The sequence below is a fragment of the Papaver somniferum genome, chromosome 1, assembly GCF_003573695.1.
Source record: "Papaver somniferum cultivar HN1 chromosome 1, ASM357369v1, whole genome shotgun sequence".
Classification (NCBI taxonomy): Eukaryota; Viridiplantae; Streptophyta; class Magnoliopsida; order Ranunculales; family Papaveraceae; genus Papaver; species Papaver somniferum.
The window spans coordinates 96,257,371-96,329,459 of record NC_039358.1 but is presented as its reverse complement, the minus strand read 5'-3'; the positions used below and the strand labels follow the sequence as shown (position 1 = coordinate 96,329,459).

Genomic DNA, 72,089 nt, shown 5'->3' with positions numbered 1-72,089 from the left:
TTAAACGAGATCCAATGGTACCTAATACAACCACGTGGATGAAGGTAATTGTAAATTGGCGTGGAAAAATATCACATATAGCCACGCTATATGGTGTGTCTATAGGTTCTTCAATGAACGACTCACAACGTTACATGTGGACGGCGTAGGATGCATATAATTTAACGGTTAATATTGCATCATCTAAAATGAGATCCAACGACTCCTAATACGGCCACGTGGATCAAGGTAATTGTAAATTGGCGTGGCTAAATATCACATATAGCCACGCTCTTTGGGGCGTGTCTATAGGAAATCAGTGAACGACTCACAACGTTACATGTGGACGGTGAAGGATGCATATAATTGAACGGTCAATATTGCATCATCTTAAATGAGATCCAACGATTCCTAATACGGCCACGTGGATCAAGGTAATTGTAAATTGGCGTGGCTAAATAGCACATATAGCTACACTATATGGGGCGTGTCTATAGGATATCCAATCAACGGCTCACAACATTAAATGTGGACGGTGAAGGATGCATATAATTTGACGGTCAATATTGCATCATCTTAAATGAGATCCAACGATTCGTAATACGGCTACGTGGACCAACATAATTGGAAATTGGTGTGGCTAAATATCACATATAGCCACGCTCTATGGGGCGTGTCTATAGGATATCCAATGAACGATTCACAATGTTACATGCGGATGGTATTCAACGGTTCCTAATGCAGCCACGTGGATGAAAGTAAGTGAAATTGGCGTGGCGAAAACATAACATATAACCACGTTAAACCTATATGGCGTGTCTATCGGATAACCAATGGCTACGCCAAAAAGCAATTTGCGTGTCTAAAGTGAACCAAATAGGCACGCCAAAACGCAATTTGCGTGTCTATAATGAATCAAATAGCCACGCCAACAAGCAATTTGTGTGTCTAAAGTGAACCAAATAGCCACGCCAAAAACCAATTTGCGTGTCTATAGTGAATAGGGCTGTTCATGGTCGGTTTTGGTTCGGTTTCTAGCCAAACCAAAACCGAAACCAATATTATTGGTTTCTAAAAGTCTAAACCAAACCAATCCATTAACCATTGGTTCGGTTTCCAAATGGTTCCAGTTGGTTTCGGTTTGTCCCAGTGGTTTTTGGTTAACCAATAATTATGTCAAACCAAAAAAAATACACAAATTTACAGATAGTTGCCGATAGTATTGGTTTACACAAATATACAGACAAAAAAATATCAAGAATAGTTAAAGCTTACTCTAATTCTAGAGATCAAATGAAGATATATAATATATCTTAATTTAGATATTGACAAATAAAAAAGAAGGAAGACGGGAAGAAAAAAGTCGAGTAGCAGCAGCTGTAGTTGGGGGTGGAGAAGGGAGGCGGCTGAGAGAAGGAGAAAGAGAAAGAGGGAGAGTATCATAATGAAATATTAGATTTAGGGTTTCTATTTATCCTCTAAATTAATGGGTAGAATCTAATACTTTTAAATCGACGGTAGAAATTAAGTTTAAAAATTAATCGGTTCCCCAATGGTTTTTGGTTCGGTTTTCAGGTCAAACCAAAACTAAACCAGTAATGTCGGTTTTTCGACATTTTTTACCAAACCAATCCAAATCTAAATGGTTTGGTTCGGTTTCTTGCTTATTGGTCTGGTTCGGTCGGTTTCCAACGGTTAACCGACACCATGTTCAGCCCTAATAGTGAATCAAATAGCCACGCTAAAAGAAATTTGTGTGTCTATAGTGAACCAAATAGCCATACCAAAACAATAAATCGTGTGCCTATAGAGTACCAGTACTTAAGTTTTTGGGACCCTATATAGCAACGCCTATATGGCTCTGGCGTGTCTATTTCATGCAAAAATAGACACGCATGGCAGGCGTGGCTATAAGCTACCTAAAACCACGCCATGTTATCTAAAACCACGCAAGCATAAGTCACGCCTAGTCCAAACCGAAGCGGCGTGACAAAACCCCTATGGACACGCCAATTTGGCGTGGAAAAAGGGTCTATGTGTACTAGTGTTGTTACACTATTTGTCGTCAAAGCGATTTTCAAAGTGATTGAAACATTATGACTTTCGTTATTAGGTGAAGATAAACCCGATCAAAGCGAAACGATTTACCAACACATGATTTCGAGATATAGATAGGCGAGATATACTCGGCTCGAAATATCAAATGTGTATGTTCCAGTCTATATAGCATACGACTTTTGTCTCATAAGAAGTAGGAGATAGAAGAGATAGAATTTTGAGTGATAGATAAGTTCAAGTCTCCACATACCTTTTTGTTGATGAAGTTCCACGGTTCCTTGAGTAGATCTTCGTCGTTGTATGATGAATCGCCATGAAGTCCTTGAGCTCAACTACACTTTTCTATCCTAGTATGAGACTTAGCTATGTAGACTAGAAATCAAGAATCATAGTTTTGATCACTAACATTGACAAACATGCTTGAGATAGAAACGCATGCGAGGTCGACCGAGTTATGCTCTAACAGTTTTGAAGCCTAGCTTCCTTTTCACTGGTATTACCTTCGAATACGGTTTCTAAGATATCCCACACATCTTTAGACCTAGTGCAGTTTGACACATGGTGCTGAAGATTTGGGGTAATGACATGTATGATGGCATTCAAACCGTCGGAGTTTTGCTTTGCAGCAAGTATCTCAGCAACATCGTATTCTCTAATATTTTTTGGAACATTAACGTTACCTACTACAACAACGGGAGAATCATAGCCATTAACAACATATACCCATGATTATTTTTTTGAGACTCAGGTTTAAAATCCTTTCCCAGGTTTAAAATTCTTTCCCACTGCTTTTGTATGGGTTGTATTTACAGGGCTAAGCATCGAATACTGGAAGGAAGCAATTCTAATGGCAATGAGTAAGGCTCTAGGCAGACCAATTAGAGTTGATGAAACTACTTTGAAGAAGGAAATTGGTTTCTACGCCAGCATTTTAGTTGAAGTTGATCTAACAAAGGCAATTCCTAATAAGGTCTGGGTTGAAATAAAATATGGAAAGTTTAAACAGGAGGCAAGAGCTTCTAGGGTTCCTAAATTTTGCAATCACTGCAAAGTTATTGGACATTATGTATCAGAATGTAGAAACAAGAGAAGAGAATATAACAACAATACTGCTAAACCAGTTATTCATCAGCAAAAATGGAGATATACTCCTAAGAAAGTTCAGCAACAAAGTGTGGGTGGTTTTGATATCTGCAACTCCCAAAATAAAGCAAGCTCCTCACAGTCTAAAGAAGTAGAAGAAGGTGAAATTGTAAATGATATGGAGAAATCAGGAGACTCTCATAATGTGTTATTGGTTACTCCTATGGAGCAAACAAGGCAGCAATATGCTCAAGAAACTATGGAAATTAGTAATGGATTTACAGGTCATTTGGATTCTACTCAAGAATTTCCCAATTTAGCTGTTGATAAATTACTTGAAGTAAGTACAAGTATTCCTGTTTTAAATTCAGTAATAAGTGTTACTCCAGAAACACCAATAACATTGGAGGATGTGGATATTGCTCATGTGTTAAAAAATATTCAGAATAATGAAGATTGGAAAGAGGTATCTGGACAAGCCCCCAAAGCAAGAAAATTAAATATTAATGGTGAATATGGTAAGCATTTTGTCTCTCTTAGTAAGTTTAATACATTAATAGAAGTAGTTGAGAAACATGAGGTTTTTTCTAAAGCTGTAGCAAAAACAGTTAAAGGAAAATTGGTGAAGGAATTCCTAATGTGACTACAAGGAAACAAACTCATAATTCAGTTAAATCAAATTCACTGGGAGGGAGCTCTAGTAGTTCCCAAACAAATCAATCTCAATGAGAGTTATATATTGGAATATCCGAGGTTTTAGGAGAACTCAAGCTAAAGATAAACTTAGAAATTTAGTAAATAACTTCAGTCCTTCTTTACTGTGGATTGCTGAACCAAAAGTAGAAGTTTCTACTAGTTTTTTGAAGAAAATAAGGTTGTCAGGAATGCATCAAATGGTCATACATAATTCAAGTAACACTCGGAAAGGTAATATTTGGCTTTTTTGGCATGTTTCTTTATCTACTCCTTCAGTCATTTCCACTACAAGGCAAGCAATTACTGTCCAAGTGGGTGACGTTTTAGTCACAGGTATTCATGCTGCTTGTCTCACTATAGACAGAAGAGAATTATGAGAAGAGCTATATGATGTCAGTCAACTGAAGATGCCATGGCTGGCAATAGGTGATTTTAATGTAGTACTTTCTTATGAAGAGAAAAAAGGTGGCAGACTTCCACTAAGAATTTCCATGCAAGAATTCAGAGATTGTGTTGACTCATGTGGTTTAATTCAAGCACCAAAATCTGGTATACTCTTTTCTTGGTGTAACAACAGAGTGGGAAGAAAGAGAGTTTTATGTGATTTAAGATAGAGCTTTTTTTAACATACAATGGTTGGAAAAATATGAAGGTTGGGAATATAAAGTGGGTGTTAGAGGAACATTTGATCATGGAGCTTTATTAGGTGGAGTGATGAATATTGAAAATCCAAGAAACATTCCTTTTAAATACCAACCTTTGTGGGCGACTCATCCAGACTTTATGAATGTAATTCAAGAATCATGGGGTGAAGAATGAATTGGTGATCCTGCTTTCTGTTTCAGTAGTAAACTAAAAAGACTAAAAATTATCTTGAAAAAGTGGAACTGGGAAGTCTGTGGTGATCTTAGAATTAAAGTTAAAGCTACAAAAGAAAAGGTCTTAGCTGCTTCCTTGGAGTCTGATGAAGATCCTGAGAATATTGAGTTTCTTAATAAGCTTGTAACTGCTATAGGTGAACATGATTTAACTTCTCAACAATAAAATGATTTATTGAGAGCCAAATCAAGAATTCAATGGGTTAAGGAGGGTGTACCTAATACTGCATTCTTTCACTCAACTATGAGAATGAGAAAAGTTCAAAATAACATTTCTAATTGGAAGATACAGAAGGCAATTTAGTAACTGGTCATGACCAAGTTGCAAATATATTAGTGAATCATTATAAGAAGAAGTTTGAAAGAAAGAATGTAATATATGATATCTTTGAGGTAATTCCCAAGATTTTAACTGATGAAGATAACAAGTTTATGGATGTTGTTCCTTCTTTTGAGGAAATTAAGAATGCAGTTTTTGGGATGAATGTTAATAGTGCACCTGTTCCAGATGGATTTCCTAGAAGTTTTTATAAATATGCTTGGAAGGTGATAAGGAATGAACTGATGGAGGCTATTCAGTATTGTTGTCATAACAGATACATACCAAGAGGTTTCAACTCTAAATTCTTATTTCTTATCCCTAAAATACAAGGAGTTAAAAGAGGTGAACATTTTAGACCAATTGGTCTAGCAAACTTTAATTTCAAAATCATAACTAGAATTATAACAGACAGAATTGTCAAGGTGATTGGGAGGTTAATATCTGAGAAACAAGGTGCATTTATTAAAGGGAGAAATATAAATGAGAAGATAGTATTAGCATCTAAATTGGTGAATGAGTTGAATTGTAAGAGAAGGGGAGGAAATGTTGGACTCAAAATTGATATTACTCAAGCTTATGATTCTTTAAGTTGGGATTTCTTATTTGAAGTATTGAGAATATTTGGTTTCTCAGAGCTTGGAATTCAGTGGTTAAAGAAGATTTTTGAGTCAGCTAGAATATCAGTTCTAGTAAATGGTGGTCCTTGTGGCTTTTTTGATGTTGGGAGAGGTATGAGACAGGGAGATCCTCTCTCACTAATTCTCTTTGTGCTAGCTGAGGAAGTTCTAAGTAGAAATATAACAAGTTTAGTACAATAAAGGGAAAATTCAGCCAATGGTTTATAGGGGAGGTTGTAATCCAACTCATCTTATGTTTGCTGATGACATCTTCATCTTCTGTAATGGTACCAAAAAGACTCTGGAAAATTTGATGGCACTTTTAATGAAGTATCAAAACAATTATGGTCAAGAAGTGAATAAAGCAAAGAGTAAATGCTTTGTAGGAGGAGTTTCAACTTCAAGACAACAGAATATTGCAAATTTCTTACATATGGAGCTTTCATTTTTCCCTGCCAAATATTTGGGTGTTATTTTTAACCCTGGAAGAGTTAAAACACATCAAGTATGGGGTATAGTGGAGTTTATGCAAAAAATGATTGCAAGATGGATAGGTAAAATGCTTGCATTCTCAGAAAGACCGATTCTAGTTAAACATGTGTTGTGTAGTATGCCAGTCTACACTATGGCAGTCTACAAATGGCCAAAGTCTGTCATCCAAACTTGTGAAAGAATTATTAGGAACTTTCTGTAGTCAGGGGATCCAACTGTTAAAAAGTTAATAACAATAAAATAGGATAAAGTGAATGCTCCTGTGGTGGAAGGTGGATTGGGTTTAAGAAGGTTAGAAGTTATGAATAAAGCTTTGTTGATGAAGCTCCTATGGAAAATTGAAAATGAAGATGAAGAATGGACAAGATATATGAGAGAAAAATACAAGGATAAAAAAGGTGAATGGATTCAATATCATAAACAATCTTTTATATGGCCTGGGATAAAATGGGTGATGCATGACATGAAGGAGGGCAGCAGATGGTTGGTAGGGGATGGTCATAGGAAATATGTATGGAGGGACAAATGGATCAAGGAGTTTGCTTTAATTGATAGACATGCTACATATGAATATATTTCTCAGCATGCTGATTTGAAAGTAAGGGATATAATTCACAATGGAGAATGGCAGATTCCTGAACCTCTGTTAAAATATTTTGATATAAGTGAGCTACCAGTTTTGAGGAATGGAAAAGATTGACAAGTGTGGACTGATGATATATCTGGAACTTTTTCAGTGGCTAATGCAACTCAAAAAATAAGGAGAAAGTATCCAAATGAGAAATGGGCAAAACTAATATGGAATCCTTGTGTGCATCCACATACTTCAAGTAACTTATGGAAGATCTTAAGAGGGGCTTGTGCTACAGAGGAATCTGTCAAAAAAAAGGGATTCTTAACAGTGTCAAAATGCGATATTTGTGGAAATGATCAAGACAGAATGGATCATATCTTGTGGTCTTGTAATTTCAGTGAAAAGATTTGGCATTGGCTAAGTGGCATCTTTCAATGTGCAATTCCAAAATATTTTGAAGATGTTATGGAGGTAGCAAAAGGAAAGAGCTCTGCAATAAGAGAGGTATGGTACAACTGTGCTTTCAACACAATGGTGGAACTTTGGTTTGTGAGAAATTCAGTTATTTATGATGCAGAGTCACCAAATGTGGAGAAATTTAAACAAAGAATAATCAGAATTACAGGGGACTGTAGTGCAAGAATGAAGGGAGAAATGTGGGGTATAATGTATGATCTACAGATATTACAGTTCTTTGGCATCTCTGGGATAAAAATTAAAGCTACAAAGGTGATACAATGTCACTTTCTATTGCCAAAACAGAATCAAGTGTTAATATGTTGCGATGGAGCATCCAAGGGCAATCCAGGGAGATGCTTCAGGGCAATCCAGGGAGCTAGACTTGGTTTTGTTGCAAGAAATAGTTCAGGTGCATGTATTGGAGCTGCTTCAGGGGGTTTGGGAGTAGCAACTAACTACCTTGCTGAGGTAATGGCTCTCATTGTAGCAGGAGAATGGGCTTAAAGTAAACAATTCACTGAGGTATGCTTTCAACTTGACTCAAATGCTGTTTTGATTGCTTTCTCAAAGAATAAAGTGCCATGGATAGTGAGAAATAGATGGGAGAGGATTAAGAAAAAGATCCCTGTAATATGTTAGAGACATGCATACAGAGAGATTAATTTCTCTGCAGACAAGATGGCAAAGAAGGGTGATGTTCTAAACAGAGGTGTTATCACATATTTGATTCAAAGCCTTCTTTTCTGGGGAGAATGGATAATGAAGAAGATACATACTTTAGATTTGCTTAAATTGATAATGTATTTTTTTATTCAACATTTTTAGTTGTTTTCTTTTGTAATAATTTTTCAAAAATCTTGGCAAGTTTTTGTATTGTGAATTATCTTGAGTAATAAATTTAATGATTCAGAAAAATAAAAAAATATACCCATGATTGAAAATCACGCGCTTGAAGAAAAGCTCGCATAGAAATTTTCCACCGTAAGTAATTAGAGTCATCGAAGACTGGTGGTACGTTAATAGAGATAGCACCTCTGTCCATAGAGTCAGATTGCTACAAACACAGACTTTTGAAGTCTTAAACGTGATTGCTTGCTCTGATACCAATCGAAAAAGCGGGGGTATAATAACCACACCCAATATTTCGATTAGCAATCTGTATTGACTAACTCCAATATACTTTCTAGAGAATCAACTAGACAGTCAGACTCAATCTAGCGAAAAGTATATTGAGGAGTTAATATCTCTCTCACTTGATTTGATCTTTACTCAAGCAAATAGAAATATGCGAGTCTTTATCAAATACAATGATAATAACTTGGATGGTACAAAAGACCAATATCCAAGTGTCAATCAATTTAAATCAACAACCAAAGGTTGGATATTCTAATTAATTGATCTTAACGCACAACCTGTGATATTTCAATTATATAACGAAATATAATGCGGAAGAGAAATAACACAGACACCAGAAATTTTGTTAACGAGGAAACCGAAAATGCAGAAAACCCCCGGGACCTAGTCCAGATTGAACACCACACTGTATTAAGCCGCTACAGAAACTATCCTACTACAAACTAACTTCGGTCTGGACTGTAGTTGAACCCTAATCAATCTCACACTGATTCAAGGTACAGTTGCGCTCCTTACGTCTCTGATCCCAGCAGGATACTACGCACTTGATTCCCTTAGCTGATCTCACCCACAACCAAGAGTCGCTACGACCCAAAGTCGAAGACTTTACTAAACAAATCTGTATCACACAGAAAAGTCTATGATAGGTAAATCTGTCTCCCACAGATAGACCTAAGAGTTTTTGTTCCGTCTTTTGATAAATCAAGGTGAACATGAACTAATTGATAATCCAGACTTATATTCCTGAAGAACAGCCTAGTATTATCAATCACCTCACAATAATCTTAATCGTATGGTAGCGAAACAAGAAGTTGCGGAATCACAAACGATAAGACGAAGATGTTTGTGATTTCTTTTTATCTTGCCCTATCGGAGATATAATCTCAAGTCAATTATTCAGTTGAACTCGTACGATAGAAAATGGCAAGATCAGATCGATTAACTACAAGAGAAGTAGTTTCGTCTGGCTTCACAATCCCAATGAAGTCTTTTAGTCGTTAACCTACAGGGTCTCGGGAAGAAACATAAGGTTAAAGGAGAATCGACTCTAGCAAACCAACTAGTATCACACAGGAGGTGTGGGGATTAGTTTTTCCAGTTGCTAGATGTCTCCTTTATATAGTTTTCAAATTTGGGTTTGCAATCCAAGTTACCTTGGTAACAAAGCATTCAATATTCACCGTTAGATGGAAAACCTGATTTCTCCAAGCTAATATCTTTCAACCGTTAGATCGAAACTTAGCTTGTCATACACAAATGAAATGTGTTTCATTTAGGTTTGAGTAACCGTACCTAAACGTGTACACTTGGTTGGTTCACAAATAGTTAACCGAAGTTAGCCATATAAGTACTTTCATATCAACCATATTCATCTTTCTCATAACTAGTTCAAATGACTCATAAGAACTAGTTGATAGAGTTTTTAAATTGTTTAGGTCTTCATTCATAGACACAATTGAAACAAAATCGGTTTGATTCACTTGAATCAATTCATGAACAATATAGCCATGGTTTGCAAAGATTGCATTCCTTATTGATTTATTGTTCTAAGTTCATGAACTTCCGACTTGAGAAATAACCAGCTTGGGTACGCGTACGGGTACGTGTACCTTAGCTACCGGATTTGAGTTTGGAAACTCAGAAGAAATTTTCGCTTCGAAAACTTCTGTGAGTACACGTACGGGTACGCGTACCTAAGGTGACTGGTTTTCCAGTTTGTAAACTACAAACTCCAGCAGAAGTTTTTGGTCATAAAAATTCCTCCAGGTACGCGTACGGGTACGCGTACCCAACCTGTCTCCTTTACCAACGTCGCATGCACAAGTGCACACAATTGGTTTCCGACACATGGATTTATACACTAATGTGCGAACACACTATATATGCTTTTATCCATAGTTGGTTACATAATCTCAACTCTACATTTCAATCATTGAAACATTCTTCTATAATGTTATAACAATCGTTATTCACAAATATCGCCATCAAAGCTATTTTCAAGATTAAAACGTCATCATGACTTTTGTCACGGATAAAGATCATGGTTAAAGCGAAAGCTTACCAACACGTATTTCGAGAAAAAGATAGGCGAGTAAACTCGGCTCGAAGTAGCAAATGTGTATGTATGAAACTATCATACTTATACGACTTTATCTCAAGAGTAGGAGATAGAGAGATAGACTTTTGATTGATAGATAAGTTCAAGTCTCCACATACCTTTTAGTCGGATGAAGTTCCACTAGTTCCTCGAGAAGTTCTTCGTCTTTGTAAGATAATCGCCATGGAGTCTGGAGCTCAACTACACTAATCTATCCTAAACCGAGACTTAGATATAAGTAGTCTAGAAATCAAGACATATAGTTTTGACACTTAAACTTGACAAACATGCTTGAGATAGCAACGAATGCAAGTTCGACCGAGCAATGCTCTAACATGTTGTGATTACATTTTATATCTTACCTATCAGAGATAAATCTCGAGTAAATCTTAGAGAAGATAAAACTCAATACGATAGAACAAGTAAGATCAGAATACGCAACTACAGAGAAAATAGTTGGGTCTGGCTTCACGAATCCCAAATGAAGTCTTCAAGTCGTTAACCAATAATGGTTTTGGAAAAACCTAGGTTAAAGGAGAATCAACTCTAGTTTGCAATTAGGACACAGAAAAGTGTCGGGATTAGGTTTTCCAGTTGATAGAGCTCTCCCTTATATATTCTTTAAAATCAGGGTTGCTTTCAATTAAAGCTAAGATAACTTAGTAACAAAGCATTCAATATTCACAGTTAGATGAACTCTTGATTGGAGATTTAAGCTAAATCTGCTTAGAAATAAAGAAATTAATCTCCACTGTTAGACGGTCTTAGCTTGTTACACACAAATGAAATATACTTATATTTAGATATGGGTTACCGTACCTAAACGTTTATATTGAGTTGGCTCAATAACAGTTAACCGAAGTCAGCCATATGAACACTTTTGTCTTAGCTGTATTCATTTAACACTTCTAGATCAAATATAAAGATCAGTCAATCATGAAAGGTAATCAAATGAATCTAATTGTGTTTCAAATAGAGTTTTTCAATTGTTCACTACCTCATAGAAATATATATGACAAATTGAATCGAAATCGGTTTGATTCGTAATCGTACAAAGTACTTATACAAGAATCAATTCATGAACATTAAGCCATGGTTTGCAAAGATTGCATTCCTTAAATCATAAATGTTTTAGTGCATGAGTATCAGAATCATACAACCGATTCTAGAACGTCACTACTGTGTTCGCCAACCAGGTACGCGAACAGCAGCTTCGGACCTTGTCCTAATCAAGTTGTTCGCTCACCCGGTTTGCGAACAACCATTCCAGACCCAACTCAGGTAAACCCTTTCGCATACTAGGTACGCAAACAAGAGTTTCAGATCTTCTCAGGTAAATCCGTTCGCATACTAGGTACACAAACAAGAGTTCCGGACCTGAATCATCACACTACAATTCGCATGCTAGGTATGCATACCTTGTTGTATCCAGACATGGGTAATTGTTCTAAACTCTTATTTTCAATCATTGAAACATCCTTGGAAGACGATAATGGTTGTCTCACACAAACCATTAGCTTCAAGTAATTTTCAAGTGATCAAATGATCAATACGAAACTTCCCAAGCTAACATCAAATGACTGTCTTACACAAATCATATAAGATGTTCTAGGTAATTTTCACATGATCATCTTTTGACTTAATATTTAGTTTCCAACAAATAAATTGTTTCCAACTAAAATCGTCAAGAATATGATGAACATAGCTAAAGCAAAAAGCTTCCAACACATATTTTTAGAAATAGATAAGCGGGATATACTCAGCTCGAAATATCAAATGTGTATAATGTAAAAGTCTATATAGCTATACGACTTAGTCTCATTAGGAGATATAATATAATAGACTTCTGAGTGATAGATAAGTTTTAGTCTCCACATACCTTTTGTTGATGAAGTTCCTCCAATCTCCTCAGTAGATCTTCGTCTTCAATTGGTGAACGCCATGAAGTCTAAAACTCAACTACACATTCTATCCTAATCCGAGACATAGCTATAAGTAGACTAGAAATCAAGTAATATATAGTTTTGATCAATTAAACTTGACAAACAAGCTTGAGATAGAAACGCTTGCGAGTTCGACCGAGCAGTGCTCTAAGAGTTACTAAAGGTACGAGAAGATAAAATCAAGTTGTTGGTTAATAAACCAAAATATGATTCAACTTAAGAGTTTAAAGAGAGCCCACTCTCAAGAGAAGTGAGAGAATGTCGCATGCCCAAGAAGTTTCACTTACCAACCTTTAAAGGTTTCAAAGGTGATTCTGACCCAAAAGGACACATTTCATTACGAAAAAATGATGGCACTTTACCTCGAAAATAATTGGATAATGGAAAGATTCTTCTTGAGCAGTCTGCAAAAGAATGCTTTGACATAGTTCAAGTGCCTTCCATAACTTCAGTTCAGACGTCTGATGATCTGAAATCACCGTTCATCCAGAACTATTCCTCTAATATAAAGAAAATGGATGTACTCGAGGATATATGCAAGATAACCCATGGTGTGATAGAGTTTCACCGACTTTCTAAGACGATTCAAAGCACAGCTAAACCAGCTGATAAAACACATGAAAAATTGATTTGTACTTTTCAGGATTGCACTTCTAAAAGGAGAAATCATAAATTATTTTACCAGACATGAATTATCTTCACTAGAAGAAGTTTACAACAAAGTTTGAAAGTTTGTAATGTGAGAACATGATAATTTGGATTTTTCTACCTCTGATCACACAGTCTAGTCAACTGGTCATACCTCGGATGTAAAGAGAGGTGATTCTCCAAAAACAGAAATTTCATAGAAAAACTGAGTTAAAATGGAAATAGAAGTCAAAAAATTCTTGAAAATTAACGCAACACCCGAAGCAATACTACTAAATACAATCCGTACTTTATATCTCCCAGAAATATAAAAACTGAAGGGAGAAGAAAAAGAGAAATTCCAGAGAAAAAACTGAGTTGAAATGGTAAGAGGAGCCAAAAACATCTTGAGAATGAATTCAACACCAGAAGAAATACTTCAATATAATTTTTACTTTGTATCTCCCAGAAAGATAAAAACTAAAAAGAGCAAAAAAAAAAAAAAGGGGGAAAAAAAAGAAAAAAAAAAGATTATTGTTCTTATTATGAAACAAATGGGAACCTCATCAATAATTACAAGAACTTGATAAGGTTCACAGAAAGCATGGCTAGGGAGGGTCATCTGACAGAATTCCTACTTCAAGAGCCAGTTACAATGAAAGATTTCTTGCCGTACAGGTCAAAGGGTGTGTCAATATGATACGTCCAACATCAAGAGATGGACCATATTACTTAGTTAACCTAACTGGTAAAAAACGAAAATGCCTGGAAGTGAATGTCACAAGTCTCTGCCCCAGATGCAAAGGTCTGCTCCTGCCTCATGATGACATCAGGTTAATCTCGAAGGATTTAGATGGAGTTATATATTCCCTTACTCAAATGCACTAGTGGTAGCGCTAACCATACATTGCTAGATTGCAGAAAAATCTTTCTAGATCAAGGATCAACTTATGACCTGATATACCTCTAGGAAGATAAGCAAATGAAATTAACAAGAGAATATGCTCTAAGAAGTAACAACTTTGCTGTTATGGGTTTCATATGTACAAAAAATATCATACGGGAGAAGTGAATTTAACAGTTGAAGCTGGCATAATAGAGACAAATATTGCATTCCTAGTTCTCAACATTAAATCCCTGAAATGACGAGGTTACCAAATGCACCACAATCTTTTCGATATCAACCTATCTGAGACAAACCTTGTGTGATCTAATTCATACAAGTACTGTCAAGGAGGTTACTTTTCAACAAGGTGACACTGGGTATATAAAATAAGTATTGAAATCGAACCTAACTATTAGGATCTAACCCAAGTGTTGGATTAACGTACTAGTGTGTTTAATTTGTTATAACGAAAACAATAATTATAATGGGGAAATTAAAGTAAAAGCACACAATAAGATTTTGTTCACGAAGAAACCACAAATTTAGAAAAACCCTGGGACCTAATCAAGTTTTGAATACTCTCAAAATCAAGACCATATACAAAGACTACTACCAACTACGTATAGTTGAGACCAAGTAAACTAACTCCAAGTTACATAGTTCCTTCAGTATCCCTGCGCCTACTACCAATACGGTCTACACCCGAGAATTCTACGATAAATCCACTATCTTAAGTTGCTTCACCGTTGTGAAGACTTCTAGCACGCAACTCCTTTGGATAGTACATTCTGAAATTGTAGAGGACTAATCTGTATTCGGTAACCGCTAGATCTATCAATCTCAAGAACATAATCAGAGATATATGTTGCGTTATAAAAGGATCTTCCATTTAAAAGATTAAACTCCTTTATATCGGTTTAGATCAACCAAGACCTAGATGATCGAAATAATAAAATCTTAGTTTGCAATCTATTCAAAGTAAATCTCAAAGAGAAATACAAGGAGATAGATCATTGATCTCCACAAGAAGTTATAAGATGTTTGTCAAGATAAACAAGATTTTTGGATCCCAGTCAATCAAGTGTACATGAAGTATAATCAAAAAGATCAGAATACCAATCAGAAAATCTCTTCTTGGATCAAATATTCAGTCTTCACTGAACCTGCACAAACAACTTGATTCCTTTATGATCGGTCACGCACATAACGGAGTCTGTTAACAATGTACGATCACAAGCCTATATTCATATATAAAAACATATTTGAATTTTGTTGATCCTTGATATATTTTCAATGACCTTATATCAAAAGAGAAGTATCGCAGAATAAACAAACTAGTGATTATAAAGGTTCAAATATTGTTAATCAATCAAATCAACAATGGAAAACTAAAATAAGAATGCGATTCTAGTTTCCCATCAACGGTACTTTTAGATGTTTCTTGATATCATATAAGTCTTTAAATGAAGCTGATGTAAGATACTTCGCATAATCAAGTTACTCTCCTCTCCAAGTGAGTAGTACGAATAATACTACTAGTCGGCGTCCCACATTTACTACAAAATGAAATGTGTGTGTTCTAGGATAATTTTGTAAGAAGAACAAACTTCACTATTTATAGACCAAGAAAATTTGGACACCAAGGAATTTCCAAAATTGAAAATATCAAAAGATATTCAATAGCTACACAAATTTAAGTTTCCATTAAATTCCAACTAGTGTCCGACTAATATACCGAAAACTCTTATACATGACAACTTAATATTAGTTAGCATACAAGTATAATTTATTAATATATATCCAGAGATATGCTTTGGTTACTAGGAAATTAAAGACATATAAATTTGAAAAATCAAATAAAAGATTCTCAAATATTTCGATTTGGCATCTCACCTTGAGTATCAAGGAAAATACTTGAACATTAAGAAATAAGAGTTTAAGTACACATGTTCAAATACTATGATGACATTGTGAATTTCCTAAATAACAACTCATATTCTGAAATCTATGTAAACCCTAAAGTATATAGAGAAATCTGAAGTATAATTGCTATTAGGGATCCGTCCTGCAAGAGATCCCAGGTAGGGATCGTTCATGCAATAAATCTCTGGGACAGCTTTTAGTACAAATCCTTGTTTAAGGGATCGTTCCTAGAATAGATCATTTGATTCCTTTCATATACGAAACAAGTTTCGCAAGTATACTTCCTTAAACTAATGCAGTTAAACATAGTTTTCTGGGTATGGAATCATCCCGAAGTTCAACATACTAAACTGTAAAGAATTACCAAACAATGTTTTGTCGTATTTACAAAGTTCAATATATAAATGTTATACTTCGCAATCCAATGTACCAATGTTATATTAAACAACTAGTATATACTTCCTTGATACGTTGATCACAAAGTAATGATCAAGTCACTAATACTGGAGATGCATAAATATAACTTTGTATGTTATATTTTTAATACAAACAACTTGAAAGCAACATAGATAGAAATGTAAACAAGTCAAGTCTTTATTACTAACCTCAAACGGATGAATAATGTGTTCATTGATGTTGATACGTGTTCAGGTTCTTCAGAGTAACACGAGTTTGTCTCAACATTTCTAATGCTCCTAGAATAACCTAACAAAGTTTACTCTAGTAATCTAATCAAACAACTTTGAGTTTTGGAGTTAAATATAACAAACCTACCAACGTTTGGTGGGTTCAACCAAGCAGTACTCTAACAACTTTGTACTTTATAGGAATGCACTTACAGAATTAAGAGATACAAGTTATTAAGGGACCTAAACCAAATGGGAAAAAAAAAATGACGGATTGTGATAGTCTACCTACCCGACTAACTGGATTAAACTTTGCTATTAGATTTACTTGAGAGGATTCGAAACATTATGAAAAATTTGCTGTTGTGTTGTGTGGTATTGAGTGAAAGAAGATGAGAAGGTCCCATTCAGATATCCAAGTAGTGTTGGTAATGTAAACTGTGCATGTGTTCACTACATAGTACATATTAAGTTAGTATGGCCACTGACGCATTACGAAGTCTAATGCTGAGTTTGGTAATGCTTTTATTTTTCCAAAAGTATTTTCAAAACCTATATATGTCAATATTTTTTGAAATTAGTGTTTGGTAAAAAAAAAAATTTAAGTGTTTTTCATCCAAAGCGCTTCCCAAATTCCTCAACTTTTAAAAACTGGGGAGGAGGAGCTTTAAAAGCTACAAAAGCATAAGTTGTGGTCCCACTTAAATTTAATGCTTGATTTGTCTTTTTTATCCCTATTTTATTTTATAAATGACAAAACTACCAACATGGGATAGAACTTAATCCTGCTAAACCAAAAAGTCACCCAAACCATAAGGGTTCACCACATATGAGATCGAATATTAAGGTCAGAAAACCGAAATCAAACATCCCATAAACATTCGTAGCAATAAGATAAAGCATTCAAGCACAGGCTACGCAATCATAAACTATCACAAGAAAAATTATAAACCAAATAATTTTATTCATAATAAGATAGCTTTATTCAAAATAGACTTAATACAATTATTAAAAGAAATCAAAAGTTGATGTCTATTTTTCCTGGATTAAGTATTACATTATATAACTTAATCTCTAGTGGTGCTCTTGTTGTTCACTGAGGTTTCTTTAGTGTTCAAAGTTTTGAAGCATGTCTCAAGAGACTCGTCTGCAACCACTTCTTGTTTCTCAAGTTTTTCAACTTGAACCTTCATATCAGCAATATCAGCTTTTGTTTCCTCAAACTTATCTTTGATCCAATCTTGATTTTGAACCGTTATTATGAGATTGGTTCTTAGTTCTTCAAAACTTGGATATAGTCAATCATACTATCAGAACGAATCCACTTGCTCCTTGCTCGTCTTGCTGCTGATCCTAATTGTTGGTGATTATTTTGTTACCGATGTTGCTGCTAGCGGTTACCCTAATACTGCCAACATGGGAAAATCATTCATATTGGGATAAGTTTTCAAGTTCATAGAAGTTGTACCTACAACTAAGGTTTACACCCGCAGAAAAAAACGAGAGCGAGATACACTTACCTTACCGCTGGTAGCTGAAACTCTCAGTGATGGAGTTGTTGATGACCACGTCGAGGAGCAATGTTTGATGCAAGTAGAGACACGGGAGGTGGAGTGAGCGATCAAAAAAGGGTAATATCCCTTTTATATAAAACAGAACTCATGTCGGTTGAAATAGATTGAAAATCTATTTATACAAGTCATAGTCGAACACACACTGATCTCATAGGAAGTGGAAGTAGTTGAGTGATGGAGAAGTGGAGATCGTGTAGAATGGTAAAAACCACGCCCTTACTATGAGGAGAAGACTGGTTGGTTTTACTCCCACTACTTCTCTACTGCCACTAACTGTCCGCCTTTCCTGACACTTTATCGTAATTGCCGTGTTGCACGCCGCACGTTGTAAACCGCCAGACCAATACCCTGATGAAGATCCCCCAGTTTGTGACATGTTTGATGTCTCGAGTATTTTATAGAAAATATGTAGCAAGTTACATGAGGAAGGGAACAAATCCTACATGGTAGTTGCTGAGAGAGTCTTGTTTGCAAGACCTGAATACTTCGACCAATCACGCGCAATTTAGGTAGCAAGCAGTCATATCTGACAAGTCAAGTTGTGTGACTTGCCGCAAAAAATAACACATAATGCTTTTCGGTTAAGTAATTAAGTTGTTTGTGAAATCGATATTTACAAAATATCGTTTGTAATCGATGCATATAAAATATCGCTTTTAAGCAAGCATCTCAAACTAATCGATGCTCATGAAGCATCGTTGTATAAAGCTTGTCTTGGTTAGTCGCGGAAATTAATGTCTTAAAATAAACATGACCGGCCATGTTTGAGAAGCTTCCAAGAGCTATCCATGTATGTTAAGGATGAGGTGGTCGGTCTTTATAAGAGAATGATGATGGCTAGCCATTTTGATATCCTATTGGTCGACCCAAATTAAATCTAAACTGGTTAAATCGGCTAGTCAAGTTGGATGGTTGAGATGATTTGCGACAGTTATTAATTGCCGCTGAATTTATTTAAGACTTTTTGTAGACCACATGACTAACCCACTTTGGTCAATGATTCAGAGCTCAACGCATAGGCTAGAAGCGACGTGGTTGGTCGTGGTCAAAGACGGGTCGCCGGTGAACATAACGGCACCTCATTGGTCGGCCCAAATTACATCTAATCCGGTTAAATCGGCTAGCCAAGTTGGATGGCCATGATTGATTTAAGACTTCCATGGGCAGCCTTGACCTAATTAAGACCCTTTTCAGGCCGCTCGACTAGCCTACTTCGGCTAGCAATTGTGAATGATGGTTGCGGGCTAGGAGAGTTCTGATTGGCTGAAATAATAGAGGGTGTGTTGGTGATTATCGTGGAGCTTGTTTGGTCGCGCCGGGAGAAGGCCAAGCTCATTAAATCGGCCGACTAAGTTGGATGGTTGTGATCGTTTTACGACTATCAGGGACATGGCCTAGATTCAAATTCTTATGAACTTAAGCGCGTCGAACAACTAACTTCTACCTTCAATTAAAAGTATAGGCTGCGGCTTTGGAACAATTTGATTGGCTAGTAGGAAAGAGGGTCCGGCAGGCAGCAATATGGGGCATGGCCGGTCGGTCATGGGAGACGCCGTCTAGGGAAAACCCACCGGCCAAACGACGCGGCTGCGCCCCTTTTGTTGCTGCCTTTATTTGTCGCAATTTCCTTTTATTTCTTGTTTTCCAACTTATGGTAGGATTCTGCTCCTACTAGTTCCATGATGGACCAATTTCCCAGTGTGCCTAGGTTTAGTCTCGACCAATAAGGATCGAGATATTGCGCAGGCCGCAAAAAACCTATTTTTTTATAAATTGATAGACAAATGTACTGCACAGGAGTACTTTAGATTCGAGAGATCAGTCTGTACAATTCTGGCCTAAACCAAGAAATGGTCGTTCCAGTCTTGCTTCGGTCATAAAGTGAAGGATAAAGGTTGATCTTAGGGAGGGAAGCAGAGAAGGTGTTGAGATCACAGAGGTAGATTCTATAAGGTGTGGTTGTTTATGACATATCTTAGAAAATGGAATTTGTTACGAAGGATGGTAAACTGCAACGGGACATGGGGCACGAGCATGGCAGTCACGGACCTATACAAACACCTCCGTGCACGGACCAAAAGGGAGTCCTTCTCCAACCCGGACTTGGAAATATACATTCAATTTTTCATTACTTATTCTTTTAATATTATTATTATTTATTTTCAAACTATTTTATATACCATTTCATTTAATCTGTCAATAACAAAAATAAGAACAAATATTAAATAATAGTTTGATTTTTATATAAAACTGAAGACAACTCCAACAAGGCTGAGTAATTTATATATGCAAATACCTTTTGAATTAACACTACTCCGTCTTAAGTGGAATCATACAAAGCCCTAGTTGGTAGCCTAGCAACAAGCTGTACTCCAACATCTTTTTAAAAATTATATATATATATATATATATATATATATATTATTTTTGAACGCAATAAAATTGAATAAAACTATTTTAGAGATGTGTCTGTTTTTGTCATTTGCTACAATAACAATGGTTAAAGGAGTTGGTGCCCAGCTTGTTGCTCGGTTGCCAACTAAAAACTCCTTTGTGTAAAATACAAAATAAATATTAGAGTTGTAATTCCAAGATAATAATAATATATTTATGTAATAAAATCAACTTTAACTTTAATTAATTTTTTTACCAAACGTTTTTCTCACAACACAACACAACAACGCTTTGCAGAAAAGTGTTTTTTTCGGGGCAATACCAAACTAAGCGCAAGTGTGAATCGATCCTACGAACAAGTACGAGGAACATTTGGCAGCTTCAATTCCGGCAATGTTTTATACTAGGGTACTGACATCATCTCGATCCTGGTTATCTATAAATTTTCTCTCTTTTTCATGTAGTATTATTTATGAATCTATTTAATTAGCTAGGTAGGTGGCTATTGTTTCTCTCCGGTTTCTTGGCAATTTCTATCCTAGCTAGCATTGACATTCACATCGACCGACACATGCATTATGTAATATCATAATCGACGACTGATTTACTTTCAATTATAGCATCTGACAATCTTCGTTTTGTTAAACAGCCATAAGATCGTACCTTGCTAGTGATGACATTAGTTTTGATACTGTCACTCAGTCCGGGTTCGATTCGCAAATTTATACACTGTATTACCCACCGTCCAAGATATCTGTAGCCTTCTCCCTATTATATTAATAATCCAGAATCCGCGATAGAAGTGAATGGATCCATAGTAATCATCAAATGATCCTTGTGACAGAAAGTTTGCCGTAGCACAATACAGCTAATATAATTAATGACTAAGAATCAAACTGTAAACTAACTCAACTTTCGGCTAGATCCGTGGGTGTCAAACGTGAGCCTTGTTTTTATATTCAAAAGTCAATTTTGAGATTTGTCCTACTGCAGCTGATCACTAATATTACTTATAGTATAAAGGTTACTTAGTTGGAAGCTCCTCTAGCAAGCTAATTTTGTAGCTAGCTAGATCTTTCTTCTTTAATTAATTAAGAATCAGTATAATAGATAGACGAATGGCATCATCATCCTCTATATTGCTCTCTATTTCCCTCGTCTTTTCCTTACTGCTTCTCTTCAACAGCATCACTCCTTCATTCGCAGCCAATAAACAGCGACGTCCTAAACTTCTTGACGGTAATTAGCTAAGTTTCTAGCTAGATGCCTAGATGGTATATATATATATATATATATATATATATATATATATATATATGTGTTGTAGTAATCTTTGACTGTTTTTTTTTTATCACGAGTTTCTCTTGTTTTAATTTACCACTTGATAGTGTTTGCTGTACATATATATCTTGTATTTGATGGATGTGTTTGTTTTAATCTTGGATCAGATTTTCTTCCAAACGGCCATTTTGAACATGGACCAAAACCATCACAACTAAAGAAAGCGGTGATCATAGGAAAATACTCGCTGCCCAAATGGGAAATCAATGGATTAGTACAGTACATTACAGGGGGTCCTCAACCAGGTGGGTTTTACTATGCTGTCAAACGAGGAGTCTACGCCGTAAGACTTGGAAACGAAGCTAACATTTCCCAGACCGTGCGAGTTAAACCTAATTCTTACTACTCTTTAACATTCGGTTCGACTAGAACTTGTGCACAAGATGAGGTATTAAGGGTTGTTGTTCCTCCAAGCTCAGGAGATCTTCCGCTTCAGACGTTATATAGTGCTGATGGTGGTGATACTTATGCTTGGGCTTTTAAAGCTAAATCAAAATACGCAAAAATCACTTTTCATAATCCTGGTATTCAAGAGGATCCTGCCTGCGGCCCCCTCATTGATCACGTGGCTATAAAAGAACTCATCATTCCTCGCACTAGTCCAGGTACGTACGTATTAGTACAGATTATCTACTTGCTTTTGCTTTTGAGTCTGACCATTCTGCAAATCCTAAAGTTAGCATGAATAGTACCTCTGCCGCGCATGCTGAATGTAATCCTTAACTAGCAAAAGCACTGAATGCTTGCACTTGAGATTTATGATCTCGGAACACCGATTTCTCCTGCAAATACAATGACACTTATGTCCCCTTGCGATTGCCACAGTTGCCTTATATAAGCAACACTAATCTCCTATTTTATAATTATCAAAAAAAAAAATATATATATATAGTTAATCTTGTAAAAATATATTCTTTGCAGGTAATTTGGTTAAGAACGGTGGGTTTGAATATGGTCCACATGTCTTCCAGGAATTATCAACTGGAGTCCTCATCCCTCCTAAACAGGAAGACGAGGTCTCCCCAATCCCAGGTTGGATCATTGAGTCGTTGAAAGCCATCCGTTACGTCGACTCGAAGCACTCAATGGTTCCATATGGACTCGCTGCAGTCGAGTTAGCTGCAGGAAGGGAAAGCTCAATTGCTCAGATACTACGAACAACCCCAAAGAAACTATATAAACTTAAGTTTACAATTGGAGACGCTAAAAATTCATGTCATGGTGAGATGATGGTCGAAGCATTTGCTGGCACGGAATCGCTGCAAGCTAAGTTCAGTTCGACCGGGAAGGGTCACTTCAAGACTGTGAGTTTCAAATTTAGAGCTACTTCAGCACGAACAAGAATAAGTTTCTATAGTAGCTTTTACCATACAAAGCTTGATGACTTTGGTCATCTTTGTGGCCCTGTGTTGGATCAAGTTAGAGTTTTTGCTGTCTCAAGTTAGTTCAGTTAGTCTGGTTAACCGTTTCTTTTCACTACAAGAATCATTAAATAGTGGCTTCAGCTTTTCATCATAAGCCTTTGATTGATAGAGCCAGTTTCCTAGTTATGCAAAATCCAGGTTGTACTGTGTGACTTCGACCATCCTTAAACCGAAACATCTCTAGCTGATGGTAATAAAGATTCTTATTGAGGTATGTTCGAAAGTAGTAAATTTTGCGGGAAGATATTTTATCCTAAGCGTTCATTTATTTTCTTCTTCGAAAAATTAACGCATCAATTTGGGCACCTGAGAAAAATGATTCGTAGCATTTAACTTTTAGGCAGCTAGGATTTTTTTTTTTTTTTAATGCAAAGAACCTTTTCATTAATGGAAATTCAAAATTACGTGGGTTTAAAATCAAAATTAAGAAAATACAAATAGAAAAGCCGTACAAGTAGACCAAGAAATCCGACAAGAGAAAGAAAAGGATTGCCGGTGTAGAACCAATACAAGCATGAATAAGAACCGATCAAGTCAGAGGAATAATGGTTTTTCTCGGAAGTGTATTCCAACCATTTTGTTTGTTTTTCTTCTTCATAAAGATGTGCTCCAAAAGTTGGAGTGATTTGCTCAAATTTCTTAAAACTTGTGATGGAAATTTCGTCGTCAAAAGCATCAATCATGAAATTTCCGTTGCCGGATAAATAGATGATGAAGATTCCGTCGCCGGAGCTAACAATAATGAAGTTTCCGTCCTCGAAAATCATCTTAAGTGATCTTAAAACCCATAGAACACAAGAAAGGCCATTAAAACCGAGATAAATCTCTCTAATAGAGGAGATAAAAACACTATAAGAGTGTACAAAACTTACCAAAAGGTAAGAGAAAACCACAATAAAACTAGCTAAGAACAAAGATCTAACCTAAAACAAGAAAAATGAAAGAAGATCTCGCTCAGATCCGGCCCCAAAGGACCAAATCTGAGCCGAAAGTATTACCGGTGAGAAGTTCATTTTTTGCTATGAAGAGGGGGGAAGAGGAGAGAGGAAGAAGTACGAAACAAGGTTGATTGGGCAGCTAGGATGAATCTATCAAACTACTTGAAGCTAATATTTTAGTGTCATGTTTCTCGTATAAAACTCTACATTCCCACCAAAAATGAGAGTATTCTGAAATAGGAAACTTCACCATCCACAAGTTTTAATTTCAATCGTTAATCTTCAACGGTTGATATTTAAAATGGCAGATGGTGATCTTATACATCTCGGAATGCTTTCATTTTTGGTGAGAGTGTAGAGACTTATAAGAAGTACATGTCATCAAAAAATTAGCTTTGAATTCATTGCCGGTTGGATTTGGTAGAGAAAGTGACGCCAAAATGTCAAGATTATGTCATTATAAAAACTTGTAGATATTTCTGTGGGTGATAGATTTATCTATTACCGTAGACTTTTCTGTGTGATACAGATTTGTTTATTAAAGTCTTCGACTTTGGGTCGTAGAAACTTTTAGTTGTGGGTGAGATCAGCTAAAAGAATCAAGTGCGTAGTATCCTGCTGGGATCAGAGACGTAAGGAGCACAAGAATACAAATACCTAAACTGTGTAAGTTGACTAGTTTGTTTTATAAGCCTCCATTTTCTTTACTTGGATTACTTCTTTAATCTTATACCAATCATCATGTACAATGTTTTTTATAATCAAACCGTTTTTTAATAATTCCTCTACTTTCAAAAAAAACAACCGGTTGATTAAATATTCGGTTCGCCTAATACCACATAAAATTAGTCACTGTATTGGTAGATGTTGTGTTTTTCTCTCTTAGATCAAGATTAATGCACGTGGAATTAAAATATAGGGATGACGGGAGACAAGTCTATCATAGTTTGCAATTCGGGATTCGGCAAACATACATGTATTATTCGATTTTGTATAAGTCGAAATCGGTTAAAAATCCGTTCAACGATTTGTGATTCGACGGTAATTCAGAACGACATACATACGTGTATAATTCGTTTTAGAAATGTGAAATCATAACAAAAAATTTGACCAACATATATAATAAATTAACAAGTATTTATAGTCTTAATAGACTAATTTCTACATATGTTATGTATAGGTTATATCGTGAAAAAATAACATTTTAACACAAGTATATTAGTGAAATAAATGAATATTATGGTTTAAATATGGTATATATAAGATATATACAGTGTTAATAAAGAAAATGACACATTTTATCATCTTTTTGTGTATGATATTCATGTTTAAAATGAAATATGTATAGTGTATATGAAAGATAATCAACCAAAACCACCTAGTCTAGCGGTCTAGTTAGGGTACATTAATTATATACCCCTATTTTGATAGTGAAAAATACTAGAACCTCCTACTATATGGGTTCAACCATATACAAGCCCCACAAAATGGATCTTACACCCTCAACTCCACACTTTCCGTTTTTGATATTTCTAGGCCCAGAAATATTTTTTTTGGGGCCTGGTTTTCAATTTTCCCGGATTGCTGACGTCATCAGGATTTTTAATAAAAGTAAAAATATCGAAATTAACCTTCCCTATTTATAGACGTTTTATACCTACCAGAAACTGAAAACCAAATCAGATTCAGCTCTTTCTTCTATCCGCTCTCGTTCAGAAACAGAATTGGAGATTTTTCTTCAGACGAATTCGTGAATTTTGATAGTTTCATACTGATTTTCGTTAATTTGATAGGAAGAAAACGAGAAGAAGAACAACATAAACGAGAAGAAGAAGAAAACGAATTTTCTCTCAATTCGTTGAGGTGTATTCGTCTGTTTTTCAGATCTGACGAGATAGTGAAGCTGTATTGATGAACAACAAATAGGTTTGTTCGATTTTAGCTTTTCTGTTGCTTGATTCACTAGTTTTCTCATCGATTTTTTGAATCTCGATCTTCTACTGATTACGATTTTTGTTCTGTTTCGAATTTGTTGAGTCTGAGAAGAGGAAGAAGACAGTTTGGAATACATAAATCAAAATAGGTACGAATTGTGATTTCGATTTAGTTTTCAAATTCAATTGATTTTGATTTTACCGTTTCGATCTATTTTTGTCACTTTTGATACTTACACATGTTTTTGTTGATGCTTACACATATTTGTTTGATACTGAGAAGAGGAACAAAATAAACATTGTTTCAGAAGAAAGAAAACAACAAATCTAGGTAAGAATTTTATGTTGTTTTTGATTTCAGATCTGTTTTCAATTTTTTTTTGAATTATTTTGTTGTTCTTTCATGTGCGATCTGTTAATTTGTTGTTTTACTTTTTGTTGATACTGAGAGAAGTATGAAGAAACAATTTTGTTTCAAAAAAACAACTTCAAATTGATTTGTATACATGCTGTTTTTTTTGTTACAGTATGTGTAACTTGAGGTTACACATATATATCATGTTGTATTTTAAGCATGCTTAAAGAAGATGCAGATGTTTTTTAGTTGCAGCATGTGTAAATTTATTTTACACATATATATCATCTTTGTATTTTTAAGCATGTGTGAGGAAGATGCAGATGTTTTTTTAGTTACAACATGTGTAATTTTAGTTTACACATATATATCCTGTTGTATTTTAAGAATGTGTAAGTTGAAGTTACATATATATGTCCTGTAACATGTTTTATTTGTAAACAATTGTATCATCTGTATCTTTTACTTATATTTAGCTTGCCGCATAGAATATACTTCTCACGAGGGGGCAACGCCCCCGAGTGAATTGCGTTCGTTTTCAAATTTTGATATTCTTATTGTGTATTTGATATTTTCAGGTTGTCATGGATGTTGTTAGTTGCGCTGATGTTAGTTGCATTGCTGTTGTTCGCTACTTTTCTGATTTCATTACCCTGCGTGTTAATACTGATATCAAACTTGATGAGTTTAAGGAACAAGTTTTCAAGGAATGGAAGCAGTTTACTCCACTTGGTATTACTTTCTTCTTTCGAGAAAGTGGGAAAGATTTTCCGCTTGACTGTGATTTTTCTTTGCAAGCTCTTATATCTATCACAAATAGTAAACAGAAGACCAGTGTTGATATTTTCTTGCAAAATGTTCCTCGTGTGGCCTCTTCCTCTAGCTCTAGGGCAGATTCTTCTATTTCTAATGGGTCTAGTAGTACGTCTTCGTCCACAAACAATCTTACTGTTACAATGTATTTGGAAGATAAAAGTAAGCCAGCGAAACCTTTGTTATCGGATGGTTGGCCCAAGGTTCTTGGTGATATTGTCCATGTGTTTTTTGAAGGAGTTAAGCAAGTCAGGGTTGCTTTTACCAAGTATCGTCTTCGCACTGGTTTCCAAATGATTGTAACTCACAATGAGCGTTCTAGGTTCACGGCTAAGTGTGCAGATGAAAAATGCGGCTGGAAATTCCATGCAGCTTCTATCGATGAAAGGAACGAAATGTTTCAGGTAGGTTTTCTTAGCATATGTTATGTTTTGTTTATATTATGTTATGTTTTCTAATGCTTAGCATATGTTATGTTTTGTTACAGTATGTGTAACTTTGGTTTACACATGATGTTTTTGGCACCATATTGTGTTTTGGTTGAATTGTTTATATTTTGTATGAATCTCTTCAGGTCAGGTCTTATAACCCTGAGCACATTTGTGGTGCTGGTGGACGCAACTTGAACCAAACTTACTCCACCAGCTTCTCGTCTAGTTTGATTGAGGAAGAAGTTCGCAAAAATCCTCACAAGAAGCCCAAGCAAATTGCTGCTGATTTCCAGACCAACTATGGGATCAACATGGAGTACTACCAGGCATATAATTCTAGGGAAAAGGTTTATGATACGATTTATGGCGACGATGTCAAGTCCTACTCGCACTTGGTATGGTATATTGATGCTATAAGGGAAACCAACCCTGGTAGTGTGATAAAGTTTGAAAGTGAAAATAAACAGTTCCAGCGGATTTTCATATCATTTGCTGCATGCATCAAAGGGTACCGGTTTTGTCGTCCAATGGTATACTTGGATACTACTTTCCTTACTGGTACATTCAAAGGTTGCTTGATGGCAGCTACTGGGATCAATGGTGGTAAAGGTATGTTTTTTCTATGTGTTTTTTTTTTATGAACAATTTCAGTTGACAAATAACTAACAGTTACACATGTGTAACTCTCAGTTACACATTACTTTACTCAGTGTGTAACTAAGAAAACAGCATCTGTAACATTAAGTTACATATTTGTTTTAGCATGTGTAACCTTAAGTTACATATTTGTTTTAGCATGTGTGAAACTTATTATTCTTTCGATTCTGCACAATTTTTTTTGTAGGATTTTCCCCCCTTGCTTTTGCACTAGTCGATTCTGAGACGATCGATAACTGGGAGTGGTTTTTAAGGAATTTGAAATAAGTTGTTGGTGATGGGAGGCCAATCACCTTCCTTTCGGATCGCCATGAAGGTCTCTTGCAAGGTGTTCCACTTGTTTATCCAGATGGGTTCCACAGCTTCTGCTACTATCATTTGACGAAGAATATATCCATCACTGCAACAGATCCTAGGTACTCACTTGTGATGGACCATTTCCGAGAGGCGACATACGCACTCTCACCTGAAAACCATGCGAAAGCCATACAAAAGATTAGAGATTTGAACTGCGATTGGGTGGCTGATTACATCGAGACAATCCCACCTGAAGCATATGCGAATGCCTATTTCAAAGGTTGTCGGTATGGACGAACATCTAGTACTCTAGCAGAATCAGTCAATAGCTGGGTTCTGGTTCACAAGAAGATGCCTGCATCTGCTCTTCTTGATCAGGTTAATTGAGTGTGTGTGTGTGTTTTGTTGTTTTGTTGTCTTTTTGCAGTAACATCATCACCTACGGCTTTTGCAGTAACATCATCACCTACGGCTTTTGCAGCTACATCATCACCTGCCCCATCCACAACTCCACCATCTGCAGCTTTCTTCTGTGCCTCATCCGTAACAGGTGTCTCTTCAACATCTTTCTTCTGCTCCTCATCAACATTATTTGTAGGAGTGGGCTTTTGATTTGCGACAGGCCTTTTCTTTGGTGGAGTCTTGCAAGTTGTCACACTCTTCATACTCGAACTATATGTCCTGAGTGGTCTTTTGTGCCCCTCTGCAGCAGTTTGAGCTTGCAGAATTGTTGGCGTATTTCCAGCTGCAAGGCTCATACATGGAACTGCACAAGTATTGAAACGAGAATTAGGATGATGATGATGATGTTAAATTTTTTTAATAAAATTTCAAGAAGAATATATCATGTGTAATCGACTGGCTTGGATAACTAATATGTGTAACTTCATGTTACACATGAATATGGCATGGATACCTAGTGTAACATGGAGTTACACATGCATCTAACTAGTGTAACCAGAAGTTACACATGCATGTGGCATGTGTAACTAGGGATTACACATCCATATGATCAGTTTACTCAACATTTATTAAGTATAATCAAGTTAAACAAGCAAGTTAAAAATGAACAAGTAAAATATGAAATTAAAAAGGTTCAAAGACCTTAGTGTCAACTAATTGGGTACCTCTATCAAGTTAAAGAAGCATATTAAAAATGAACAACTACTTACATTCTTCATGGAAGGAAGTTTCCGCGTCATCTTTCTCTTTCTCTTGCTCAGTACTTCCATCTCCTTGTTGCTCTGTCTCAACTAATTGTAACTCTTCTTCTTCATGCTCAGTAGCTCCATGCTCAGTACCTCCATGTACATCATCTTCATGTTGCATAAACTCTTCCTGGGTCACTTTGTAAGGATCAATACCCATTGCTTGCATAATTTGGCAACTAAATTTGTGAACCTTGAATTCCGCTGTTCCTGAAAGGTCCCCTTCTGATATCCCTTCTCTTGCAATTGCATACACTGCTTTAAGCATTGCTTGCTTTTCTTGCAGTTGCTCTTTCAGATGGCTATTCTCAATAGTTTGCGCTTTCAGCCAACTTTGCAGGTCGTCCTTGCTGGGTACCACGGTTGATATACCCAGCTGCTTCTCAGGCTGTGAAAACTCAGCCACAAAGCTAGGAGTTGGCTGCAATTAACAGATGGAGAGGTTAAAAAGAGATTGCAAAAAACAGTTGAACATTCTAAATATACATTTTTCGGTTGTATGTGTAACTTGTTACATAAGCACATTTTATATGTGTAACCTATAGTTACATAAGCACATTAGATATATCTAATGTAAAGTGGATATGTGTAACTAAAGGTTACACATATATCTAATGTAAAGTGGATATACATATAAAATGTGTAACCTATAGTTACATAAGCACAGGATATATATACAAACAGGATATATATGTTACATAACCTATAGTTGCATTCACTTGTGTTATCTTTTGCATGTGTAACTATAAATTACACAAGCACATTTAAATGTGTAACTTATAGCTACACATGACAATTTTGATTACATCAAAGTTTTATCTAAATTACATTACCATAAATTTACAAAACCTAAACCAACTGACATATAACACTTACCGAAAACTGTGTCATGTCTGTTTTCCAAATGTAATCAGAAATCTGGTATATATCCCATCTCCCAACCCTCGGGATATCTTCCTCGTGGTTCTCAACTTTCGGGATTAATCCTGCTGGCGTGTGTTCAGCAAACAATAACTGCAACATATAAATTTTAATTAGTCGATTGAACAAAAATATCCGTCACGTAACACTAAAACTGCTGGAATAGAAATTACACACAAGCTTTTTACCAGTAGGTATTGCACACAAGCCTTCACATTTGACAAACAACTAAGATTAGTATAAATCTCTTCAAACAAGTGCTCGTGTATTAAATCAGGCCACGACACCTTGAGCACCGTATCATAAGTTTCAACGATACTAAGATATTTCGCGTTCACTCCATTGGCATTTTTGTCGCCAAAAAACAATACACAGCAAAGATAAAGACCTATCAGGCAAACTAGATCCTTTTCATCAACTTTCTTTCTTTTCCCACTTTTTCTCCTTTTTGCCATAAGTTGTTTTATCTTCTCTAAAATGTTTGTCTTAGTCACCGTCGACTGATGCTTTGTAGATTTGATATCGGTGAAGTATTTGCTGTATAAAACATTGTCAGTCAAATCACTAGGACAATAGTACTTTAACAGCTTCTGACCCTTTCTGCTTCCAATCCTCTGCATGCAAAATATACCAGCCAGCTTTGCCGGTGTAGACTCTATAATCTTATCATCAGCAAACTTGAATGAACATGGTGTCTCACAATCCATGTCAAAGCAGTTCAAGAGCTTCAAGACGCCGTGTTTGTTGGTAGTTATCTGTCTTGTTGTAGTTGGTACAGTTGTATCATAATCATCGTAATACATCATTACGAGTTCTCCGTAAGCAGCTCTCCTAAGATATCTATGAGCCCTATCAGTCAGTCCTATAGGCTTTATCACCTTTACTAAATCCTTTACTGCATTCAACGACTGCCTTAGGTTTCCTGTACACATCACACACAAAAATAGCATGAGTCAGTATGTTGTGTACTTATCAAATACACTCGTTTTTAACTACAAAATGAAAATCATGTTACAAACTATGTGTATTTGCCAAGTACACAAACTGAATCATTCTATTCTGTGTTGTGTAACCTTAACTTACATGCATATGAAGGTTTAAAGGGGTCATTTTTTTATGTCCAACTATAATTTACAAACACAATACAGTCATAGGTTATATTTTTGCATGTGTAACTTTTAGTTATCTAGGAAATTGCCAAATCAGTTATGTTATTATGCATGTGTAACTTGTAGTTACACAGTCAATTAGCAAGTCAGTGATTAGATTTTCAATGTGTATCTTATAGTTACACAGCCACTTTGCAAGTCATTGGTAACATCTTGAATGTGTAACTCACAGTTAAGACGTGTAACTACAAGTTACACAGCCACTTCTGCAAGGCTCATTTGTATGTGTAACTACAAGTTACACACTCAATATACAAACCACAACATAGTGGTGAGATTTTGAATGTGTAACTTAAAGTTACACAGGCCCTTGTTTGCGTAGTTATACATTCAAAAGCATCACTTACATTAGAAACTTTTAAATTTCTTCAGTTAGTAGATTTTAACTACAAGTTACACACTCAATCCTAGACATTCTACAAGGTGTAACTTTAACTTACACATGCATATTAATGAGTAACTTTAATTTACACAACCAATTTTCTATGTGTAACTACAAGTTACACATCCTAAACACAACCAATTTTTTATGTGCAACTACTAGTTACACATCCCTAGGCAAGTCAGTGGTGACAGGCTCACTTGGTATGTGTAACTATAAGTTACACAATCAATATACAAACCACAACACAGTCAGTGGTTACATTTTGAGTGTGTAACTTATAGTTACACATGTCCTTGTCTGTGTAATTACATATTCACAAGCATTATATGAGAAATAAACATGAGACCATGACAACAATAGTTTTCACAACTTAGTACCTGTAATTGTATCATCTTTTCTAGGGGGATTCATTTTTCCTTTCACCATTTTTATTCCAAAAGAAATTTGATTCTGAATCTGCAGTTGATGTAGTAATAAAATCAAGTTAGTTGATTGCAATTCAACTTAGAGTTTCTAGGGTTTTCAAACAGTAACATCTCAGAAATGAAATCCACTAAATCAATCAGTTATATCACATCCATGACTTACCTTTGTTTCTATTTAATCAGTTATTTCATGGATTTTATGCACAAACGATTGTTCTCCTTCTCCGATCTGTAAAATTATCAGTCAGAATGAGTTATGTTTGTTGTAATCTCATTACAAACCCTAGTTCAGAAATTTTCGACCCACGAATCAGTAACAACAGGAATCAAAACTAACAGCTTCAAATCAAAACTTACCTAGTGATTAATCGTCGGAGTATTTCATCAACAGGAATCAGTAACAACGGCGATTTAGGTTTTGAATTTGAAACTGAATCTGAAACTGTTTCTTTTGATTTTTTTTGGTTTTTGAATCTGAAACTTTTTCGATCTGTTTCTCTGATTTAGGGGTTAGCAAATGATGAATAGTTTTTGATCTCGATCTTTGTTTTGGAACAGATTTCAGGAAGATTTCTTGATTTTTTGGGTTTTTTTCTAGATTTCTTTCTGTTTCAGGTGAGTGAGATTTGTTTTCTCTCTCCTTGGAAATGAATAATGGCGTCTGAACGAGAGAAAGGTAGGTGACGCCTCTTATATACTTGAGGCTAATTTAGTCTTTTCGCTTTTATTAAATTTATTTTTTAATTCAGGGCCTACTAATAAAACTCTTTTATCTAGGGGCCTCATATTATGGGTTATCCATGGATTGGGCCTGAGCCTAATTTCCCGATTTTGATACCCAATAAATATACCCTTATACAGTAATAAATATACCCTATCATTTAAAAATCTTATCCACTTAAAAATAGATTATTTTAATACCCTCACTCATACATTATATTTCTTTATTTCAAAATACAACAAATTTTTTATCTGTCATTTCGCCGCCGCCGCCACCATTCTACCACCACTAGCACCACCAAATATCCACCACCACCATTAATACTCCATTACCACTCCACCACCCACCGCCGCCAGTCCACCACCACCCGCCACCGGTCCACCACCGTCGTCGGTGGTGTCAACAACCAAAGTTGATCCCCAAAGCAAAAATCAGAAAATAAAAAAGAAAAAACAATATGACGTCAACAACCGAAGTTGATCCCATAATATGGTGTCATCAACCGAAGTTGATCCCAAAACAAAAATAAAAAAAATCATGAAAAGATAATATGGCGCCAATAATCGAAGTTGATCCCGAAATCTGGTGTCAACAATCGAAGTTGATCCCCAAAACAAAAATCTGAAAATAAGAAATAAAAAAATAATATGGCATCAACAACCGACGTTGATCCCAAAATCTGGTGTCAATAACCGAAGTTGATTCCCAGAACAAAAATCAAAAAATCATAAAAGAAAAATAATATGGCGTCAACAACCGAAGTTGATCCGAAATCTGGTGTCAACAACCGAAGTTGATCCCAAAACAAAAATCAAAAAAATAAAATAATAAATAATAATATGGCGTCAACAACCAAAGTTGATCCCAAAATCTGGTGTCAACAACCGAAGTTGATCCCCACATCTGGTGTCAACAACCATAGTTGATCCCAAAAATTAATGTACTAAAATTAATGAACCTGACGTAAATCGAACAGGCGTTTCCTGATGTAGAATCAGTTGTGCTACCATTGCACCACAAGTTCATCATGAGGGGTCTTTAAAACCATCTACACGGTGCACCACCTTCCCACCTATACCAACAACAAACCACCAACTCCAACAGCACCACCCACTAGTACCATCATTCCAACACCAATATACAGACACAACCATCTAAATCAATTTAGAATTCGAAAAAGAAGAAGATATAAGAGCAAACACAACATAATATAAAAACAAAACACAAATCTCTAATACTGAACTCCATGTGAACATGGCTTGTATAATTAAACGATGAATTAAAACTTACCAGTACTACTGACAGGGGTATTCTTGACGACAAATTAATGGCGTGCTGCAGTCTCTGAAACTTACATGAATCCTTCCTTTTCCCTGCACAAAATGTATATATAAGTAAAAGTACACAATCAGCGTGAAAAAGGAATAATTAATCATACGCTTGTCAGTAAGAGCACTCCTGTTACCGTACGATACAATGTCTTCACCAAGCACGCCGCTACTAGAACTCATTTCAGCATCTTACCTGTAATCACATATATGCATTGAACATTATCACTACAATCTACGTTGCATTTGAATGTGTTGTAATGTCTTTCAACAGTAACCATTGAACATCTTAGTACTGTAGTTTCCATTCTTTCGACCATTCCATTTGAAAGCGGATCAACAGAACCAGACACACACACTACCAATGGCTTTGAACTGCAATTCAGATATAGTCGCTGTCATTTCCTCACCAAGCTTAGAAGAGCACACTTAGTTATTCTCCTCGCCATCAATTATGGGACTCGGATACCAGTACTAGTAATTTTTCACAATTTTGAGCAACCAAGAAATTTCGAATTTGCGTTTCAAAAGCACAAGGAATACACTACCAGCATAGGTACATTAAAGCAGCTCTTTATCCTCTGACATTTGTGGGAATTCCTTTCTATTGTTCTCTGCATCAAGGAAAAAAAATCAGATGAAAAAATATTGAAATCTAAGCAAAATGAAAGCATACTCACCACCAATCTTGTCTTTACATATACAAATCTTAAATCTTAGCTGAAATTCTAGCTATTCTTTGTACTACCTTACGAACAAAATGGAAAACTGAAAGAAAGAGAAAAGAAAATGTAATGTTAGTAATGTTCCAGTAACAGGGTATGTGGCCGCTAAACACAGATTTCCAGTACATGCTTTTCTGGAATTTAGGATCCTAAATAATAACAGACATTAGTTTGCAAAAAATAACTAAAGAAATTCATAAACAAATTTTGGTCCAATAATTAACAAGATACACATTTAATCACCAAATGTCTCAAATCTATACAGTAATATATATACATCTAACAAAAATCCCTTGCTTGCTTAAAATACCCTCCAAAAAGTTCTAAACGGAATGTAGAATCCTTGATAAAAATTTGAAAATTACCTGACCCTAAACATATGCTACTGTAATTCACAAATCTTCAAACAATACCGACGACACTATCTCCATCACCAATTTATCATTCCAATCTCATCACACCACCACCAACAATCACACTCAATCTCCACCACCTCCACCCACCACTATCTGCATCACCAATTTCATTAACCCAACCTTATCACAACCATTATTCTAATCTCTCCATCACCAATTTCATGATTCCAACAAAAACCACCACAATCTCCACCATCAAATTCATCATTTTAACTTCTTTTCATCTCCATCATCACCACGACCTTGAATCCAGCAGAACCTTCAATTCCTATTGTAGATGTCGAAATTGGAAGACGAAATCTACTTCAATTGGCCTGGATAAAAGAAGAGAACGATAACTATGAACATCTTCACTACTTCTTTCCTCCATCACCACCACCAACACCACCGTCATCAATTGATGGAACAGAGATAATACCCTCTTGCACTGCTACCGCCACCACCACCATCAACTAAAGGAACGACGATCTGATATCTTCCTCAACCATCGCCACCACCACCACCACCACCATCACCAAATGTAACAGAAATGTCTGAATTTAATAAGAAAAATCATTTGGACAGATTGACTAATAAGATTTGATATCTTCCGCCACCACCACAATTATCATCATCATGACCGGCAGAAAGGAGATGGAGAAAGACGGCGATGGCGGAGGTGATGGCTCTGGAAGAGGAGAAGAGACAAAAAAAAATCTGAAATAAAAAGGGAACGATGGATTTTCCTTTAGACTAGGAATAGAACGAGGATGTTTGTGGGATTATAAATAAAATCGGTTTATTCTAATAGGCCCGGGGTATAATTACTGAAGGATTTTTTTAGGATCCATGATTTTTTTGAGGGGACCATGGTTTTATTAGGTCAATTCCCCTATAGTTATAAGGGGTGTCCTAAAGCATTGAAATGACTAACTTACTCTTAACCTAATTTAATTTAAAACCAACCCACTAACCACCTATATATATAACCACCACCACCTCGCACCACCACCTCCCACCATCGCCGATTACCATCACCACCACCTCCGATTATCACTACCACCAACCACCGATTACCACCACCACCACCGCCCACCACCGCCGATTACCACCACCACCATCTCCGATTATCACCTCCACCAACCACCGATTACCACCACCACCTCCGATTACCACCACCACCAACCACCACCACTATATATATATATATATAGCTTAATTTAAAACATTAACAAAGATATTCTCACAAACCCATTACTTATCATTCGTTTTTGGTTGAATAAATGAGAAGTAATCATTAAAATGAGTTGAAAATGGAAGTTGCAGAGAGGTTTAATAGAGGGTTTTTTTTCAGATAAAAGTTCGATTATCAAGAATTAATTTTTTCTTAACCGAACTCAGAGTTCGGTTGATTCGCAAAAAAATACTTTTAACCGAACTCCTTGTATTAGAACAACACAAGTCCATAAGTTCGGTTCCTTCGCAAAATAAGGATATCACCGAACTTTAGTTTACGAAAATAATGAGAAGTCCACAAGTTCGGTTCGTTCGCAAAAATGTTAAGTTTTCTTTGTAACCGAACTCCACCTTTGAAACTTCGTAACCGAACTCTACCTAATTCGCCAAGAAATAAATTTCGTAGTAACCAAACGTTTGTTTAATTGCATATATGCATATATAATCCCAGTTCGGTTGATTCGCAAAATATGTTGAAGTTTGCGAACCAACCGAACTTCTAACACTAGGTTACTTTTAACCTGCAGTTTGGTTGGGAACTTGGTTGCATTTAAGTTTGCGAAATAACCGAACACACAAGATGTACCCAAATAAATTGTTAAGTTCAAAGTTCGGTAACCTACCATTTTATCCTAGGTAACCGAACATTACACTGTACGACCAAAACCTCCATTAACGAGCGAGTTCGGTAACCTGCGTATTTGGAAAACGTAACCGAACTACACTTTCAGGTGTGTTCGGTTACATGTTCTTGACATATGGTAACCGAACTGGCCCAAATCTACATAAAAAATTTCATTTTTTTTGAAAGTTTGGAGCAATCCAACCAACATTATCTAAGTTTGAAGCCTACCTGGGTACCCAAATATCCTTCTTCCGGTTGTGGTTGGTAAAATCCATCGTTTTTCATGTTTTCCTTCTTCATCTTCTCTAACTTTACTCTCTCAATATTTCTACTTCTTTAAAAAAAAACATCTGATTTTTTAATCTCACTAATTATCTTTAACTTAATCATCTCACTAATCATTACACTAACTATTATTAACACTAACTAATCATCACCCATAATTAATCAGGAGGGTAATTTAGGTATTAATATAAATATCTAGATAAGGGGTGATCTAGATTTACTTCTAATATCTTTACCCAAAATAAAACCATGATCCCAAAAAACCATGGTCCCAAAAAAATCATTCCAATTATTGATGAAAAGGATATTTATGAAGACCCATCAAAACAAGAATTATTTATCCAATTTCCACTTGTATGGTCAGGGGTTCGATTCCTCTCATCTCACTTACAATTTTTGTCAAACCAATAGTGGCGCGCAAGAGGCTGACTATTGGGCCGAACTAACCTAGCAAATTATTCACGAATCAGTACACGCGCATTATTCGATGTCCCCATAATAATCGCGAACCTATCTAATTATTCACGAATCAGTATAATACGCACATTATTCGGTGTCCCCATAATAGTCGCGACCTAGGTTGGAGTAGGAGTAGGACGGCCGAATCACCTTATTATTTACTAAGAAAAATAAGAAGAAAATGCAGTTTTGTTATAGGGAGGGTTATTGGACCAAGGGAGTGGAGAAATCGTGTTCGACTCACCTAATATAACCTATTCAATAGGTTCCAATGAGTCGGACAAAACTACCCTCACTTATCACTATTTCAAAACAAAATGTCAATCTTACTTCTGTACTTCTTTCCTACTAGGTATCACCCTGGCCTACGGCCGGGGCTCAACTTTTGCTATTAAGTTTGTAAATTAATAGCATATACTATACCAATGTAAGAAGGGCAATCAATGATAATGTACCTGCCTCATGTGCTTCCTCCATACACATGAAATCGCCACATCACATCAGGTCAGCTAAATGCAAAGACGCACGTACACATAAATGACATATCACTCCTTCATTGGGTTTGTACGATCATCCAATTTAGGGCATAACAAAGATGTATAAGAAAAATGAAGACTGAAGTCTGAAGAGTGAAAAGATATTAAAATCAATCCAAGAAAATTAGCATCATCAAAACCTAGAACATTCATAACAAATCTGAAATCAATATATATTATCTCGATATATATTATACAAAATGATCTGTGTTATTCCCATTCCCAAAGCCCCATATATTTAAGGAAACTTTCTGTTAATGTAGTTAAGGCTTCAAAATGTTGAATGCTATGGTCAGATACGTTAGTGATTTTTTCCACTAATTCCTCCTTCCAGAGGCTCCTTCTTGGCAGATCCTATTGTGGGCACGTGGCACATCTTGTTTGCCTGGCCGACTTTCTTCATAGCTGTGATCGAGCCAGCACCTCCAACGACTGTAATAACTCCCTTCCCTGTTAACTTAGCCAACTTGTTAGCAATGGCCTAAAATCCCACAGACAACTAATCGAACATCCAAAAGTAGAAGGGGTTCTAAGCAAGCACAGAGAACACATAATTAGTGCAATTCAGTGGTGGATAAAGGATCCCCAACCTAGGGATGCACACGGTTCGGTTCGGTGCGGTTATAGGTAAAACCGTTCAACTAACCGTGTTCGGTGCGGTTATCACAATTGAAACCGTAGCCGAATTGTTCAGTATTCAGTTTGGTTTTTAACCGCACCGATACTGTTCGGTTACGGTTCGGTTCGGTTCGGTTTTCACCTATACCCTGCACCTGTATATAAATATATTCTGAAATTCTTAATAAACTGATACTACATGCCATACTTAAATCTTGATAATATAACCATAGTCTACAGATAACCAAAGTTGAAGTTCACAAACAAGTTATCCAAAGTCTTAAGTCTAAAAGATAACCAAAGTCTGATGAAACGAAAGTTAAAAGAAAACGATGTTGCCAATAACATAAAAAGACTGCAGTCATCCATTTGATCTTCATTTCTCAAGTTAACCAAAGCTAAAAGACTGCAGTCCATCCATCTCTCAAGCCAATCTCCTTAATCTTCATCCTTCCCCAAAATTTCTGCAACAAGAAAAACAAGAAGAAATAAGATAAGAGAAACTAACAGATAAGAAGAAAAACAACAAGAATGCAAAGAAGAATACAAACACTTGGCTGAATATGAATTATGATTGCTTCTGTTGTTGTTACAACATGTGAGAAACTAACATATAAAAGAAGATACACTCATTCAAATTTCAAGTCAAAAGAGAAGGGATTCCATTACCATCTTCAATGTTGGAATTGTCATCAGGTACGTAGTCACATAGGAAATCAAGAGAGATAGGTTTCTGCAACCAGCTTTGCGTACAGAGAAGTGCTTCAACTGTCCTGGCAGATAGCGAGCTTCTCCATGGAGTAAGAATGCGTTTTCCAGTACTGAATGCAGATTCCGAAGCAACGGAGGACACTGGTATTGCTAAAATATCCTTTGCCATTAGTGATAGTACCTTAAACAACCACAACAGCAAATGGTTTTAGCTGACAGTAGTGGGTCTGATCATGAAATGAGACCTCCAAAGAAAAGAGCAGAAACATGGGTTTCTGAAGAAACAAGATTATTAATAAATTTGAGATCACCAAGTATGTGTACTGACAAATGGAGAAATTTATTAAAAGAGTTTAAGAAAATGAAGCATCACCAAGATCGTGGTACTATTAGCCTGCCACCATGCTAGTTTAAGAAATTTATTAAAAGAGTTGATTAAGCAAATACCTTATACTTGGTACTATTAGCCTGTTACCATGCTAGAATATCAAACTCCTTGGTAGATGCTTCATAGTCATCAAGCAAATACCTTTCAAGCTCTGACTTTGGATGAGTATTGTGAACATTCGTTCTTCGCCTTTTCTTCCTCGACTCAAGCATATCCTCAATGTTATCTTCTTGCACACAAACAACCATGTCATCAACACCAGCAGCAGATGTTGAGCCAGTACCTAAGACATGAGAACAATCAATAGTAAGTAATGATGATAAAAAAAATAAATAAGCAATATTAGTAATGAACTAATGATGATCAACAGTAAGTAATGATGTCACCTTCCTCTGCATTGGCATTTGAATACATGTTGTTGTACTCATCATAAAGTTTTCCCATATCTTGTTTCACAGCTTTCAAAACAGTCGTAACCCTAAAATCATCTTGCTCATACAAACATTCAAGATCAAATTTCAAACCAGATTCTTTCTCTCGAGGATCAAGCAACTTAGCAAAATACATCACAGAGTTCATATCTTCATAATCCCCCCAATATGCGTTGTACTTTTTAAACATCATTTCTGCCATCTTAGAAATATGAGGATCTCGGTTTCCTATAGCTCTAAGACGAACCAACTGTTCATGTATCAATGCCAACTTCCAAAGAAATTCATGTGAAGTAACCTGAACTGAAGCTGAGAACCTAACAGTAACATCAAAGAAGATTTTCAAACACTTAACAAGACACCTAGCATATGACCAGTCTGCAGCATATAGAGCATGATGACGATGAGGTTTGTTCTTTTTCTTAGTATTATTCTTTTTAGACACATCTACTTCACATTCAGATTCACTAGATGAACTATGATAATATTCTTCATTATCAATTACAACAATATCAGCATCAGTATTAGGCAAAGCTTCACATTCAGATTCTTTGAAAATATACTTATCTCGAAAGCTCATATCTTCTCTTTCTAACCTCTTAAAGACTTTTTCATAAGGAATGGCAGCATCAAGCATCAGATACGTAGCATTCCACCTGGTCTTCACATCTAGGAAAACCATCTTCTTACAATCAATCTTCTCGAGAGCAGCACATTCCTTGAATTTGGCCAACCTAGAGGGAGAGCCGGTAACAAACTTGATAACTGATCTGATCCTTCCAATGGACTTGTGATACAACAGCACAACATCTTTGACAACAAGCGCAAGAACATGCGCAGCACACCTTACCTGGCAGGAATGAAACAATAAAAGCACAAACAGTTCATCAAAGAATTATTTTCTAGCTAGTACATCAGACAATAACAGAATGAAAGAGTCAGTTGCACACCTTGAAGTATTTCTTCAACTTCTCTTTCTCATCTTTGTAGATGATTAAAAGATCTCTGTAAATTGTCATCCTTCTTGGCACCTTGAATCTAGGCTCCAACTGTTCACTGTATCTTCTAAACCCTTCTCCTTCTACAATTCTAAATGGAAGTTCATCTATGATGACAAACTCAGCCAATCTTCTTCTACACATATCCTTGTCATAACTTACAGCAACCAGTTGTGATGACTGTCCTGGTCTTGGAAGTGGAAACATCAAATTCTTCTGACCCTTCTGCTTCTTGTTGGGATTCTGAGGTCATGTGCCTAAATGTGTCTTCATGCTGGAAGTGCCATTTCCTCTGCTATGTGCTTGCAATTTCTTCTTACAATGCTTACACTGAGCTTGTTATTCACTGAGCCTTACAAAGTCATTCCAAACTTTTGATCTAGTTTTCCCCTTCTTCTTCGGTACAACCTCAGGTGAAGGGTCCTGTGTAGCCTGCTCTATAGCTTGTGTTTCTTGTTTTGTAGCATCAACTTGAGGTGTTATTGACAGTGTCACATCAGTAAACCCAGCTGCAGGGGATGGAGAGGGAGATGCACTTGCCATCTTGCAGCTTGATAATGAAACTGAACTTGATCCAATCATTACCCTGCCAAACAACCAAAGGTAAACAAGTTAGTTCTTACTTCTTAATACAAGCATTCATATTTCTTAAACAATCAAGTTAGTTCTGAACTTGATAATGAAACTAAACTTCATTTGACACTGCCGTGTTACTCAGTTTAAATTAGAAATACATTTCAGAGTGCTAGCTCAGAGTGACCCTGAGTTTCAGAGTGCTAGCTAGCTAGCACTTGCAATTTCAGTTTAAATTACACTGCCACTGCACATCAATTTCAGAGTGCTCAACCATATCAACATTCGACACCCATTAAAAATTTAAACCCCTTTTTCGAAATAATTTACATCATTCAACATTAAACCATATCAGTACTCAACCATATCAAATCACAGATCCTAAATCACTTCATTTTACATCAACTGACCTTTTTCAAAACATTTTCACAATAACAAACCCTAAGTTCAAAACATCAATCAAACAGAACAAGTCAAAATGAAGATTGAACTAGTTAGTAGTTACCTGTAATCAGACTCCTTCCTTCCCTTAACTCAAACTGAATGATAATAGCTTTCAGACTCCTTCTTAAGTTCCTCCCCTCAACTCAACCAAAACCTAAAATAAAAAACCCATGACTGTAATCAGAAAAATAAGATTTGACAAAAGAAATTGATTGATAAACACAAAACAACAAGCAAACCATTTCGAAGAAAGAAACTCTAAGTCCTAACAGAAGAATAATTAAAAAAAAAAAACTAAAAATTGAAAAACAAACAAATCAATCGAAACGAGAATTAGAAATAGAAAAGGGGATCTATTTACTTACTAGATAGAGCTAAGGAGGTGGTGGTGCTCTTGATGGAGGTGGTTTAAAAGATCAAAGTGGTGGTTCTACTGGTGGTGGAGGCGACTGGGGTTTCAGACTGAAGAGCGAGAGCCGAGAAGAAGAGAAACGAGATGAAAACTTCTGAAAAAATTAGGGTTCCGAAATATATATGGTGTAGGCTTTAATCTAGACGGCTAGGATTAATCAAGATAAAAACTAATCGACGGTCCCTATTAATCGGTTTTTCGGTGCGGTTATCTTGCGGTTATGGGTAAAACCGTACACCGAACCGTAAATCTAACGGTTATTAAAATGAAAACCGTCACCGACCGTTGGATTATCGGTTCGGTGCGGTTACGGTTCGGTTATGCGGTTATCGGTGCGGTTACGGTTATCGGTTCGGTTTCTGTTCAGCACTACCCCAACCTCGACTGTTACTGGAGAAGGTGGCATATATATAGGCTAGAACATACATCTGATATCGTGCGTATTTTATACCACTCTGATACTGGCGATAGAGTGATTCAACGATGGGACATGCACTAAGAAATCGGCATATAAACCATGAATTTTGACAACTAACCATTGATCTAATAAGACTTACAAAAAAACAATCACCTAATCCAACAACGACTTTAAGTGGTCAAAGAAATAGTCACCACACGCCAGTCACTACACCACATGACCTCTTCTCTTCTATTACCCACCATCCAGTCACCTGTTCTTTGGGGATCCATATATAACTTATGTTGCTGCAAAAATGTAGATGCGACTCCACCACATTTAATTACCACGATGGTGGGTGGGGCATTACTCCTATACAATGTGCCTCCTCTCGGTTTCCAGCACTCTGATGTTGATGTTTCCTCTTCTTTTGTTTCATTTTCGATCGCGCCAACATAGGGTGCAACACAATAATCCAAATATTTATGGTGCTCATGCCATTCCTACTACATAGGGGTGAGCATAAAAACCGGAACCGCGGATTTGACCCGTATCCGTCCGCAAAATTGCGGGTGAAAACCAATCCGCAAGAGTTATGGACCGGACACGGGTGCATTCTCAAATCCGCACGCGGTGCGGTTACGGTTGCGGTTGGGATTTGATAACCGCGGATTACCCGCACCGTAGGACATATAGGGAATTTAGTAAATGTATTAAGGACAATATGGGAAGTTGGAGTTTGATATATAAACATCTTTAGCTTTCGGTGAAACCTAATAGCATCAGTTTTTTTCGAGAGGAAAAGAGACCTAATAGTCTCAGAGAAGAGACTTCGATTCTTCTTCTTCTCTGAGTAAATTAGTTCTCTCATTCATCTTCTTCTCATCACAGATTCACAGTAAATATCCTTCGATTCATCTTCTTCTCATCACAGTAAATTAGTTCTCTCATTCATTCTTCTTCTCTGAGCAGCATCAGCATCAGTAACTGTAAGTAGTTCTCTCATTTTCATTTCTTTTGACTTTCAATGATTATTATATGTTCTAGTGATGTTGATTTCGTTTTAATTGGTTTGGAATTTTCTTAGATGTCAAAATAATTTTGAGTATGTTTGATTTAGGGTTTTCTTAAATTAGTTTTTTCTTCCAGTTTAGAGATTTTGGGTGATTTGGTCGGTAAAGACCATTATCAGTGCTGAAAATTAAACCAGTTGTGGGTGTGGATTGTCTAATTCATGTATGTTATTTATGAAACAAGGTAGATCCACGGATTGGAGAGAAGAATCTTCAGGAGAACAGTATTTAAAATCCTTGGGTAGGTGGTGAAGCTTGTATTATCAGTGCTACAATTGTTTGGGTATGATGTTGCTATCTCTGCATTCTGTAACATATCTTCTTATTTGCATTTTGTAATACTGATTTTTTTCCTCCTATGCATGTTGCAAGTCTTTGTAGCCATATATGTATGTAGCTTAGTAGTACAGCTTCTGTGTAAAATGTTATCAAATAGTATACCTTACTAATAAATATGGAAGAATAGTCTTATAGAGAAAAATTGCTGGTGGAGTCATTTAGCTTTAGTGTATCCGCAATTTCCTGTAGTATTTAAGATGTGAATCATGTACATAAGATGGAAAATCATGTGAATACTGATAACTGATTTAGAGTACTTATAGTATTACATATGTGGGTACAGTGTGTACATCATTTTTATTAGATGGTTATTGTTTTCAAAATTAGGTTCCTGCAAACGGTAGCATGATTACATAGCGGCTACTAATATGTATTCATTATAAGATTAGATTTTTTGAATAGCATGTGGGTCGAATTTGAAACTTGGTTTCCTAACATCTCGGCTAATTATATTTATGTCTAGCATCGTATCCAACATTAGAGAGTTTCGGTTAGATCTACCGCTCACTCATCGATAACTCATATTATTGGTCAGCTTATGCAAATTTATTAATGATGAGCTTTTGTGCCTGCATACTGTAGTTGCATGCCTGTATGATAACTTTCGCAATTTTTACTCTTTTTTTTTGTCCCTTTTCAAATAGCAATCTGACTAATCCTATTGTTGCGAGTAGAAAGCATTCCCTTGGTAAGGTATATCCCAAAAGTGAGCCTTCTTATTTGAGTTGATTTTAACTCTTTTAGTTTATAGATCATTGCATCATTGATTCTGTCAATCTTTTTTTCAATATCTACTGTCAATGGGTATGAACAGGAGAATCTGAGAGCAGATGGCTTCAAGTACTAAGGGACCTTCTATTCCTGTTGACGATCCTGATGAGAGCATGGCTACAGTTAACCCGGCAACCGTCGAGAGCATATCTACAGCTACACCCATCATCTCTGGTTGAAGTTTCAAAGCCTCCGAAAGCTTCTGGTAAGAAGCAATCAGACTGCTGGCAACATTTTGATAAGCGCCTTGATCTTAAGCCACCTAAAGTTCAGTGCAAGCATTGTAAAAGGAAGTTTTCATGGGGTAAAGACGATATAGGGGGTTCTAACTCTCATGGAACAACAAACATGAACAACCATATAAAGCAAAGAAGGTGTCCTAACTACACTCCACCTGGACAACAACAGTTAGCCTTTCAAGTAAGTGATAATGGTGAGACTCGTTCCGTTGTGAATCACTCGTTTGACCAAGATGCATGCAGAGCAGCCCTCACCAGAATGATCATCAAAGATGAATTACCTTTTATGTTTGTACAACGTGAAGGCTTCTTAGAATTTTGTCATCAACTAGAACCTAGGTTTGATGTTCCTTCTCGTTTTACTGAAGCTAAAGACTGCATGAAGATGTATTTAAGTGAGTACCACAAATTGAAAGCTGAATTTAAAAAGTATGGTAGAAGGTTATGTCTCACCACTGATACGTGGACTTCAGTTACAAACATGAGCTACATGGTGTTGACAGGTCATTATATTGATGAGAAATGGGTGTTAAAGAAGAAGATATTGAATTTCTGTCCAGTTACGGATCATACTGGTCTGGAATTAGGTAAAACAGTTGCAGCTTGTCTTTTACAGTGGGGGATTGAAAGGGTATTCACTTTGACAGTTGATAATATTAGTTCTAACAATGAAGCAGTTGCTTATTTGTCCAAGAGAGTTGTGGGTTGGAAGGCTGCAATTTTGGGAGGAGAGCACATGCATCTTAGATGTGCAGCACATATCCTTGCCTTAGTGGTTAAAGACGGTATGGATTTGTATAATGAATCTATTTCTAGGATACGCGAGGCCGTTAAGTTCGTTAGAGGATCAGCAGAAAGATTGAAGAAGTTTAAGGAATGCGCTGAACAACGGAAGATTAACATCACCAAATTTCTTAGCTTGGATTGCGAGACTAGATGGAATTCTACTTACCATATGTTGAGTGCAGCTGAAAAATATGAGGAGGCCTTCTACCAATTTGAAGAATTAGGGTATGCGGATAAATTTCTTAATCCCCCTCGACCACCAACAAGAGGTAAAACAAACGTACCAGCAGTACCAGCAGTTCCTAAGGTATGGCCCGTTGCTTCTGATTGGGAAACAGCTCGTGCATTTGTTAGATTGCTAAAAACTTTCTATGATGCTACATTGAAATTTTCTGGATCAACTTATGTCACGTCTAATTTATTCCTCGACGAAGTAATTTGTATTAATGACGTACTGCAAGAATGGGTTAAGAATGGTAACGTGTATTGTCTGACATGGCTGACTGGATGGTTCTTAAATATGAAAAGTATTGGGCAGTGGATAAAATCAACAAAATGTTATACATTGCTGTGTTGCTTGACCCACGACGCAAGGAAGCCTATCTTAGATTTGCTTTGACAGAGTTACTGAAAGAGAATCATGTTACAGTTGACCACGAGGTCCATGAGATGATGACTGCAGTGAAACTTATTTTAACAAATATGTTTGAGGAGTATGCACTGATATATAAAGGGGATGATACGGATTCAAGACCAACAACTTCAGTACAGACTTCTCGTTCACTAGAACCTCAGAATCCGATCAACAGATTTGTTGAGTCTGAAAAACATCAAGAAACAGTGGAGGGGAAAACAGAGCTGGATATGTATTTCTCAGAGAAAAGAGAGGATTTTAATCAACAATTCGATATTCTGAATTGGTGGAAGGTTAACTCTTCCAAGTATAAGATCTTGTCCATGATAGCTCGAGACGTGCTTGCTATGCAAGTATCAACAGTAGCTTCAGAATCAGCTTTCTCCACGAGTGGTCGTGTTCTTAATGAGTTTCGAAGTTCCATGCTGCCAAAAACAGTCCAAGCACTGATCTGTGCTCAAAATTGGCTTCTAGATAAACCAATCAATCTCGAGGAGCTGATAGAAGCGGTTGAAAAAATTGACTTAGGTAAATCTCAAACCTTGCTTCCTTTGTTTTTGCATCTTTCTCTTTGTGATCAGCCTTGCACTAATTAAGTTGATTTGTCAAACCTTGCTATACTTTGATGTGATGCTACAACTTTGGGACCTATGGGGCATAACTTTTTGTGTGCAAATTTGACCTGATCAGTTCATTATAGGGTCTGCGTGCATAACTTTCTATTAGTCTCCTTGGAATTTGATTAGTCATAATCAATCTTAAAACTCTGGCTTGTTGTTCCTCAATGTCGATTGGGTCTGCGGTCTAGTTGTGATCAGCCCTTTTAAATGGTATTTACTAACCAATGCTGATTGGTTTTTGTTTCTTCTTGTTTATTGCTGCCTTATATCTGCCTTATAGTGTTTACTGATTATCTATAACTCCTCATTTTACAGATGCGGCAGAAATCTTGCAGGAAATTCCAGACATATCTATCACGGATTGAATCCAAGGTCTCTTTTTTAGTTTTTGGCATCAGAGATTCATATGGCTTGGCACCAGACTTGTTGCATTTGAATTACTACTCTTTTGTGTTAGCTGTTAACTATCTTATGTCTATTGTTGCTTTTGAATTACTGAATTATAACTCTTTTGTGTTAAAAAAACGTCTGCACTCTAGTTTGTAACTTTCTAATTTCTACACTTAGTTTTTTTTGATGATTCTTGTGATCAAATCCGCGGTTAATCCGCAACCGGCCCGCAAAATCCGCTGATCCGCAAAGGGCAAATCCGCGGATGATTGGGCCGGTCACGGTTTGAATTTCCAAATCCGCAACTTTGACGGTTTGGTTGCGGGTGACCCCTAATCCGCAACCGTCCGTCCGTTGCTCACCCCTACTACTACATGAAAAAAATGTTCTCAGCTACACATTCTCGACATTGGGTAACACAGGAAAGCCCAAAGTTTCTTGCAGCCAACCCAACCACATTGTACCCACGAATGGCAAGAACTGGTGTGATACAATTTGATACTTTTACCGTTTAGGAAATCAACGCAACGAAGGTTTAGCGCTCACGCAAGGTTTAATGTGAAACATGGTTATCCTATAAATCAGTCGTGTCAAGATTTAAGATTTCCCAAATTTGTTAAAAAAAAAAAAAAGTCTCCTGATCGTAAAACCTAGTTCTGTCATTGTTACGCCCCAAATGTTCAACTGGTCGGGTCGTAATAGCTGGGGCCATGACTGCTTAAAGGTTTATCTATCCCGGTCAAAATAGTCGTGGCTATTAGGTAAGAGCCTAATTTGAATATCTAATTAATAAAAATCCTTTGGGCTAATTGTGTTTAAGATTAAAGGTACAGTAACAAAATTTCTCTTGTTCTTTGATCTCTTTTGCATACCAACGAAACCAAGAACAAAAGTGACAGGAACCGTGGTAATGAGTTAGTGATATTGTTTTTCTTTTCTCTTGTTTTATTTTACTGTAATCTCCTAGATTTACCTTCATGTAAATTAAGATTAACCTTCATGTAAAGAATTGACTGGAAGACCCAAGAGAGGAAGAAAGCAGAGAAAGAAAACGGTAAGCTTTAGATAAGTTTTAATTTCCTTTCGATTTTTTCACACGGTTATCGGTGTAGTATATCATTACTTTTGGCCGGGACGCGGCATAATCCGTCTATTCCAACCATATAGATGTTTTGGACGCTCAGATTTGTCCCACCTATTTTGGACGGCCGATCTATCACGAGACAGAGGCAACGTTTACTTATTCTATAGATTTGCTCGAGCTCCATCACCACCTTTCCGTCAAACCTGAGCTCCAACTCTTCTCCAACACAGACTTTGCTCGAGTTTCATCATAACGCCAGGCAAGCCGAACTCCGTCAACATCTCAAGTTCTTGTTTGACGACTGACTATTTTCCACGAACCCATTATGAATCTTCTCTATCAGCCACCGGAGACTATTATCAATACAGTCCACCAAGTTCGAGCAGCAAATAACTATTCTTCGTTGAACTCTCGGCATAAAACAGCCCCACATACCCATTTAATCTGTTTGACCACAGAATCATCAATTGCCATCGACAGGCGCATTCTCCATCATACGGTACAAACAATCACCAATCAATTTATAACAGCAGGGAAATTAACACTCTTCTATCACCTCCATCCCCACTATCATCAATGGTAGCATTCAATAACTCGAACCTCAACTAATTTCTCGACTTCAATGACTGTCAGCAACCACTCACATCACCACTTCATCACATCAGCACTCTTCCTTAGAATGGCAGCAACTAATCTTCATCACCAGTAATCATGCATGCATCGTCGATAGGAGCAAATATGGCAATACTCTGCGTCTCAACCATTTTATCTCGCTCGGTTCAACTGATTTCTAACTTCTAATACCTCAAGCCCATTGTATACATTATCCAGATACCGATAAGAATGTAATATCATAAAGGGAAAATTGGGAATTTGTCCCGTTTTCACTAATTGAGTTGGGAATCCGTCCCCAAACGGAAAAAATTAAGAAATTTATCCCATCCATCCAAAAACTCATTGAACGAGTCAATTAGACACACATACGACAACACACGTGCAAATAAAAGACCCAGATGCCCTTATAACATTGTAAACTGATTTCTTCATCATTTTTGAAGATAACACACTTACGTTCTTCAACTGATACAGACGTGGGAGACATATTGGGAAATTGAATCGACGCAGTTATGTACAAATTACCAAAAATGAAATTTTTTGAGTGGGGAAGCATAGTATTATGGTCTGCTGCTTGGTTGTTCCATTAGAATTTCCATTACAAGTTCCTTAAATAATCATTTTTGGTTTCCTAACTGGGTTTGATATAATCAATCAAGCATATATTTCATGTTACAATTAAACGAAATTAAACATTACAGCTGCGAAATACAATCAATCACACAGGTGAGTTTGATATACTAACCGATATTTACAATTCATCATCCATATCTCAATTTTGCAAGTAAAGATCCATTTGAAGATTGAAAGAGGAGAAGCAGGAAATCTTGTATTGTTTACGCAGTGATATTCGATCCATATAGGATCAAACTTAGTGCTTCGATCAGTTTATCATCGGCAAACTACTTTGACTGTATACGATTTTTATATACCTTCACTGCATGAATTTCTCCTTTTCTTTTCTTTGTTCAGTCAGTTTCTAATCTTCTCCGTAAACATTTGTTATAAAAATGAGGGTATGTAGGTAAATTTTTTAGAGAGTATGACCAGTCAAAATGAAGAATTGACTATTTAACTGAGTTTTTGGATGGATGTGCTAGATTCCTTAATTTTTTCAGTTTGGGGACGGATCTCCAACTCAATTAATGAAAACTCGACATATTTCCAATTTTTCCTAACATAAATACCAGTAAGCATTTATTTATACAGAATTAGTTTAATGAAAATGATATCTCTTCGCGAAATCAATGTTCAATCGAGGTTTAGTGCTGAGGCAAGGTTGGCGGATTAATGGTGAGGCAAGGGTTAGCTTGTTTGGGCCACAGCATAATCGACAAAATATTTGACGTAACAGGCTATCTCGACTGCATGACGCCTTAAATCAATGGACAAAAAAGGATTGGGTTATCACATGGACTCAAGTTGAAAACAGTGATTGCACACATAGGTAGGACGGAAGTGAATTACACAGGAGTTCTTGGCGATAAGGAGTCTATTTTGATTATATATCTACGTTTAAAAATCAGGAAACATTAGGAAAGGTCGGGCCACGATATAATCTCCAACGTCCAAAATAATAAGAATGCCCAGAATCAACGGCCACCTTTGACTCAAAGTCAAACCACCAACAATCAATCGATATCGTAGGATGACCGGAATCAAGGATCTCAATCGATGTCGTAGGATGACCCATAAACAGACAGCCTTCTTACTTATAATTTGGATAGCGCTCATAAATTCTAAAAACCCGACTATGAAGGTTGGGAATAGTTTTCCTAACCAAGAAAATCAAATGAAAATTTTTATAAATTTGTGTTTTCAAATATACCAGAAAAGTTTACTGGAAAAGAAAAATTCTAGTACTCTGGTGATTAAATCATGATTCTTTTCTCTTTCGTATTAATCTATAAAAAAAAATCGATTTATAAAACCTTAGTTCGCTCGTACCAGTAGAAGAGAAATGAAACAGTCACGGTCACAATAATAAACGTGAATATCGGATTTCTCCATCATGTAAGTAATGGTGAGATGCAACATATCTGTACCACGGTGTAGTACCGCTTGAGTGCCAGCAAAATAGACCATTCCACTTCCGTTTAGTGACGATGAACATATTAATTCCATACAGCAAAACATTCACTTCCACTTGCAAATTGTCAGAACCTTAATTGAAAATTTTCCATGGAATTTAATCTACTACAACTATAAGGTTGCTTTGATAATCTAAGCGGTTAAACCTTGGGGAACAATAATAGAACACCCATAACTGATCTCATTCTTTATAAACAAAAGTCACTTGGCAAAAATGGGATGAATCGTTGGAGTTTCTTTCCGTCTTTGTTTTCGCCGCATCTTACGGTTTCTATGTCCCCGTTTTGTCCTTAATTGCAACAACTTTGTCATCATAATCATAGAAAGATGGCTCTTTGATAGATTGATCTTATAAGTTGCTTCTGAGACTTAACATCCCATGCACTTCCAGTACTTCCGGCTCTTGAATAATGGTGGTGCTAGCTTGGAATGCAACCGGCTGAGTTTTTTCTTTGCGAGGAAGAGTTGCAAATGGAGCAACTTAGCATTCCAATTAAGCATAAAATTAGTAAGACTAATCAATCAAAACTGAAAGAAAACAATGGATGACAAAATATTGTATTTCACCATCACTTTGAATAGAAAAGAAATGTTGTATTTTGCAGTAAATGGGTGGTAGTGAACTGTTGGTTTTCACCGTCACTACTCTAGTAGAGACTAAGTTTTCACGTTCGAAATTTGGACGTGAATGTTTCATTTCACTACCTCTGGTTTCAAAGAACCGAGATCACACATATTGATTTTTATTCATCTATATTTCTATCTATACTACATAAAAACAAACCATGCTCATGGAAATGGGAAATTTTTCATTTCTACTAAACTCACGTACGATTGATAGAGATCAACAAATCCTTTCAATTTATTTTTTAGGTTTGAATTGGAAATGGGAATATTACGGGTTCTTAGATTCTATCACTCTCTAGATATAAACTCCTCCTCCCTGTAACATAAGTTGTGTGGGTTAGCATGAGTCAGCTTTAAAGGGCATTTTGGTCTAAGAAATGTTGAAATCTAGCTCAGTACGAGTTTTCCACTCCCTTGATCCGAATACCCCCTCCCTATAACAAAAGTGAAAAAAAAAACTCAGTCTTATCAAATTAACCAACATCTAATCACCTTATTATGTGACTGAAGGAAGAAAGCGTTAAGGATTCAAATACTGTATATACTATTAAAGTCGGTTAATGTTCAAGTTTTAAGGTTAGAATAACTTTTTTCGACTAGCCCTGGGTATCTCATACAAAAATGTGACTTTCTGATTCTTTAATCTCTACCTATCTCTGGGTATTTTGGCAGACCTATATACCCCAAACTTCAACCCTTTAAAGGCAGGCTTTAACCAATTTTGATGCTTTTGACATTCTGCATATTAATGGTTGCTAGTGAATACCAGAAACATGATCCATACTGAGGTAGAAAGCCAGATGATAAACTCAAGTTCTTGTTTCTACAAAAAAACTTAAACGATCCAAATAGATAAACCATTTCTACAAGACCCAATGTTTTTATTTATTTATTATTACTGTGTAGATGGCAGATTACGTTCACATATTGGGTCTTCAACTCTTTGTATATTACAGAGGGTAGCTACACCATGTGCTACCCACCAATCGGACCAGATATAACTGGAGTAAACATAAGTTACAATTCTGAATAAATAAAAACTGAAAATCAACCTTGTTTCGCAGAATCAGATCAAAATCCCCGAGATCGTTTTGTAGCAACCCAAATAGGATACTTGTGTAATTTAACAGAAATAAAAAGGAAATAAATTGGCCCATACCAGAAACCTTTAAAAGAATCATGACACTGGTGGAGGGTGTAGAATAGAAATTACCAGCCATTACACTATGTCCAAACCACGATCAAGCGAGGGCATCTACAGATATTTTCTTGCAAGAGCTCGAACTTTTGTATCAAAGTGGGATGATGTAATGCGAGACCCAGGTAAGTAGAGAGGGTTGAGAAGTATCTGCCAATTGGCAAACAATGTGAGCTATTAATATAAGAACAGAGACAAGTCATAAAACGATATGAAATAATCGAGGAAGCTTTTATTCTTAAGCTGACATCTTACATTCTAACTCAACACTTCCAAAATTAATCACAGGTGGGAAGAGTTCATTAACAGCAGCCGTCAAGTTACCTTTATATAGAGCTCATGGACCTCCTGGAAGAAGCTTTTTATCCCGTCTTCATTACGAGAGTCATGAAGCAGCATCAATCTTGTGTGTATATAGCTCACTTAGTCAAGGAAAATTCATCACAAAATGTACATGGGTGGACAGCATAAGAATATCTCGCTATTGAGAAAAATCAGCCTAGTAATTAGCTAAAAGTGCCCAAGTATCTTATAAGCCATTCAATGTAAGAATTGATAAAAAAAAAACATTTTGGATGGATTACTGAACATGATTCAATAGCAAGAATTGATATGGTTAACAGCACTGGTAAACTCTATATGTAGGATATGACCTGCAGTAACATATGACGACACCACCAAATCGTTGAACCTATCTGTTGCTTTCAAAAACCTATATTTGGAGAAGACAGGGCATTGCATTAGTAGGTCAAAAAAATATTAAAACCACTGTTTACAAGAGTGCGTCTTAGGAGCAGAAATCTGTAGCTCATCTTTATTTTCATTCGGTCACTCCCCTAAAACATCAGATACAAGAAAGACAAGCAGGTAGCAGCGATCGACTCACATAGCACTTGTAGTCCAAGCAAGGTCCTGCACAATATCCAAAGCTGCATGTATGATGAATTGATGTTGTTGAGCAGCTTCTTCTTTCTGTGACATAAAAATGAGGCAAACACCCTTCATAAATAACTAGAAGATATTTTGCCTAGATACTTTGAGCATGATTTTTATGAAAAATAGCGTCATGCACAATGAGAAAAAGAAAAAGAACAAAAAGATGCTTTTGAACTATAGCAGGTCCGAAGCTAAATGCATACTTATTTTAATCAAGGATGGAGTTTAATTTGGGCTTCGTTATAACTTGATGAATCTTATAAAGCATACTGTGCAGACGCCTTTTGGATAAGATGTAACTAGAATGATTTAGACCTACAGAAACCTTATATTTGACTTTTAAATCCTCCTACTGAATCACTAATACTCAACTTGGAATTCTTGCCAATGGAAATTCATTTAGATTTTAATGAACATATTGGGAACATTTGGCCGAACATACGTCTCAACAAGATGCCATATCAGGAGAGGCCTCAAAGAGGCTGCAGCTACAGTTGAATGGTCAACACAGTTAACAAGCGTTACTTCAGAAGGTTACAAGCAGGCAAATTAGGAAGGGTTGGTTCTCACTAGAAATTTTGAATCAGTACTTCCTGGATACTTTTAAGGACTACATCTCTTGCTTATACTGAGTTCAGTTCTCTTCTGACCTATGAGATTTGGCAAACAGTCAATTTAAATCAGGAATTACCAATCATATCTTGCAAACATTTATACATATCTATAGCAAATTCTCCTAAGTTAAAAGGTAGTAATTAAACGTAGTAGTTTCTAACTGTCTCTTCAATAAAGGGAGTGCTTAGACAGATTTTTGTTTTGGATACACAACAGTAGTTGAAACAATTTGCATTACCGGAAAACTGTGGGCATAATGGTGGGATTCTTGATGTTAATTTGCTGATAATCAAGGTTATTTCCACTTTATGAGTCCAAAACTGGCTTATTAAGTCTAATCCTAGTGGAACTATAGCATCAGCATCTAGATGTTCATATGTCTAGATTGAGGTCATCAAAGTATTTCACCTAGTGGAAAACTGCATCTCAAATCTATCACAGCAATGAAAATTCATGCCATAATCAGATGCCGTGACCGTTGATTAAGATATTTATAGGTGACCAAACAAGAAACTTTGATAATACACTAGATTAAATACATGTGAGCCTAAGGTTACTAGCTCAATGTTCATTCTATAACATATCTAGCAATTATTATTGAGTAGGATGAAAAGGCTTCAGAATATGTTCATCATTCCGAGAAAGAAACTATGTCAATACCATTTTACCTTTGCCGAATTACAGAGTTTGCAGTTTATGATTTCAAAATTTCAATATGTGTAATAGCTAGAATTAAAAATAAAACGAAAAACACACCATACTTTAAGTAAAGTGCCCACTTCAGCTTCATATATCGGAATAAAATTCTTGCTCACAATGATGAAACATGCTGTTGTTGCCATATTCTTCCTCCTTAAAATATGAGTATCACGTGTACACTTCAAAAGTAACTGCAGAATAAATGAAAGAAAAAAAATTCTGATATGTCTATTACAATGACACTAAGCGCCCTTTAAGCTACTGAATCTCCACCTGCCATTGCTTATTATCTTATCATTCACTTATTGGATAGCCTGATCTAACAAATGTTGTTTTGAAGTTATTTGAGAATGCAAAACAGTTCGACTGCATTATACACAAAATCAAGAAGCGAATACAATTTAAACGATAGGGTTATGAATTACTGAATACATTTTAACCTAAATTTCCGAAAAGATTCCTTTAAAGCAAAATCTACTACCATTTAAAGTTCTTATTTCAAAATTACGAACTAAGAATCTGATCTAACATTATATTTCAGAATTACGAACTAAGAATCTGACCTTGCATTATAACAGTGTCAGTCAATTTTCCAAATTATTTTTTCAGATCAGGCGAGAATTCTCGGAAAAATGGTTCAAGAAAACTAAAATCAGAATTTTATTTATGTGAACATACTCAAATTATAAATTGTAAAATCAAAATACACACAAGCACAACATTCTTGAAATTTGGTAAGGAAGTTACCGGTGTACGATACACCCAGGGTTTGCAGATGCGACGACGATGAAGATAGAAGGGATGAATTTGAACAACAACACAGTGACAGGTCACAGATCTAGGAGTAGTAAATAGGTCAGAGCATTTCCGGAAGAGGGTAGATTTATTTATTTTAAGTGATACATGGGATTTTAGACCCGTATGACATAAATTCATCTCTAACAGTAGGGTCCTACAAGTTAGGAGGGACCAATTACTAAGTATGAATGTGTTCAAGAAAATGTTATTTTCACCTCCGGTTGCACCTCCACGTCATGTTTTTAGCTAATTTTCTTTTAATTTTAAAGGTTCAAATTCTCATTGTTGGACATAGTTTTTTAGATTTGAGGTCATATATTTACTCTATGTTTAGACCCCATAAATTAAAGGACTAAATAAAAAATCCACATATGATTTTTTACACCTTCTCTAGGAGATGCTCTTAGTCTTCGTACATCCCTCTAAATGCAACGTGCACTTGCTGCGTACTTTTGCAACGCCTTTTTGCTTGTTAAGAGCAAGGGGCTACCGGGAACCTATTTACAGGAGGTAGTCAAACGAGATTTCAGAGGACTTCTAGGGAATTCCCAAATCTACTGTTAGTCCATAAGGATTTTTAGAGAGTCTCCCAATGTCTCTTGTTATTTGTTAGAGACTTTTTTTAAGTCATTTAAATTCTTTAAAACTCCATTTTATTGGATTAAGAATTTGTAAAAGTCACTTTAACACCCATGTTATTCGAATATGAATTGACAGTCATTGATTTGTTGTTTTTAGAGATTTGGGAAGACTTTTCTATGAAAATAGGCTGAAAATAGGCATGGTTGAAATATCTCCTCAAGAGGTGATATTTTGGGAGACTTGAAAATTTGAAAAAAACTTGGTAAACATGAGAGTCAAGATAAAAATGCTTCCCTATTAACCGAATTATGGAGGATTACATTCGACCCAATTACCAGTAGTATTTTTTTTTGTCATGGATATGCAACGAACAAGTGTCACTGTTGCATGCTTATCCAACCTAGTTGTCATCGGATTATCCAACCTAGTTATCATCGTGAATCTTATTCAACCTCTTAAGAGGTAATCCTCCTTTATTTCAAAATGGATGAAGAAATTATCATGGATCCAAATGGAGCCTCCGTCTACAAGAGAATGCCGTGAATGATGAGTATATTCCACAATGCAACAAATGATTTGGAAGATAGTAATTAGATGTGAAGAGATATATGCAAAAAAAAATAATTAAAGATTAAAGAGATAATTGATATCCAGGATTATGATTATGATATGCAAGATTAGTTACTGCACATAGATTATTTTGTGTTCCATATAATGCTAAGATCTAACCTGTAGCAAGTAAAATGTGGCGAGATAGTACGGCAAATAAAATGTGGGACGAGGGAGACAAAGAGAATGAAAATTAAGGCATATGACAACAATGAGATTTATTTTGACAATGGACACATATTTGATTAGGTATTCATGGTGCTGTTATAAACATTGTAACATGGATAATAAAAAATTGATAGACTTTTAAATTTTTCATGGGATATTATACATTTTTTGTCTCTACAAATCACAAAGACTCTTTGCAAATCTCTTTTTTTCTTTGTCTCTATAAGTCACAAAGACTCTCTAAAATATTCTCAAAGAATCATTAGAAGTCTCTAGATTTTCAGAGAGTCTCCGGGAGTCACTCAAATTACAAATCTACGAAAGTCCATATTAATCTTGTTTGAAAGTTGCAAATTTTATATGCATAATTTGCGAATTCGTCCGTATTATTTGTATGTTTAGAATCCTAACTTAGATTCGTGAATTTCCAAACTCAAACTAATTATGTGTGTATTACCGAATTATACCGCCCGTATAATACTTCATCATGTCAAAACCAAATAAGAGTTGATTCCCTTAGTTGATCTCACCCACAACTAAGAGTTGCTACGACCCAAAGTCGAAGACTTGATAAAAAAATCTGTCTCACACAGAAAAGTCTATTGAATATATAAATCTGTCTCCCACAGAAATGCCTACGAGTTTTTGTTCCGTCTTTTGATAAATCAAGGTGAACAGGAACCAATTGATACACCGGACTTATATTCCCGAAGAACAACCTAGTAATATCAATCACCTCGCAATAATTTTAATCGTATGGTAGCGAAACAAGATATTGTGGAATCACAAACGATGAGAAGAAGATGTTTGTGACTATTTTTTATCTTACATATAGGAGATTGAATCTCGAGAAAATCTTAGAGAAGATAGTACTCAATATGATAAAACAAAGTAAGATCAGAACACGCAACTATAGAGAAAATAGTTGGGTCTGGCTTCAAAATCCCAATGAAGTCTTTAAGTCGTTAACCTATAATGGTTTTAGGAGAAACAGGTTACAGGAGAATCGAATCTAATCGCAACGTGTATCACACATGAGGTGTGGGGATTAGGTTTCCCAAGTGCTAGAGTTCTCCCTTATATAGTCTTCAAATCAGGGTTTGCAATCAATGCTACCTTGGTAACAAAGCATTCAATATTCACCGTTAGATGAAAACCTGATTAGAGTCAAGCTAATATATTTTAACCGTTAGATCGAACTTAGCTTTTTATACACAAACGAAATGTGACTTCATTTAGATGTGGGTAACCGTACCTAAACGTGTACACTTAGTTGGCTCAACAATAGTTAACCTAAGTTAGCCATATGAACACTTTTATATCAACCTTGTTCATCTTAATCACAACTAGTTCAAATGACTCAAATAAAAATAGTTTTAGAGTTGTTCAATTGTTTATATTCTCGTAGAAGTATACAAGACACAATTGAAGCAAAATCGATTTTGATTCATTCGAATCAATTCATGAACATTATAGCCACTGTTTGCAACATATTGCATTCCTTATTATATAAATGTATTTATGCATGAACAAACCGATTTTAGAACTTAACCCACTCAAGTATGCAAACGGGTAAGCATACCTAAGTATCCAGACTTGGTCTGGGTTCTCCAGTATGCGAACGGGTACGCATACTGTCGTACAAAACCAAACTCGGTTGAATTCCCGGACTTGAACTTTTAAGACGGTACGCATATGGGTATGCATACTAAGTTCCCTGACTTTAACTATCAAACCGGTACGGATACGGGTATGCATACTATGGTTCCCGGACTTGGAATAATTTGCAATAGTTAGCATATAAGTACGCATACTATGATATATCCAATCAATGGTTAATCGTTCTAAACTCCAAGTTAATCATTGAAACATTCTTGGAAGACGGGAATAGCTGTCTCACATAAACTATTAGCTTCAAAGCAATTTTCTAGTGATCAATAGATCAATACGAAACATTCTGAGTTTACATCAAATGACTGTCTCACACAAATCATGTAAGATATTACCAGGTGATTTTCACATGATCATCTTTTGACTTTCGTCAAGAATAAAGATGAACTTGGTTAAAGTGAAAGCTAACCAACATATATTTCGAGAAATATGTAAGTGAGTTAAATTCAGCTCGAAATATCAAATGTGTATAAAATAAAGTCTATATAGCTATACGACTTTTGTCTCAATAGTAGATAGAGTAGAAATAGACTTTTGAGTGATGAGTTTAAGTCTCCACATACCTTTTATTGATGAAGTTCCACAAGCTCCCCTTAGTAGTTCTTCATCTTCAATCGATGAACGTCGTGAAGGCTAAAGCTCAACTACACATTCTATGCTAATCCGAGACATAGCTATAAGTAGACTAGAAATCAAGACTTATAGTTTTGGCAACTAAACTTGACAAACAAGCTTGAGATAGCAACGCTTGCTAGTTCGACGGAGCAGTGCTCTAACAATCTCCCTGTTTGTCAATTTTAGTGACAAAACTATCAATACATATGAATTACAAAACAAATTAAATTTGTAGCTTCTCATCCAAATACTTGATTTCCTTGGTTATTCAACATTACTCGAAATATTCGTCACTTTCAAGTACTCCAGTGATTCTGAACGTGTTCAACTCAGCATCATAGTTGTTAAAGATCCGTAGCCATAACAATAAGAAAACCATTGTTCTCAATTATTGTTATACAGTGTCATAATATTATTACACATCATCAAAGTTCAATTGTATCACAACTTTGACAATAATACTATGGTGATATGTATCACTCCCCCTTAGTCAATACTTCATCTCACAATGAAAACCACTCCCCCTTTGTAGATGGGGAAAAACGATTTGCTGGTTTTTACGGAATTGAAGAGTCGACCATGTGGAGACTTCTTGAACCGAGCGAAATGTTGAACCTCGCGTAGATGCACTGCAAGAAGGGAGTGCTTTAAGTTCGAGAGATCAATCTGTAAGACCCCGGCCTAAACCAAGAACAATGGTCGTTCCAGAGTCAATTCGGTCACAAGAGAGGATGGGTTGATATGTAGGAGAGAAGCTGAGAAATGCGTGAGATCAATGGTGATCTGAGATTGTAGGTGTGTTGTGAATTCAGCGTAAGAACGGTCTGAATGATTGAATTTCTCTCAAATGAGAGTACTTGCTCAGACGGTGAGTTCGTGTAGACGAAAGATTGTCTGTATGAACTTGCCGAGAAATTGCTTGTTTAGACGAATGTTCGAGTATTCGAATCTTGTCATTTCAATCATGATTCAGAGGTCTTTTTGTATTACTAAATTAAAAACATCATGATCCCATGAAGAGTGACAGTTGCTGGAATCAGAAAGTGGGGAAGTGGGAAATCGTGTTAAAACCAATTGCTCATCGTGCGGAGACTTGGTTAATTTTCCACCCACTACTTTTCTGACTCTTCCAACTAATTGCAAGACTTGCTCACATTCTCGTCGTGGGTGAACACACGTGTCGTAGACCGCCAAACCAAAACCCTAGTTAATATCCCCCGATGTGACACGATTGATATCTCGTGATTGTGGAGTCAGTTGCTGACTTTATGGGACGATGAGTCCATGTATTGCTGAGTCGAACATGATTTGCAAATGTTCTGAGACTCGTGAATTAAATATGTCTGCTGAGACGAGGTATTATTATGTTGACTACCTAAGACGAGCAAGCCGTGTTGCTGAGTTATTGAATATTGATAGTTGAACCAATATTCTCGAATCTGAGCAAATATTGGTGGTTCGAGCAAATATTGCTAATTCGAGCAAATATTGCCGGTTTGAGCAAATGTCGCTCATTTGATGAATTGTTGGTAGCAGGACCAAATAAAATATTAATTTAAGATACTGACTTCTGGGTCGAGTAAAATAAATAAAATGTTGATCATAGAATTAACATAAAATTATCAGAGTATTTGAATCTGTTCAAAATCATGTTTCTGCGGAGCTCTGAATTCAAAACCCTAATTTTACTGAAATGATGATTTATTGCAAATCAACCGCAGAGTGACGCTGGGACCGGCTACATGGGATGATGAGTTCACCATTGTTGATGGTGGATTTTAGTTCAGGGCTAAAATTGTAAAACCAAATTTATGCACTGACATTCTGTAAAGGATAAAGCCACTGATAAGTGATGAATACTTCTTCACTTCGCTAATTTACCTAGTGTTGATGGTGGATTTTCATTAAAGGCTAAAATTGTAAAGGCCGAAATTATGCGCTAACATCCTGCAAAGGATAAAACCACTGATAAAATGGTGAATACTTCCTCACTATAAACTTATAGCATTATCAATTAATGCATGACCAACCTTGTATTTTCTGTACTGCTCCACTCTCATTATTGGTGCGGCATGACGACTAAGTGTTGCAGTACAGAAAATACAAGGCTGGTCATGCATTAAGACTGAGTGTTGCTCTCAGAAGAGCAACACGAATATCCAAGCGTTAATAATGAAGCATATACGAAATACCCGTACAGACTGCAATTCTCGGAGTGTTATACTAACCCGATCGAGCATCTGGACTGTCTACGCCAGTCTTGGAAATAATCACGACCACGCAAGTCGGCCACATAGGTGCAAAGTCACGCCTGACAAAATAATCACCAAACGCCAGCCCAGAATAGGATATCCAGACTGGTGTGGAGCAGCTTGGAAAAGCTCGTGCGCACAAGACCGCCTACGATAGTCTCATATTCATCATGACCGTCCAACTTCACCAGCATGGTTGGATAATAGGTGCTTAAAAACACCTCTATAAGTATCGATTGATTATGCTTTCTAAGCTAGTTTTCTTGTGAAATCGTATTATTATCTTTCTTTTATATTTTATGGGAATTTTGGAGCTTATTCCCGAAAAGAACAAGAAATCGTCCAATTGGTCATAAAAGAGGTTGAATTATCTAAGAGTCTTTGATATCATCTCGAAGAGCACGGACGAAGCCGATGGCGAAAGAATGGAGTCAATCCGACGTCGTATGAAGAATCTGAAGGTATTTGAAGCAAGCCGAAGTTGTCGACAGTGGAGAACCTACATAACTGTTATAGGCACCCGAGTTTCTACTCAGGGCAGCCACGAAATATTAATTAAACTATCAGTCTTCTATGACTGACAATTGAATGGAAGTTGTTAAAGGTTCATGGTCTTTGGGAGTGTAATGGTTATCAAGTTTCAAGAGAAGAGAAAGAAGAGAAGGATGCCGCTGCCAATCTCAGTCACGCCGGCAACAATGATTTCAATGGATCGAGACTGGATTGGAATCTAAGAAGACGGACCAGGGGAAGATGTGCGTTTAGTTCGGTTTGGTTTTCAGTTTTAGAATTACAGGGAAGAACCATTGATCTTTATGCCGTGATTTTTGGTTGTGTTATAAGAGATAAGGACTCAATTTAGAAGCCATAATGAAAAAGGAAACCTGGGTCTATGCTCTTGTGTATGGTGTTGAATGAGAAATTGCTTGCAGGGAAGAAACGGAGACTTGCTGCCATTAGAAATTGATATTGCTGCCATGGATTTTGTTGAAGATTGAAGTCGTGTTTTACTGGTACAAGTATGGGTTATGAATGAATGTGAATTAAGTGCAGAGAAGGAGGTATAAAATGTCTTGGAGATCAACCTCAGTGTTGTATCTCCATCATTAGCAAAACACAAACAAGGCGTTTGTGTAAATGCCTGAATGGCTAGCAGCTTATCTCCACCAGTTTTGTTGTGAGTTTGTCCTGAGAAGAATACAGACAGAGCATGGCAGTGGCGATATAGAGTGGAAGGCAATGAATGGCAGTTGAGATCGAGAGAAGACATGAAGCTTGTGATGGCAGGGATCGATGGTTGGTCATTGATGCTGGTGACCATGAGTCGAAGGTTGAGTCAGAGAGGATGATGATGAACGAAAAGGGTGATGATTACAAAGATGGAGATGGGTTTTGGAGTTGGACTGAATTAGTGCAGCGATTCAAGCTTGTTGTAGTATGGGGATGTTCAGTGAAGAGTCATGGTGCAGTGAACACAAGAACAAGAAGTGGAGGATGTTGCAAATGGTGGTGTTCGCTGGAACTGATGGGTTTATTATGGAGTTCGATTGGAAAAAGGATGAGATTGAAATTGTTATGAAGCTAATGTCGTCATTGAAGCAGAGAAGAACTGCAGTACGGGTTTGAGTTTGTTCCTAAGCTCAACTAGACTAAGGTGCAAGCTGGTGATGGTAGTGTGAACTTAAATGGGAAGTGACTGAGACATGATGTTGTTGAGGGACGTTTTGGTTGCTGCTGTAGCCATCAGCATTGGAGGATTTGGTGACTGAATTGCAGCTGAACTCATGGAAGAAATTGAGATGCTTCTGCTTGAACTGAAATGGTACTAATGAAGGTTTTTGGTGTAGAGCAATGTTGCAGCTGCTGTACACATGAAGTCTAGGACAACAGTCATGAAAGACGCAGTGATGATGAGCTGTTGTTTCAGCAATGGAAAAGGCTCTGGTTGGAGCTCGGATGCAGGTGCAATGCAGGGATGCTATGTTGTTGAGGCATGAAGTGCAGCTGATGTGAATTGAATGGGTTCATGTGTTCAATAAATTAGTTTTCTCTCCATACTTTATCGTTTATGATTCATCGTTAATATTGTTATGTGAATTGAATGCTTGTTTGGTCGAGTCTAGAATCGATTGAGTTTGTTTTCATCTCTATTGCTAGATTAGAGTTTATTATACGAAACAGTGATAAATTTCTGATTGCAAGTAGCATATTGTGAATATTGCTTGTAGTGATGCATCCTAGTAGTCACATATGAATCATAACCTTTGTTAAATCGGATTAGTGCTTTTACACGTTCGATTGCTTTGATTGGCCTGATTTCATAGAACTTAATGCATCTAGGGAATTAAACTTGATTAGTGCTTTTACACATTAGGTTGTTCTCTAAGGTAGAACTCATACTCGCATCTTTTAATGTGTTTGTTGATGACAAGAGGAAATTAGCGGGATATTTTTGCGATCAAGGTATCCTAGGGCCTTTGATAAAAGTTGAGATTAAATATCAATTCTAATTATTGTTTCAAATACATGTTTGTGAATGAAAACCAATCTTTGACCAATATTATAATCTTATTGATTTTGTTTTAATTATTTGTTTTGCTTTTATTTTATTTTAATATATAAAAATCAGAAAACCCCCCATTGTTATTTATAGGAAACCGAAACAACTTGACAATCATAGTCCTCTCTGTGGGAACGATCCTTTCTTACCCTTGCTATATTATATATTTTGAGTAGTGAGAAAGTGTAATTTATTTTTGACGCATACGAAAGCGATCAAATTTTGGCGCCGCTGCCGGGGAGGCAGCGGCTGTCACTTGTTTTTGGTTTCTTATTTTCTTGTGTTTTAGTTCTATTTTATTTACTGGTTTTTAACCTTGTTTTGAGAATCGTGTTTTAGGTACTTATTTCTCATGGATGGAGCATATCGGAACAATGGATACGGTTTCCAACAATCTCAACAACATGACAACTTCCAACCATTCCATGGGTATAATCAAAACCAATTTATTGGCTATGATCAATATCCTATGGAATATTATGGTCCTCATACGTATCAACAACCTTATGGAGGGTATGTGTGTGATCAACCACAAGGATTGGAAGATTCTTATGCTCGTGAACAACAAGTCTCTAACTTATTGGACAAATTTTCCAACTTTGTATAACAAGAGTTTCAAAAAGCTAAATAGACTACAGACGAGCTACTCCAAGAACTTCGTGAAGGTATTGCTAACTTACAAAGAGATATTGATCAATACAAAGAAGAAAGGTATGGAGAAGAACTTTGTTTTCAAAACAATAACTATTCTAATGTGCATGTGGTTTGTGATGAATATTTGATTGATGCTAATGTTGAAAAAGCCCAACATTTGGGGTCTTTCATTGATAATCGTGTAGTTAACTCAACTCTTGATCTTAATAATGATCACTCACCTATTCAAAAGGATGAGTTTGAGACTAGCAACACTAAATTCAGTGAGAACCAATCTTATGTTAACTATGAGAGTTATGATGATTATGAAGATACATCGCTTGAACCAACTCATGGTGACATTTCCCAAAGGTGTACCGCGGAATCTTTTTGGGATCAAGATGAAGATGAAGAGGAATATGTTGACACTTGTGTAGATTACTCAAGCATTGATCTTTATAATGATCAAGAGCCTATTCAAAATGTGGAGCTTGAGGATGATGCATTTTCGAGTCTTCTAAAAAAGTTCCTTGTAGTGAAATTTGGAGCCGCAAAAGAGTATGTTCCTTACAACAAAGAGGAGTGTGTTGAGAATGAAACCGATATGACCAATATTGTGGAAGACCCAATTGAGCTCGCATATGATTGTAATGTTGATGTTAATGTCGAGACTTTGGTTAAGGCAAAAACTGACGGAGAATGGTTGCAAGGTTTGATAGAGGACCATGATATACAGGAGGTGAATAATTCACTTGAGTTTTTGAAGGATGAAGAGGATTCCGTGCTACAAGAGATTGTGCGAGGTTTGTCTAACCCTTTTCATATTGATTCTTCTCCTTTACCTCTTATTGGTTTAAATGTATGTGCTTCGGAAACATTCTTGAATGAATTTTTTTATTCGATTTCCGCCATTAGATATACTTGATTCTCAAAGTATGCAGGTTTTGGAACAAGAAACCGTGGAAGTACCCGACTTTTATATTCTTTATAAAATTCCAAGGGTGGACAAGAATAAGTGTGGGGAAAACTTTTATCGGTTAATAGATTTGTTTCTATTTTATTGCGCTAATATGTGTGCGAAGCTAGTGTTTACAAAACAGGTGCTATGGGTGGATCCTCAACTTTTCAGATTATTGGTGTATGGGAAATTCGTCTTGCAAGTCGGGTTAAAGACGTTAAACTAAGCGCTAAATGGGAGGCAATCCATTGAGTTTGTATTTCTATCTTTCGTTTTTCATATCATATTTGCATCCCCATGTTTAACTTCCTTGAGTCCATAATCTATTTTAGAAGAAAATTATGACGAATACTTTTTCGTCAGAAAATTTCAGACTGCACGTAGTTCAGTCCAGAGCAAGGTTTGAAAAACGGCCGTTTTTCCGAAAAAACGTCCGTTATAACGCTCACGCCCATATACCGTGCCTGTGAGGCTCACCAACACACTTACCTAAATAACACCGATAAATAGGAAAGAATGGCGTTATTTAGACCCGTTATAACCGTTTTCACATCTGTGATTACCGTTTTTCTAAAATTAATATTTCAGTTTTTTTCTTCTAAATAACATTTTAACACACGTTTTTTACACCGTATTTTCCGTTTTCATACCGGTTAAACCCGTTTTTAAGGAAAAAAAATTTGAGTTGGAGAAATTCTTATACAATTTTTAATTTCAAACTTACAACTAAAATTTCATAAATAATCATTAAACACTTCAAATTTTATAAACTTACAATAAGTAACCTAGTGACAGTAGTACTTGAAATTTTAAACTTAGACAAACCAACTTGTACCGGCATTTTTTTTCGACTTATTCAAGTATTTTATGTTTTCTCGACGATTCTCAGTTGATTCCTCCTCCTCTTCCTCCGCCTCATATTGGTTCGCGTAATGCATTTGGCTGTCGTAGTTAACAGTATCGTCATCTTCATAACCATAGTCTTCTTCCTCATTATCATTACGATTATCTAGTCTTCTTCCTCATTATCATTACGATTATCTACTTCATTATTGATATTAATATTGGAATTATACTCTTCATTAATTCCTCGGGTATCTTCTTCTGGACGATCTTCAGTGTAATGAGAATTGTATATGGGATTTTCATTTTCATGACCTTGTGTATTGTCTCCAAATGTTAGGTTACCAAAGTCATAAACAAAGTTACTCACTGGCAACCTTTGATATGAGATTTCAACTTCTGGATCATGCCATTCGTATGGTGGAGGGAGAGGCTCTGGATTATTAGCTGCTTCCTCTTCCAATTCATTTAACCAATGTTCTTCCTGAGGTAAAACTGGTGTTTCATCATCCCTTCTATCCAATCAAGTATATTTTCATCTGTCAGCAGGCTATGAACATCGTGGACATCGATGTTATGTCGCTTTGCTTTACCTTGAACTCTTTGCTGCTCCAATCTTAAATTGTACTGAACATATACCAAATCGTTTATTCTTGACGAAACTAAACGGTTGCGTAGTTTGGTGTGAATTCTTTCAAACACACTCCAATTCCTCTCGGATCCAGACGATGTGTTTGTCTGGCTTAGTATCTTTACCGCGATCCTCTGGAGTGATGGAAACTGAGCACCGTATGACAACCACCAGCTTACAGGATCACCTTGCAGAGCAGCCAATCTTGATGATGGTGATGCAAATTGGCCTTGCATCATTTGCATTCTTCCCGCCTAAAAATATCAAAAACTGTGAATAGAAATTCTTATAATTACGAAATTAATTGTTAATAAAAATTCACACCTCTAGCATGCATGTCGCTTGTTCTTGAGGGCTACTAATCATTTTTGATATAACTTCACTGAGACAAATTTGGGGCTGAGAAATTTCATTGTTGATGAGATTGGCTGCTGGGTTGTAGATATAATATGGATTCAGAAAATGCGCTGCAGCATGAAGAGGATAACTCAACTGATCTTTCCATCGTCGGTTAATCACACCTACAATAGAATTATTCTGAGTTTTACCCAAACCCCTTTCTATAGTTTCCACACATGTAGCAAGTGCATGAAACAAATAACCCATGGTAGGTTTATCTGAATCCAAGAAACAGATCATTTTCAATAAAGGACCAACCATCATGCATGCATTTTGGCATGTGTGCCAAAACATCTCATTCAAAATAATGTTTTTCACATCTTTAGCCGTACGAGTTTTTCCTTCTGGCGAGTTCACAAATTCTTGGTCTACAAAAAGACTCTCGATTGCATTACGTTGATCAATGATACTTTTGATTGCGATAAAATTTGTCGCAAACCTTGTTAAGCCAGGGCGCAATAGATTGCGTCCCACAGAATGTTGTCTGAATCTAGCAAGAACCCAACCATGATTATAAATAAATTTACTGATTTTTCTAGCTTCTGAAATCACACCTTTAACAAAGGGGAACTTTTCAGTATCTTCCAACATTAAATCCAACACATGAGCTGCACAAGGTACCCAAAAAAATGTACCATACTCTATGGACAATCTCATACCTATTAAAACAAAATGAGAAATGAATTAATAATATATAAAAATAAACAACTGTAATTAAATTAAGTTGTAATAGTTACCTGCGGCTTTGAATTTGGGATCCTTGATCAGTTACTATTTGAACAATATTTGTCGGACCAATATCTTCTATAACCGGTCTGAACAAACTCATCAAATACTCTGTTGTCAACCGATTATGCTCGATGTCAACGCTTTTCAAAAATGATGTCCCATGGCCACTGTAAACTAAGAAGTTTACAATCGTATGGTTATTTTTGTTTTTTCAACCATCTGACATGAGTGTACACCCATACTCTCTCCAATAATTTCGTTGGACCGACACCACATCCTTCTGAATCCTTTGTTTTTCCTGCCTTAATAATGGGTTCGACAACTTATAGGAAGACGGAGCTCTGTATGATTTTCCGAAATTTGCAACTGCATTGAATGCCTCGTGGTACTGAGTTGAGTTGGCCACATTGAAGGGAATATCATTAGCATAGAAAAAACGTCCAACAGAAGAATCAACTTTTTCCCGGCATGTTTTACTTCTCCCAAAATTCGCCATGCTAGGTTGAGAATCCCTATTAGTATTATATTGTCCTCCCATATCTACAGACATCCTAGGTGCTTGGTGTGGTGTACGCATTGAAGAACTAGGTATGTCCATAGAGGCCTGTGGACGCTGTGATGTACCTTCTCCGGCATTAGTATTCTTACTTTTTCGTCCAAAAAGGTTCTTCAACTTCGATAACCCGCCCATTTTCTTTTGTGTTACCGGCGCTTGTTCTTCTTCATATATATCATGCACAGGGTTCCACGGTTCATTTTCATACATATCTTGAATTTCTGTATCTTCATATTCAGTTTCTGGTACTCGTTGCCGTTTTGCTTTGTTTCTGTCTTGCACCCATACTTTTGCTAAATTTTTAATCTCAGGTGGCACATGCATGCAGGGAGTAATTGTACCTCTTTGTTGTGCCAAATGCATTTTGAAACGCGAAATTCCCGCAGACACTTCTTTTTCACAAAAATTACACTTCAACTTTTTACCATCACTCATTACAGTACAATATGCATGAAAAACATCTCGTTTTGCAGATGTTGATCCTTCCATTATATTCTGTAAGTAGGAAATTTCACATAGCAATAAGTGACATATATCAATTCATCATGCCATTTTTTTTATAAAGAAACAATGATTTTTTACGTGCCAACTGATTCAAGTTGATGGACTATTTAATTATGAATATTAACATTTATTAAAACATTTCTTAAATAAATGATAATAAAATAAACAAAAAATCTATATTTCTTAAAACATTTCTTAGATAAAAATGAAACATTTATTAAGTAAATATACGTTAATAGAATGAAACATTTCTTCACTTAACATTTCTTAAATATTTCTCAAACATCATGAAAGAAAAAAACATCGATATTTCTCAAACATCTATATTCACTACTCTAACATCATGAAAGAAAAAAACGATAATAAATAAATTAATAACGTATTAATAAATTATATCTTTAATTGAATGAAAAATCTACAAAAAATAATTAATATTACCTCTTAAACTTGTATTTGAGAAATTCAAAATGTAAAGCATTCCTTTGAGCAAGAAGCAGAGAACCAGAGAACCAGAGGTATTGATTTCATTTCAATTCTCTTCTTGTCCTTTTAAAGCATTCCTTTGGGCAAGAAGACATAATAGCTAGAAAATCGAAATATTCTTGAAACATTTGGAATTTCGTTGCATGCGTATATAAGCACAGGCTAGCTATGTCTTTGATCATGAAACCAACTACTCTTTTTACTTTTTTTTTGTTTTATTTCTTTAACTTTTGAGTTTGAACTCTAAAATACAGACCACATGTAGTATATATTGTACACACCTCCAAATGCAAAAGAAAAAGATAAATCGACTCCCTGACTTCCCTCTCTCACTCTCTTTTTCTCTATCTAGTCTCTGACTTTCTTCCTGTTGCATTCCTTGTTGGTTAGTCTTGTAGCAAGTAGCTAAGAGCCTAGGAGTATTATTTGACAACAAAG

General features: G+C 36.2%; 4 protein-coding genes and 1 long non-coding RNA gene across 13 annotated transcripts; 3 read left to right on the top strand and 2 right to left on the bottom strand.

Moving 5' to 3' along the window:
* Positions 1–21,396: 21,396 nt before the first annotated feature.
* Positions 21,397–23,342, top strand: LOC113294870. The gene is made up of 3 exons (XM_026543248.1): positions 21,397–21,602; positions 21,812–22,309; positions 22,626–23,342. Exons 1-3 carry the CDS (start codon positions 21,482–21,484, stop codon positions 23,147–23,149), a joined length of 1,143 nt encoding a protein of 380 aa, XP_026399033.1. The 5' UTR covers positions 21,397–21,481; the 3' UTR covers positions 23,150–23,342.
* A 4,405-nt stretch (positions 23,343–27,747) lies between these two features.
* LOC113294865 lies at positions 27,748–28,523 on the top strand. Its single transcript, XM_026543241.1, has 2 exons — positions 27,748–28,208; positions 28,444–28,523. The coding sequence occupies exons 1-2, from the start codon at positions 27,911–27,913 to the stop codon at positions 28,521–28,523; spliced, it is 378 nt and encodes a 125-aa protein (XP_026399026.1). The 5' UTR covers positions 27,748–27,910.
* Positions 28,524–28,893: 370 nt separating this feature from the next.
* Positions 28,894–36,590, bottom strand: LOC113294843. Of its 7 annotated transcripts, none has more exons than XM_026543225.1 (7): positions 35,801–36,590; positions 35,259–35,324; positions 34,848–35,085; positions 34,673–34,755; positions 30,638–30,775; positions 29,726–30,182; positions 28,894–29,319 (listed from the first exon to the last, which is right to left on the bottom strand). In XM_026543225.1, exons 3-7 carry the CDS (start codon positions 34,891–34,893, stop codon positions 28,928–28,930), a joined length of 1,116 nt encoding a protein of 371 aa, XP_026399010.1. In that variant the 5' UTR covers positions 34,894–35,085; positions 35,259–35,324; positions 35,801–36,590; the 3' UTR covers positions 28,894–28,927. The 7 variants fall into 7 exon arrangements, 3 of the variants coding, with proteins under 3 accessions (XP_026399010.1, XP_026399014.1, XP_026399005.1); XM_026543229.1 differs by having other exon boundaries at positions 34,848–34,906; XM_026543220.1 differs by lacking the exons at positions 34,673–34,755; positions 34,848–35,085; positions 35,259–35,324; positions 35,801–36,590 and adding exons at positions 30,871–31,604; positions 32,614–32,692; positions 32,825–32,890; positions 33,019–33,148.
* A 7,975-nt stretch (positions 36,591–44,565) lies between these two features.
* On the top strand, positions 44,566–46,287 carry LOC113331455. 2 transcript variants are annotated; one of them, XR_003350931.1, is made up of 4 exons: positions 44,566–44,932; positions 45,201–45,299; positions 46,030–46,048; positions 46,170–46,281. It is a non-coding gene; the product is annotated as an uncharacterized LOC113331455 (long non-coding RNA). The 2 variants fall into 2 exon arrangements; XR_003350930.1 differs by lacking the exon at positions 46,030–46,048 and having other exon boundaries at positions 46,170–46,287.
* A 7,088-nt stretch (positions 46,288–53,375) lies between these two features.
* On the bottom strand, positions 53,376–57,538 carry LOC113294835 (trafficking protein particle complex subunit 2-like). 2 transcript variants are annotated; one of them, XM_026543213.1, is made up of 7 exons: positions 57,408–57,538; positions 56,723–56,851; positions 55,297–55,382; positions 55,061–55,122; positions 54,735–54,820; positions 54,426–54,560; positions 53,376–53,646 (listed from the first exon to the last, which is right to left on the bottom strand). In XM_026543213.1, exons 2-6 carry the CDS (start codon positions 56,801–56,803, stop codon positions 54,468–54,470), a joined length of 408 nt encoding a protein of 135 aa, XP_026398998.1. In that variant the 5' UTR covers positions 56,804–56,851; positions 57,408–57,538; the 3' UTR covers positions 53,376–53,646; positions 54,426–54,467. The 2 variants fall into 2 exon arrangements, with proteins under 2 accessions (XP_026398998.1, XP_026398997.1); XM_026543212.1 differs by lacking the exon at positions 53,376–53,646 and having other exon boundaries at positions 54,066–54,560.
* Between the last annotated feature and the right edge of the window lie 14,551 nt (positions 57,539–72,089).

Bases quoted from the DNA above. Each gene is read 5' to 3' on its own strand.
- LOC113294835 (XM_026543213.1), bottom strand. From the start codon at position 56,803: ATGGCAACAACAGCATGTTTCATCATTGTGAGCAAGAATTTTATTCCG. The intron at 55,123-55,296 runs GTGAGTCGATCG...CTCCAAATATAG, and splicing joins GCTTGGACTACAAGTGCTAT to GTTTTTGAAAGCAACAGATA. The intron at 54,821-55,060 runs ATATCCTACATA...TGAGCTATATAC, and splicing joins GTCATATGTTACTGCAGGTC to ACACAAGATTGATGCTGCTT.
- LOC113294865 (XM_026543241.1), top strand. From the start codon at position 27,911: ATGGAGTACTACCAGGCATATAATTCTAGGGAAAAGGTTTATGATACG. The intron at 28,209-28,443 runs GTATGTTTTTTC...TTTTTTTTGTAG, and splicing joins TGGGATCAATGGTGGTAAAG to GATTTTCCCCCCTTGCTTTT.
- LOC113294843 (XM_026543220.1), bottom strand. From the start codon at position 32,662: ATGGTGAAAGGAAAAATGAATCCCCCTAGAAAAGATGATACAATTACA. The intron at 31,605-32,613 runs GTACTAAGTTGT...TGATGTGTACAG, and splicing joins AAAAGATGATACAATTACAG to GAAACCTAAGGCAGTCGTTG. The intron at 30,776-30,870 runs GTAAAAAGCTTG...TATATGTTGCAG, and splicing joins CTTGTGTGCAATACCTACTG to TTATTGTTTGCTGAACACAC.
- LOC113294870 (XM_026543248.1), top strand. From the start codon at position 21,482: ATGGCATCATCATCCTCTATATTGCTCTCTATTTCCCTCGTCTTTTCC. The intron at 21,603-21,811 runs GTAATTAGCTAA...ATCTTGGATCAG, and splicing joins ACGTCCTAAACTTCTTGACG to ATTTTCTTCCAAACGGCCAT. The intron at 22,310-22,625 runs GTACGTACGTAT...TATTCTTTGCAG, and splicing joins CATTCCTCGCACTAGTCCAG to GTAATTTGGTTAAGAACGGT.